The sequence below is a fragment of the Heloderma suspectum genome, chromosome 2, assembly GCF_057233095.1.
Source record: "Heloderma suspectum isolate Gila_16-S chromosome 2, 16-S_ref, whole genome shotgun sequence".
NCBI lineage: Eukaryota > Metazoa > Chordata > Lepidosauria > Squamata > Helodermatidae > Heloderma > Heloderma suspectum.
Genome location: NC_139459.1, coordinates 343480221 through 343552309, shown reverse-complemented (window position 1 = coordinate 343552309; position 72089 = coordinate 343480221). Strand labels below are relative to the sequence as shown.

General features: G+C 47.6%; 1 long non-coding RNA gene across 1 annotated transcript; it reads right to left on the bottom strand.

Moving 5' to 3' along the window:
• Positions 1–27550: 27550 nt before the first annotated feature.
• On the bottom strand, positions 27551–63610 carry LOC146355301 (uncharacterized). Its single transcript, XR_014787147.1, has 2 exons — positions 63344–63610; positions 27551–27871 (listed from the first exon to the last, which is right to left on the bottom strand). It is a non-coding gene; the product is annotated as an uncharacterized LOC146355301 (long non-coding RNA).
• Positions 63611–72089: the final 8479 nt, after the last annotated feature.

Below are 72089 nucleotides of genomic sequence, written 5' to 3'. Positions count from 1 at the left end.
GTAAGATAAGAGGCAGAAGAAGTGGTGAGAAAACGCAGGAGCGTTAAAAATTGACGAACATATCATCTCGGGTGCTGCTAAATGGAGGGCTCCTAGTGTACCACTTCGGAAGGCATTGTGCATCTATTCCATCCTTTCCTCCTTAACAGATTTTCTGCAGTAAGGAAAAAGACAGAAGAAGCAGAAGACATCATCATCTGGAACCCCTGTACAATTCTATAAACAAGGCAGTGTGAGTGCACAATAAAAAAACACACCCATCTGGTATATAAGATTGTACTGTTACAGACATTTCCTTACAGGGAGCATAGGGGTGAGAGTTTAGAGATAATCTCTGGAGGAATGGGATGAGACAGAGCCAGGAGCAAAGAGAGACGCTCTAATAGAAACTGTTTCAGTACAGTAGCTGTAATGCTGGCTGCTACGGCGAAGTCATAGAACAGTTGGATTGTTGCAGGAAGGAAGGGGCATGGACTGTAACAACGGTGGGAAGAAAAGTTGTGGGGAGGGAAGGCTGTTGATAGGAGCTGGAGAAAAGCAGGGAAGGATAGAGAAGGAAGAAAAGCAGACGAGGACAAAGACAGGGGAAAGCTGCTGAGTGGAGAAGCCAAGCATGAGGAGGAAGACAAAGAGGCAGACATTGGCCATCAGCCAGCGAAACTCAGTAAGCAGAAACAACAGACTGAGGAGCTGTGGAAACAATGATTACTGGTCTCACAGCAGTAATACTGGGCTTTGTCATTAATCCCCTTTTAGGATTTGAGTTATGCCCATTTGGTTTGCATTGCTGTCTTTCTTGTTTAGGGTGCAATCCTATGCATGTTTGGACAGAAAAAAGCCCTGCAAGTTTTTGTAGGACCCTTCTGTCTCAATATGCATCAGACTGCACCTTCAGTTAACGTTGTGACTTGTTGAAAATTCAAAGGATAAATAATTTTATCTATACACATTGGTCAGCCTAGTAATTGCCATCTGCCCCGCCTCATACCAATTATAGAACAGCCTTCTGGGGATGATAGGAGCTGTAGTCCAACACATCTCAAGAGCACCAGGTGGGAAAGGCTGTTAGGAAGCATAGTGCATCACATATGTGACTGGCGATAAAACATTAAGGCTGCAGTCCTATAATATTTACCTGGCAGCAAGTCTCACTGAATTCAGTGGGACTTAGTTTTGAGCAGTCGTGTATAGGGTTATGCTGTAAATTAATTTTTGAACTTATTTGCTCTGACTTCCCTCCGCATGAACCCTGAAGCCCTACTGCGTTCCAGAGGAAACTGCTCCATCTGCCCAGAGCGGTCGCTGATTCAAGGATCAAAGAGGGCAGGCAAACAGGTCAGCAGCAAAGTCAGGAGGCTCCGGGATCCGCAGGATTGGCCTTGGCAGACTCCCAGCAGTGCCACAGCTCTGCCCTCTCCCTACATGTTATGCCAGGGCGTTGAACCTCTTTCAGCCTGAGGGAGGCACCTCTGCTTGGTACTCTCCCTTCACTAGTCCCGCATTCTGTGCATTTATAGGAGGACGCTGTCTGCATGGGTCAAACACTTCACTCTCTTTACAGAAGAATAATCTGACATTAAAAATGACAACTTTTAAAAACTAGTGGGCGAACAATCTCCCAGGACACTTGGCTGCTGACCTAAAAGTGGTCTTTCTTCAGCAAAGGAAAAGACTAAAGCATGAAATTCCTGAACTTGGCAGGAAGTTTGATTCTGTTTGTTTAGGATTGAGCTGACCCAATGGTTTCCTCACCCACTAGCACTACCAGTGTTAGCTAGGATGATTACAATACCACATACTACTGTTGTTGTGCATAGTCAGTAAAACAAGACCATCCCTCCCTGCAGGCTTACGATCTAAAAAAAGACACAAGGAAAACGGAATAGAGAGGAAACGGGGCAGGGGAGCTAATATTTCAACAGGGCTGGTGGAATGGCCCAGCTTTCCCCTCTCATCTCCCTTAGGTGAACCTAGGCAAGGCATTAATCTCTCCTCCTTTGCAATAGTTATTTATTTGTTTGTTTGTTTAGTAAATCCATTTTCCTCTTTTCGACTGGTGTCCTCAAAGTGACTCACAGCATTTATAAAATATATGGATACAAATCACACCCTATGAAACCAAGGGTGGGGAACCTGTGCCCCCCCCAGATGTTTTGGACTACAACTTCCATAACTACTCACCATTGACCTGCTTCTGGGGCTGATAGGAACTGGAGTCCCCCAAAGCTGGTGAGCCACAGGTTCCCCTCCCCCGCTTTAAACAAAACAAACTGAGCCCAGCAGGAACAGGTGTCTAATGTCGTTTTTGCTTCCCTCCCCCCCTCCCCCCCTCTCCTGGATTCCTTCTCACAGGGCAGTTGGTGGTAGATGGCCCAGTGCTGAAAGAAGGAACAGCCCATCTACGCAGGAGGAAGTACCTGGTATGATACCTGGAAAAAGATCCTGGAAAATCCACACATTACTCTTTCTGCAGAAAACACCGTCGGTACTATACTAGTGTAACTCTCTGGAAAAGACCCTGATGCTGGGAAAGACTGAAGGCAAAAGGAGAAGGGGACAGCAGAGGATGAGATGGCTAGATAGCATCACCGATGCAATGAATATGGACTTGAGCACTCCGGGAGAGAGCGCAGGACAGGAAGGCCTGGCGTGCTGTGGTCCACGGGGTCACGAAGAGTCGGACACGACTGAACGACTGAACAACAACAACAACAACACTATACTAGTGTATGTCCCGCAGGAGCGTAGGCACGCATTCGTTCAAGTATTACTGGAGTGGGTCGCTCACGTCTCTGGGACTAAAGTAGTGGACTGGAGTCCTGGAGAGGCTGTGATGAGAGACTAACTGCTAATGCGGGGATTACTAGGCTTATTCTGTACAAGACATTTGCAATACTGAAGGTGAAGCTGTCTTGATCCATGAGTATAATTTTGTGTTCATAGCTGCAGGGCTGACTTTTAATTAATAGATGGATCCATTTCTTAAATGGTCTATTCGTGTACTGGGGAAAGATGCGACTCATGAGTCTCTGTACAGATGTTCTCAATAGGCGGCTAGCAACGATGAGCACAAGGATCAGCACAGCTCTCCCTGCTAATTCAAAGTATCTGGCACTGGCACACTATCCGGCTATGTAAGGACAAGTATTTCTGCAGAGCAACATGATCACCTTCTGCCTGGTTGCTGAAGTGGCACTGTTCCTGCTCCAGACTGGCAACAGTAGCTCGATAACGGTATAAACAGAATGGCATGGGGAGAGGGGGAGAGACTCATTATGTGGGGTGTATTTCCTTAAATGCTGCCAGTCCCCTAGTTCCATACAAATTGGTTGCTGTGGAATTGACTAGATTAGACTGCAAGCAGTTTTTGGTCTAATCAATTTCCCTTCTAAGAGCAGCTTTTAAAAGAAAAGAGTGTATTTTCATCTGCCTGGGAGTGGAGGAGCACACGCTGTTGAAAGAAAAATGGATTTTAAGAAGATGTTCTTGAGATTGTGGAACATTTCTGTGTGGAAACAGGAAGCCTTGGACATGTTGACCTCCTTTTTAAAGGGCTATGGATACACATACATATGTGATCTACTAAAAATGTTGTAAAGAAAAACCTTCAAAGCTGTCCTGGGCATGCGTATGATGCCCATCAGCAGTGAGGTCACAGAACTATCCAGTTGATGCCCACAACAGCTATATACATATCTGCATACAGCATGTTTATTTCCATGCAATTAAAAAAAAAATCTTCTGATAATTTCAGCACAGGAATCTGATGTTAAAGGCATGAAAACAGCTAAGGTCAGGTAGATTTCTGGTCAGTTAATCATGTAAAATATTTCTTTATTCTTTGCAACTTTAAACAATGAGGTGTTTTCTAAACATTATCAATATGTTTCAATATTTCAAAAAATATTGAAATTCAATATTCAATATTGTTAAAACGCTATTTTTTCAATGTTTCGCTAAAACCAAGTACAATGTCAACATTTGCAATTGTTACACATATGCAAGTATGTGCTCAAAAAGATTAAGCTCCCAAAAATGATCCCAAAATATAGATGTAAGGGGGCTTTTCATCTAATTGTCTCCTCCTTTTTCATGTTTGACAAAAATAATTAAAACAGCTTTCTGCTGCTGATTTACAGCAAGGAGAGTACAGTTTTATACTATGTCCTGCTTATGGGCGCACAAACGCAGATAGAGACAGGATGCAGGGCTAGATGAACCTGTCGCCTGACTGAGCAAACATTTTTTATGTTCTCATTATTAGCAGGGAGGATTCATGCCAAGGCCAGCATCAAGGGTTGGCATGGTGGGGCACCTGCCACGGGCCCACACCCCAGCAGGGGCCCACTGGCAAGAGCCCCCTAGACTTGCTCCTCCTCACCTTTGCAACCTGCTTGTTCACCTGCCCCTTTCTCTGGCCCAGACAACGGTGGTGGTGAGAAGACAGAGGAACTGATGTCATTGCTTACATGCTCACTGGCTCTCCACCTGCCAAACAAGTAAGTGGTAGCAGTGCGGAGGAAGAGGAGGAACAGCAGGTGGTGACAGTGGTGGGAGAGGGCCCATTGAGGATCTCTTGCCCAAGAGTCCTCAAAAACCTGGAGCTGGCTGGCATTGATTCAAGCCCTGCACGACACCGACATCCCGTGGAAACTTGCTGCAACAAACTCACCTTCTGCTGCTAAACCAAAAGAGAACAAAACAGTGGAATGCTGACCCCAGTGGGAGATTGCAATATTGGTTTGTTTGGGACCTGTAGCCCACTCTATACTATCTCGAAAAGTTGGAGCAGACACCAATTCAAAGCTCAACCTAGAATTCTGACAAGCATTTTTGAGGGGGGCAGACAACTGAAATGTTAAAACTTGTATTAAAACATATTTTACGGATTTGTAAAAAGAAAAGTTGTATCCACTTTGTTGGTTTTTATTTTGGATGCTGCCTTGAGAAGGTTCTGCCCTTAAAGGCATCTTAGAGATACTTTTAGGTAAATTTAGGTTTAAACAGATTAAGGAGAAAATAACAGAAGCTATTCAAGAATGCAATTACAGGCTATTTATTAATAATCCTTCCTGCAACCAGAAGCAATAAAATGGGCAAAAACTGCAAGGAGCACGCTTTTAATTAACTTTGGAGAGGAAGCTTCCTAAAGAGGTTTTACTGAGGTAAGGACTCTCAGTAGCCTCCCCAGGGTCATTCGATGGAAATGAGAGGTGAAGCTGAATGTCTTCTGCGTATTGGTGACACTTCAGCCCAGAATGACTTCTCCCAGCAGTTTCATGTAGATGTTGAAAAGCATAGGGGACAAGACGGAATCCTGCAGCACCGCACAAGACAATAGCCCTGCGGTTGTGCAGAGAGAGGATGCCCGTGGACACACCAATATCTCCAGCCTTTTGTTGTTGCAGTGGGTCTACATGAGAGTGACCCAGTTTGCATGATCACTGCAGCCCACCATGGCTTATTTCAGCCAAAGTGGGTTGTGGTACATGCCAGCATGCACTGGGTGACTTTTTCTTATTCAAGCTGTGGCCACGGCTTGTCGTTTTGTGCAAACCTGGTGACGGTGGGTTGTTGGCATGGTTAACAAACCACCCACAACCCTAAAACAGCCCATGGCTTCTGGGTGATTTGTTAACAGAGTGGAGCCCAACGAGCCCCCTGGTTTTTCAGGGGGATGTAGGCAATGAAATGCGGGGGAGGTCGCCTAGGGTGATGTTGGCAGAAAACTCGGAATGAGTCCGAATGAACACAGGCTAGAGCTCATTTGAACGCCTACTCGGTGGCAAAGGGGGTGGTGAACTGACCGACAGGCACTTCACTGGCCGTTATACCCACCTGACTATGTTCCTGCCTCCTCGTAGCTGTCAGGAAATAGGCTATGTTACTCTGCATCAGCTGATACCTCCAATCTATATGATCGTTGTTGTTGTCGTTATTATTATTAGTGCCCCTTACAGAAGGCCTTAGCAGTTCAAAGCGGGGGACATGTTGAGCTTTCCACAAATAAAATCTTTGCATCCTGAGGCATTTTCTCACCTTTGGGGGTCCATTTTGGATGCTTACCAGCCTTTGTACCACCTTGAACAGCCTCCCACATTCTTTGATGCACCTAAGGAGCTCCTGCATGCAGGGCTGCCCCATTTATTTCAAGAGCGGGAGCAAGCAATGCGTGTCCGCGCAGATCAGTGTCTCTGTTGAAATGATAATTGGGACAACCCATGTGTAAGCTGACGCTCTAGTGTTAGACCGGGAGGTGGTCCGCTGCCGTTCTCGCCTGCTATATTGCGCTAGATTGTGATCTAGAAAGGTCACTTTTAATTTTAAAGCCTTTGCCTGTGGTTTCACGGTTCTCAGGAAAAGCGTTCACATTTCCTTTGCAGCCCTAAGCGCCAGGTTGAAGACAAAGGCTAAACCAAACATGCGGGCAGGTGCATTCATTCTTGAAACATAACCATTTGGAGCTATGGGGAATGAAGAGGGATATATGAAATTAAGCCAGCTTTCTTCACAAGTGAGGAGGACTCGAGGTATGGGTTTTATTGTCTTTTGGGGATTTCTGCTTTCATTGCATATCATTTGGGCTTTGTAGTTGTGTTTTTTGAATAAAGGCCAGTGAAGGGTTTTTCAAATGACCAAGAAGCAACATTGTATTTTTTATTATTTAAAGATTTTATTAGTTTTCCAAAACAAAATTAAGCAAGCCAACAGAAAGAGAGAAAACACACAAACAAACAAATAAAAAGGAACACATTGGATTTAAATCTAATTCTTGACAGAGGGCAGTACATTTAACATATTTGTATACCTTTCTCCTTTACCTTACAAACCAAGATATAGGTGACAGACAGCTCAGTCAAGACCTTTCCGTGCTACCTTCAGTGTGTGGTGGGGATGGTGTGTATGTGTGTGATTATGCAATTTGGATTCTTTGCCTCAGGCACCAAAATGTCTTTGGAGCTTACAGTGTAGGACAAAGGGGTGGGGGAGATTATAACAGTGGGGGTTTTAATGGGAACCAAGTAATTGCTGGAAGAAGAATTTGAGATTACCAGCAATTTGGTTAAAGGCTGGAGTGCTGGTCATCAAAAGATCCCCCTCCTACAGAAATGCTTCCAAGAGCCACATGATCTGGGTAGTTGAGTGATGGTTGTGCAGGACCTTACACTCCCATCTCCAATAAGCCACAGCATCTGGAATGACTCATTTTTTGCCTCACTCTCTGAAAGATTACTCATAGCTTGTTTGTGTCACATAAAACTCAGTTGGTAAAGTTTTTCAGGACAGCTTCCACAAAGGAGAGAGTGCAGCGCCCTTATATATTACTGAGGATGAAACAGGAAGCCTGAGATGCCTACAAGCACGTGCTCCCTGTTCCAAGAATATCACTCACCTGAGATATAGGTTGTGCAGACCATCAAATTGTAAGCTTAGATCTCTCACCCACTCTGTCTTTTATCTGAATATACTACTGGAACGGGTTTATTGAAAGTGAGATGGAAATGCAGTTTCTGATACTGAACTGTTATTGTTGTGATGTTGTTACCCTGCTTTGCCATTAAAAACACACAAAGCTGCTGACAGAATAAGAAAATAATGCAATCCGACAATACAAGGTAACTACAAAAGAGAACTAAAGACATGAAAATTGAGCACATCTTTCCTTATCAGTCTGGAATCATGAAGCATATCTGAAGGTAGGATGGATCAAAAGCCGCATATTAGGTTGCTCAGGAGCTTAGTGAGGGCAGCAGGTCAGAATGGCACCTTCTTATTGGTCCTTCCATGTATATACCTGCTTGTGCCCCCACTTAAAGTTCTTTTAAAAGAGGGATGGGGAACGTGTGGCCCTCCAGACGTGTGGCCCACCATTAGCTATGCTGGCTAGGGCTGATAGGCGTTGCAGTCCAACAACATCTGGAGAGCCACACGTTCTCCACAGCACACCTTCTCTGTCCCGCTTTTAAAAGTACTTTTGGTTTAGACTTGACTTTGAATAGCTTCTATTCTGCACTGTGTCCAATTAACCTCTCCCGGTATGAACCTACCCAAACACTATGATCATCATCTGAGGCCCCCCTGCAGGCGCCACCTCCAAGGGAGGTTCAGAAGATGGCAACAAGGGAGAGGACCTTTTTGGTGGTGGCACCCTGATCGTGGAATGCTCTCCCCAGTGAAGTCCACAGGGCACCAACCAAGGGCATTGTTAGTGGTGGGTTCACCTGGGCATGGGCCCTGGATCTTTTGAGCTGTCCTAATTGCCTTTTTTTTTTTTTACATTTTCCCATTGACTTGCATTGGAAAACATAAACGGCCATAACCTTTGGGGTTTGTATGATAAATACATGACATTTGGATCCTTGGTAGCCCCCATGTAGCTGGGTGCATAATATGCCAAATTTCAGGCAGTTAGGTCCAGTGGGATTTGTGCTAATCACAGGTAGAATTTGCTATTTTCAAGAAAATCTGTCAAAGCAAAGAGCTATATATATATTTGTGCTTCCACAGATGTGCGTGGAATTTGGGGACCTGGCAAGCCCTATGGAGCTGACTGAACCTACCAAATTTCAGACAGGTCCAGTGGCTTTTGCACTAGCCATGCGTAAAGTTTCCTTTTCTCAAAGTCTAAAACAAAAAGTAAAAACTGTCAAGCCACCCAGGGGATTAGAGATCCTAATCAGAAGGTGTTTAACGTGACCCTTAGGAGGTCACTGTCCCTAATCTCTGGTGTGTGTGGGGGGGGGTTAGGTGCAAAAAACCTCCCCCCCCTACTTTTCTGCTCTTACATACCCACTGTTGGGAGGTTGCCTGCAAATGCAATAAAATTTTGAAGAGGGAGAAGGAAGGGAAGAAAGAGCTCCATGTGAAATACTGGTATTTCACACTGCATCTGATTTTACTGCCCCAAACTGGAAACTTTGGCTTCTGCAGAAGTTTAGTAGCTTCAGTACAGCAAAGGATCCAATCAGCCTCCACAAACTTCCTTCTCCCCCTCCACTTTGTTGTTGTTGTTCAGTCGTTAAGTCATGCCCGACTCTTCGTGACCCCATGGACCAGAGCACGCCAGGCCTTCCTGTCCTCCGCTCTCTCCCGGAGTGTGCTCAAGTTCATATTCATTGCATCGGTGATGCTATCTAGCCATCTCCTCCTCTGCCGTCCCCTTCTCCTTTTGCCTTCAGTTTTTCCCAGCATCAGGATCTTTTCCAGTGAGTTTTCTCTTCGCATTAGGTGGCCAAAATATTTGAGCTTCAGCTTCAGGATCTGTCCTTCCAGTGAGCACTCAGCGCTGATTTCCTTTAGGATGGACTGATTTGACCTCCTTGCAGTCCAGGGGACTTGTAAGAGTCTTCTCCAGCACCACAGTTTGAAAGCATCAATTCTTCGGCACTCAGCCTTCCTTATAGTCCAGCTCTCACAGCCATACATTACTAGTGGGAAAACCATAGCTTTGATTATGCGGACCTTTGTCGGCAAGGTGATGTCTCTGCTTCTTACTATGCTTTCTAGGTTTGCCAAGGAATATGAAAAGCCCTATAAGGCAGGTTCCTATGTTCTTATGAGAGTAAGAGCAATGGAGCCAAAGGTTGATGAGCTTGTACAGAACAGAGAGAAAAAGAAGAAGAAGGAGAGACAGAGCTCTCGGGGACAAGCAGGAGAGAGTGGATGCACTGCCTGCAGCATGCCCACCACTTCTGCTTTTACTTGGCAACCCACGGTTGGCTGGTTCATAGCTTGCTTGTCATCTCATCCGAACCCGGAGCCCTGGGTTGTTTAGGAGCTAAGCAAACCAGAGGTTAACCCAGCAACCAACCATGGTTAACGGCTGGGTTATTTAGCCCCTAAGCAAGCCAGCACTCCAGGTCTGGATGACACACTAAGCGACCTACAAAGGAGACGATTGTGGCTTGCTAAATAAAAGCAGGAGTGGTGGGCGTGCAGGAGACAGTGCATCCGCTCTCTTCCACTCGTGCATGTCAGCCCATGGGTTCTTTAGCCCATGGGTTGTCATGCCATGCGAACCAGATCAATATGGCTTGGAAACCAGCACAGGAGGGTAAAGCAGGTGGTGTAGTTGCAAAGTGCCTGTCGTGGCTCAGATTACAACCTGAACATTTGTTTTTAAATTTCAGCCTCAGTGTTAAGGGTGGAAATTTAGTAAACCAAGGACGTTTACTGGGCAAGAGTAACTGGGGGTGAGGGGCTTGACAGTGGATTCAGTCCTCCCTCATCTCCATCTCCTGAACAGATCACTGGCAGGATTCCAGCTTTTCAGAACAGAGTTTTGCGTGTGCTGCTCCAGTCCTTGGAGTGGGAAGGGGAAGGAGCTGAGCATCTCCTGTTTGCACAGGTGGTTCCCGATCAAGCTTACATATAGCTATGGCCCCTGGCTGGATCAGGGTGACTGTGTTTCCCAACAACAATAATCAGTCTACTCTGAGGGTAGGTTTGGGCTGTTGGGGGTTGCAGAATATGCACAGGATTAATGTTAAGGGGCAGAGACTCTGGGGAAAGTTTACATTTCTTAGTTTGTAAAGCAGCAAAAATTACCGCTCCCTTCTATACCGGCAGGAATTCATACAGAATAGCATTTGAGGGACATACTGCTTTTTGGGTTGGGCTTAACTTTACCTCCCCACCAGAGAACTGGACCTGGGTAGATGGTTCATTATTAGATCAAACCTTGTGAGTATGTTTCTGTGTTCTCTCTTATATGTGCCTGAATACTTTTAATAACATTAAACTGCAACATTAAGTTTAACAAAGTGAATTATAACCCATACTAGAATAGTTGAAATTATGAATGCTTTCACAACTCCTGGGTTTGATGTTCAGAGGACGGGCTGATTCATGCATGCACGCATATACAGCTGCATGCATATAGATACAATGCCACATTTACAATGGGGGTGGATCAATACCCCAGGGTGACACCCCCCCCCCCGCCATGACATCCAATAGAACTCACTGCATGAGTCTAGCAGAGAGTTTCCCTGCCTTATTGGTGGCAGGTAGTCACGCAGGGCTAGTCCGAGACATTCTGCTGCCTGAGGTGGAGCAATGAATGGCTCCCACGCAAGCCATAGCCCCCAAAGCCAGCCAAGTTACTTTGGTGCGCGAGGCAGAAAATCCCACAAGCCCCTCTCCCCAGCCATGGCAGTAAAAATACAAGAACAACAAATTGAATAACTGTCCATTTGCTGCCTTTTCATAACACCTGAAGATTGCTGCCTGAGGTGGCCATCTCACTTTGCCTAATGGTAGGGCTGGTCCCCTGGCTAGTGGGGAAGGCAAAACTTACTACATGATGGATTCAACCATGAATTATCCAGTTCAGTATTTATTTGTCATCTTTTTAGTTTGCCCAATGACAAACGTCCTCTGGGCAGATAACTGCTGATCAGGTTGAGTGACAATTGGTACAGGAATGCCCATTTTTCTCTTGCATGAGTGGATTATGCGTTGCCAGTTTCATTCCAAAAATGCTCGCACCTCAGCAAGCGTGTGAATGCCCATTAGGGCAGAATTTTGCGGGATACCTGCTTTCAGCGTGAGTCCTGACTAACTCAGACAGATATCACCTGTCTCTGTAGGAAGTGTTGCATTTGGGAAATTGGTGACATAAAAGCTGATGCTAGGCTTTTCTCTGTGATGACTGCCTGGCTGTTTCATGTATTCATTGCCTGATGATGCAGTCATGATGTCCTGATATACCTGCATTCAGTTTGTGAAGGGTTCCACAGTGTGAGCCAAGCCTCCATAAGGAGATGTTCGCAGTTTGTGTTTGCATCCAGACTGAGGACTAGGTTACATGTTCCGTTAACCAAATAGCAGTTCCTTCCATGTGCTAATTTCCAATTCCCTTGCTGTAATATCTACCCCAGTTCATCAAATAAATCTTCCTTAACAAAATAGGCAGATTTCCCACCAGTGCAGCATAATCTTGAGAGTGCCACTGGCAATGAAAATGGCCTGCTTCAGGTGACTTGCTGGGCCCACTGTGGGTTATTTAACCCCCGATGAGCTACAGTGTGTGCCAGGCACCATTTTGAATATGCAACCCTGAGAGAGTTGCAATGTGTCACGCGAACCCAGCCATCGGGGTTATTTCATAGAATCATAGAATAGTAGGGTTGGAAGGGGCCTACAAGGCCATCGAGTCCAACCCCCTGCTCAACCCCCTGCTTAATTTGAGGGTTAAAGAGCCTTTGCATAACCCTACAACAAACTAAGGGTTATGCAAGGGTTGTTTAACCCATGAATAGCCCCTGACAGATGGGTTGGCATATGCTGGGACTGCATATTCAAAATGGTGCCCAGCATGCACTGCGGCTCATCAGGGGTTAAATAACCCACAGTGAGCCCAGCGTGCCATGCAAACTGGTTCCATATGTCTGTGGTTAGAGGAGTGATGTGAACAGGTGAGCTCGACATTACCACAAGGGAATGGAAATTTGCTGCACTGAAGCCACCAGTGGAGGCTGGCGGCTCCTATTTCAGTGGGGTAGTGAATTCACCCTGGGCTTTAGTCAGAACGAGCCAGAACTCTAAAGGAGCTATTCAAAGTGCTGAACCCTATCCCCCAACTGATTTCATCATGGCCCCTAAGCTAGCCTGCTGCCATCAGGTGCCATGGAGGATGCTAGTAAAAATAAAAGAGGACTAGATAAGACTGACATCCGCCCACCCCTGGTGGAAAAATGACACCTAAGAGATGTCAAAAAGAAACTCTTTTCTTTGTACAGGTTCATTGTACCTACCTTGCCAGCAGGAAAGAGATGTAGGGCTCTTAAAGTTGATGATTTTTTTCCTGAAATGTGCACTGATCAATTTAAATGGATCTGCAAGAAGGAGGTAATTCTGATCTAACATGTGACATCCAGAGATTATCAGTCTTTACACAGAGTGACAGGATACCTTTCCTTACCTGGCAGATCTGAACTACAAGGCAAAGAGGGGGTGGAGGAATCAAATGGCTGTCTGTCTGTCTATCTTTCTTTCTCTCTCTCTCTCTCTCTCTTTCTCTTGTGCATGCCTACTTGGAAGCAAGTCCCACTGTGTTCAATAGAGCTTACTCCTAAGTAAGCAGGCATTAAATCAGATATCTAAGTTCTTCAATATTTTGCAGTTCTGTCAATTTGGTTGGTATGTAAGCAATTCCATGGTCTGGCCAATATCTTAGGGACGGGAAGGGTAGAAACTAGACCTCCAGATGTTTTGGACTTCAACTCCCAGCATTCCTGACTATTGACCATTCTGGCAGGGGCTTCTGAGGGCTGAAGCCCAAAGTATCTGGAGATCTGCCTTCTGTCCTCCTGTCTTAGGCTGCCTGCTTGACTAAGGGTTCAGCTTCCCTTTTCTGCTTCATATTCTTAAAATGCTCTCCAATTCTTATCTTCGGCTTACGGGTCGTCATTCCTCCATACATTAGATTTCATGGACATCTGACAATATAAACCACAGTCCGGCTGGCACAGCTGGTAAAACGTCACAAGGAATATTCCCGCTGGCTGTTAGAATCCATCAAGGACCAGATGGGCTCCTTCACACGAAGCTTGTATCCTGCAATTGAGATTGCTCATTCATGGAAGTTTGCGGGCTCTTTACACGACGTCGTGACCCTCCAGGGCGTCTCCTGCGCTAAATACCCTTTGTTCCATTTTTAAGTAGATTGCAGATAATGAGCTATCAAATTACCCCGCTTGTGTTCCGCTTCAGTTTCCTTCGTGAAAAGAAGAAAAGTGGCAAGAGGAGTGAGATCAATGACAGATAATCGAAGACTCAGATACGGGGAGAAGGAGGAGGAAAGGGAAGGGGGGAAAGGAAGCGCTTGTACAGGGAGTCAGTGGAGATCCTGCATTTAAAACGGAAGCAGAAAGCCCCGTTTTAAATGCAGGATTTGAGGCTGGTGTAGAGATGCCCCCTGTGTATTTGCAGTACATACAGTGCCCACAGAGGTGGTGGCCTTTGGGTGGAGTAGTGCCTAATAAGGGTCTACATACTGCTCCCTTTCTATCTCTCAAAGTGGTGTCACTATGCACCAGTATGCCCTGGATATTATCAGTTCTTTATAGGCAAAGACTGGTTTCCTTTGAAAAATGGATATTGTCATGGTCAGCGCCTTAGCTGGACTTTCAAGGACCACACTAGCACGGTCTGCACTCGCAAAAAGCTTTATTCAGGATGGAGTACTGAATCACCGTGATGGTTCAACTCACACACCTGAGTGACACCAAACTAAATTTCCAACCCTCTGCTATAGAAGGTGATAAACAACTTATGCTAAGCCACATTCCTCTGTGCTCCCTCCTCCTGTATTTGCTATTCATCACTGTGGTTTCTCATATAAGGTAATCCATGCGTTACACCTTTTCGCTTAAACCTAGACGTAAATTCATAAGGTTATGACAGATGACAGGAAAACACTAGCTTAACTGCAAGCTCCATAGGAAGCTACAGAAACCCACAAACTGCATCCTGTTATTCTTCACTGCCGCACTAAGCAAAGCCTTTCATAAGCGTTCTGTCTTACTGACTTTCTCTATATCGCATTACGGCTGCTAACTTAAAATGGAGTCTCTTTGGCCAAAGCTGAATGTCCACTACAGCCATGACAATATGCCTCCCAAAATATGAAATTCTTCAAAATGCTTCTTAGCTTTATTATAGGTCAAACGACATACTTGTCTACTCTCATCTTTCTGTTGTGTTCCTTCTTGTTTACCCTTGGGTCTCAAAATCTCACTGCGTGTAGCAGACAGCGCTCTCCCATGTGCTTTGTGAATGACTTCAACTGGGTAACCTCTGCTTTTAAAATCCCTCTTTAGTGTTGAGCTTCTCTTTCTTTTATCTCTGCACAATTTCTGCGTATTCGCAAGAACTGGCTTACAAGAATGTTTTCCTTCATGTGCCTAGGGTGCGAACTCTGAAAATGTAAGTAGGTGTTGCAATCTGTGCGTTTCTTGCATGTTACTGTTCGTAATTTTCCTGCTCTCTTTGCAACCGTAATATCTAGGTCAGTAATATGGGTGTTGCTGAAATCCATTTCAAGTGGGCGCATTTGGAATCCTAACAAAGTGCCATGGGCACCAGTGACAAAATGGCGGCCATAGTGGGGGCATGGCTACTCACAAAATGGCCACCAAGGGGATGGGTGTCAGGTCAGAACGGAGTCAGGTGGGCAAGCAAGCAGGGAAAGGCTCCCCACCTTCCCCATAAAAGGCCTCTGCTGCTGCTCACAGCAAAAAAGCCCCCAAACAAACGGGGCTGGGTGGGGCAGCCAGCGAGCCTGGGAATCTAGCGCGCACAATGAACAAAAATAGCACAGGCTTGTGAGCAAGCATGCGGCAAAATCCTTAACTTTGCACGTGTCCCCCACATGCACCAAACAACATCCAGAATGCCACAGCAAACACAAAGCAGGTGGCCATGGGGAGAATGGGAAATGCCCCTGCATCACCACCACTCCGAACACAAAAGCCTGGAGGTAAAGCAACGCGGGCAGATCAGCAAACAGGCTGGAAATTCCATTGCTTCACCCACCCACCACCGACAAGCAAACAGAAGGGTACAGAAGATGAGCACCACACCGCCCAACACACAAAAATAAAGGGTTGGAGACCAAGCGCCATCCCCCTCCTTCCCAAAAATTCAGATAGGAGGTTGAGCAAGCAGGCAGGAGATGCCCCCCCTTTTGCCTCTGCTCCCCTCTCAGATGGGAAGAACTCCAGATGACGAGGGGTGAGGGGAAAACTAAAAGAAGAAGGAGCAACAGAAGGAGAGGTCCTGGAAAATTCCTCTGTAGTGCATTTGATTGATTGATGGATTGATTGATTGGCTGCCTTTCAGGGCAGAAGCCCTCCCAAGGTGGCTCACAGCAATAAAATACATAAAATCAGTTAAAATATTAAAAATGATAAAAACATAACAACAATAAAAGCCGACAATAAAACCAGCAATGATGTTAACAGCGGTAACAGCAACAATAGCAGTCATATCAGTACAAGGCCGAGGTAAAACAATATATTTTCAAGGCCTTCTTAAAAGTTTGCAATGACAGAGTACGGCAGTCCTCTGGTGGCAGCTTGTTCCAAAGGTGTGGGGCCACTGCAGAGAAGGCGCTCTCACATGTGGCCACTCATCTGACTGCTCTCACAGATGGGAAAATGAGAAGGGCCTCTGTTTCTGATCTCCAAGTGTGGGCAGGCATAGTACAGACACAGTCTGGACAGATACATTTTCCATCTGTTGTTTCTTTTTTCTTTTACTTTTACTCACCCCTCTTGTCGACTGGAGTGCTTCTTGGCCTTGAAAAAGCACTTTTGGCTCTCGCTCCTCTGCTGAAATCACTTTTAAGTCACGGAACCTTGGAGACACATCAGAACGCTTCCCCCGGAGCCTGTGTTCTGGCCACCTAGGTCCCCACACTTGCCTACAGCCTTTTCTGAGGCTTCCTTGACGAAAACCTCAGGACTTGCATCCAGCACCATCTCCAGGAAGGATTTCATGAGATCTCAGGAAAGGTATCTTTCAAGCTCTGTCCTATTTCCTAGACGTCCTTCCTCTACAAATCATGGCCCCCACGGCTGTACCCACTTTTCTATCATGTGCCTGTGTGAGTGTGTTTAGCGATTTGGTTTAGTTTTGAACTGGCTGTTGGTTGGAAGCCAAGCCCCTTTACTGCAGCCTCGCCCTGGTTGTCCAGGAGAAGGATCATAGCTGGGCCTCCTTCTCCTTGCTTCCTCTTCATGCCCACTGTGATCAGTCAATTCTTCCAGAAGAGATGGCCGATACACATGTGGTTAAAAAGAGAGTCCTTTGCCATAGTTGTGAATCCTCACCCTCTTCCCTGAGAGGAAGCTGGAAGAAGCAGGTTGTTCACAAGGGGCTAGTAACGGGGGGGTGGGGGGGGTGGGGTGCGTATGTGGGAGAGGTAACCATGCCCCGCCCTCACCTTTTGCCACAGTGACTGTGCACAAGGACTAGCCTTGGCCCACTGCCCAAAGTTGCACACAAACTGCTTTTGTGAGAACTCTTGTGACTGCTTTCCCCCTCCCCACTCACTTCTCCCAGTGGCAGGGGAAGCACAAAAAGTTCAGTGAGGTGTTACCCACCCCTGGTTTAAACCCTGTAAGATCCCAGAGCTCCACGCGCAGTTGCTCCTGGCCTTCCCCCTGGCAAGGCATCACTTGGCTGCATAACTAGGAACAGCCAAAGACCTTTCGCTGTATGTGGCGGAGCAGCAAATGGTGCCCCCTCACCCTTAACTAAGGTGCTTAAGCCTGTCGTGGCTGAGCCGTGGTGGGAATTAAAGAATTCTTACCACACAGGCCAGTCCACATTTGCAAAAGCCTCTTTATTTCAGAACGGTCAGGAAAAACAGATTAGGAGTTGTCCTTCTAAGCCCTCTTTTTTCTCTTCGTGTAAGTCTAGGCAGGGTTGTACTATCTCAGGGATCTCATTTAACTTCTTTCTTCACCATCTTATTGCTACTTGTTTCAAGGTCTTTTGCACTGGTGGCGGAAGACCGGACACTCACTCTACCTGCTGTTTTCCTAGGATTCTGGATGCCCGAGTGTCTCTCTAGGCTTCCGCTACTCTGGTTGGTAAATTATTGGCAGTTTCCCCTGGTTTCCTTTTAACAGAATGAATGTGGTCCCAGTTGAAGTTGGAGGGGAAAATGTCTTCAGTGCTTCCTACTGGTCTAAGTGAGTGTTGGTGTCATTTTGACTAGCTGGCTGTGTGACTGGCCAGCGTGATTTCTTTTCAAAAGTGGTCCAATCAGTTTTCTTCAGGACCAACCTCATGAGTTGATTTATATTGGCCCAGTTTGGATTGTGACAGCCAATTACGGCTAAGAGCTCTTCACAAGACTTTGGGGGGTCTTTTCTGGGGTCTGGAAATTGACCAGCCAAGTGTTTTTGAGATCTGAGGGGGTCCATGGCTCATGTTTGTCCATGGTATTCTGTCCATCTCCAGCGGCAATTGCCACACGGGGCACTGGAGAGGTTGGAGAGGAGCAGAAATATTCAGCAGGTCCTCGTATGACCCGCTGTCATTCAGCCCTTGGGTCTCTCTATCAAGTGAAACTGGGGTGTTGGCAGATGGTTCTACAACTGTCCCTTGTCTAGGTGGTGGTTGTTTCTTGACGTGGGGGAAGTTTTAACTGGGTGCCGAGTTCACTACAGGCCGAGCCTCCTGATGCTCCTTTCCGGGGAGCCGGTGGGCGATGGGGAGGCGACCTGTGGTTTAGCAACAACTCTAATTCATCCCCTCCTGCATCTGACTCAGCTCCACATCTGTTCTTTTCACATTTTTCTTCCAGGGCAGGCGATGCCACTGAGTCAGCCTGGATGTTGGCTAACTTTCCTTCGAATCTGCTGTTAGCATCCTGAAGGGCTTTCACCTTCGAATCAGCAGGTCGCTTGGTCGCTTCTGCATACTAGTCAAAATATGCGTCACACTGGTTCTGGGCGATCTTTGAGCCCAGTTGTTCTAGGGCACCTCTCAGATGGACAATTCCATCTAATCTGAACGACCCTTCAGTTGGAAACTATAACTTGGGGGATGTCACTGGAGTCAAAGTGCCACTTATTTAACCATTTGCAGATCCGAGGACCATAGCTGTCGAATCTGTACCTGGCTGTAGACCCTAATGGGGGTAGGGGAATCCTTTTGCTTTGACTTGAATCCATTTCCCTAATCCTGACACAAAGCAGAAGCAGACAACACCTCCCCCATCAGCGCTCTTGTGTTCACTACAACTCATGGACCGTGAGGTCTAGTGGCTTTCATGGGGCAGCTGCACCAACGGGGAACATAGAACAAATAAAACAGACAGGTTGAGTCCCACTCAACCTCACTGCATTTCTTCCCACTATTTTTCTACTGACCAAGTCCTACCTGGCCGTGGTTGAGTCCCACCCAACCTGGGGAAGTTTTGTTCTGTGGAACCTACCTTAGCTGCCATCCGGATGGTCTTTCTAAGACCGTGTCCTACACAGTCCGGCTGAGTCCCACCCAACCAATACAAGTGGACCTTCGCTGGGGTCTCACTTTCTCTGTTTTCCTTCCCGGGTGTACTGACTACTACTCAAGAGAATCGGGCGTGGGCCCCACCATTCTTCCCAAGGGGGTCTAGGAGTCCTTATGGGACTTTATCAAATGGGCCCCCCTGGGCGGCGAATCCCAACTGCCAATTCCTGGCCAATGCACCAAATGTTGTGGTTGAGTCGTAGTGGGAATTGAAGAATTCTTACCACACAGGCCAGTCCACACTTGCAGAAGCCTCTTTATTTTAGAACGGTCAGGAAAAACAGATTATTTATTAAATTTATTAATCGCCCACCTGGCCGGTCACCCAGCCACTCTGGGCGATGAACAAAATACATCACAGAACAGTTTAAAACAATAAAATTCTACAATAAAAACACCATATTTCTAAAAATACCCTAACCCACCCCAAATGCCTGCCTGAACAACCACGTTTTTAATGCGCGGCGGAAGCTCATTAAAGAGGGGGCATGGCGATGTTCCCTAGGGAGGGAGTTCCACAGAATTAGCTGCAGCGAATCTCTCTCAATACACGCAGACATGAGAGAGAACCCCATCACATGGTGTTCTGCATTCTTATACCTGACATTCATCACAGGCTGCTCTTTCCATCGCTCCCCCCTCCCATCTTCCTGTGAGCTTTAGGCAATGCAATGTAACTCTAGGAGAATCAACAAAAGGTACTTTCCAGTTGCACAGGATATGGCTTAACCACAAACATGAGGTGAAAGCTAAAGCATCCTGTTATGAACATGGGCAAGTTTCTAAGCAAGGCTCCCCAGCACAGCTTTTACCAGAATACACGTCAGAGAGTACAGGCTCACAAAATGGAGGCCAAGACACAAGATGGCATCAGTCTGGTTCATGGCCCCCTTCCACCACAAACCCGAGACCAGCCAATCTCTTTTGGCACCTGAAGTAGAACATTTCACATGTACCTTGCCCCCGCTCCCCCGGTAGTAAATATCCTCCATGGAAGCATCTATTTTTTTTTAATCAAAGTTAGCAGCCATCACAACATATTGTGGCACTGAATTCCGTAACCTAGGCTGTGTTTCCATGACAATGGAAGGAGAAGCTAATGGAGGAGTACCAGATTTTTAAAAAGGAATCAGCTTTGCTGTGAGCAGGGTTCCATGAGCAGATTCTCTGAAGCAGTAAAAATCGCTTCACAGAACATACTTCCTGGTGGGGTTGGAGTGAACATCATCTGACTGGCAGGGGCTGCTCAACCAATAACAGAGGCTCCCCCGCACTTTCTCCTTTCCCCTGAAACTCCAGATGCACCTGCATTTCAGGAGCAAGCCTCATTGAGCACAATGGGAGTTACTTCTGAGTAGACACACATATGCTTGTGCTGGGAAAGGCGGCGGGGGGGGGAGAAAACAAAGACAGAAACCAGCCCCCATTGTAACCTGCAGGATATCTATAAGGAAGCTGTGAAGTACATACTTCCTAAGGCAATGAACTGGAGCCTTGAGATCGCACTTAATGAATTCGGCTTTAAAATGTGCCATTTCAATTGAGGGGGAATCTCTGTCAGTTCTGATGTGGGAATTCAAAGGCAAGCCCCATTCAGCACAATGGTAGTTACTTCTGAGGAGACACTAATGGGTTTGTTGTGGGAAAGAGCAGGACACCAGCCCCCTTTTTAATGCACAGCATCTCTATAAGGAAGCGGTGACGTAGTTACTTCTGTCAGGCAGTGCACTGGACCTCGAGATGGTGCATCTCTAAAAGGAAGCGGTGACGTAGTTACTTCCGTAAGGCAATGCACTGGACCTCGAGATGGTGCTTAATCACACATAAGGAACTGGGCTTCAAAATGTGCCATGTCAGTCGAGGGGCTTCTCTGTTATTTCTGTGGGCATTCGCAGGCCTCATTCAGCACAGTGGGAGGACACAACCCTTGACTGGGGTCATGGTGAAAGGCACACCCCTGGGCAGGGCTAGCATACCCAAGCTAAATGAGGGGGTTGGGGCACACAGTAACTATACCAGGGAGAACCCGACCTAAGGAAAAGAATCGGACTTTAAGCAGCCTCAGGAAATCCGGTTTTTCCCTGATAAGCTCTGGGGTGGCTGGTGGATGGCCATGACATCGTGCATCCCTAATGACCTCAACATGCAGCCGGCTCGGAGTAAATCACTGGTGGAAACACCCCCACTAATCATGTAGTATTTGAAGAAATACTTCTTTGTACTTCCAATATTACATCCCAAAGCCCTTGCAATCTCACTTGGCCAAGTCCCTTTCTCTTCCCCCCGCCCCGGTAGTCTTAGGGTCCCAAATGGCTTCGCCTCAGCTTTCCCAACTCCCTTAGACCCCTTAATCAAGCCCATTCCAACCCAGACTCATTACACATCTCCTAGACGTCTGTGTACAGCAGGCCTTGGCTTGGACTCCAAAGGGACCTCTGAGCTAATTTCTCCCCACAGTTCAAACTCTGTGCATGAATGCCGCAGTATCCAGGTTATGTTCTGTCTTGTGTGCATACTATGCATTGGTTTATTTGGAAACTGAGTCCATTCTGAGTTCATATGCCTGTTACCAACCAGCTAATTCCCTAAAGTAATTGTGATGTATGTTTGTTATTGTGTGTAATAAAAATGTCCTGTGTTTTCAAAGAAGATGTGTGTGTGTGTGTGTGTGTATCATTAGGCCATGTCTGCCAAGATGCACTACAACAAAGGTTCAAAGTAGGGCTGTGCACCGCCTCGTTATGAAGCCCGAATAACGAGGCAAAGCAGGCTGATTCGGACCATCCTCCTCATGATACAAAGCACAGCAGCGCAGAACCGAGGTGGCCCAAGGCGAAGCACCTCCTCTGCCTCATATATTCAGAGCTTTACTTAATGCCTGAGCAGTCCAGACAGGCTGTCTCCAAAATGTATCAACTTCTGAAAGCTCATGCAGAGGGGCAGGAGGAGGAGGGGGAGGGGGGAGGCGAGCACAGGAGGAGGAAGGAGTATGCTTTGGGGAATAGGAACTCTCAGCCAGAACCGATGCCAGCAGTCTCCAATCAGAGGGAGTGGTGGAGGAGGGAGGTCTATACTTCGGCGAAAGGCAGCGTTATTGCGCTAGCTGTGTCTTTGGGAGAGGGTTGGTGTATGGTTAGATGATCTGGTGTGTGTGAGTGCACGTGCATTGCTTGCAGTTCCTCTTTCTATTTCTTTGTTCTCAATCGCCATTACTCCTTCGTTCTGTGTATTATAATTCATCTCTCTTTTCAATATTCTTTCGAACAAACATAGCTTTTCTTTGCTCGTTACTGCTATGCTCCCCCCGCTCCCCAACCATTCCATTCATGTTGCTTGTGGACTCTGGAAAAGGCTGCATTTGTTTTTTAAGGTTCACTGGCTGTTTTTTTTTTCATGGTCACCCATCACTTCTGCTTTCTCCATTCCATTCCTTGTCACCTTTGTCTTTCAAGTCTGTCTCTTCTAGATTTTTAAAAACCCAGTCTTATTTCAATTTTTAAAAACAAAGATTGACTTCTGGGCATGTCCCCCCCCCCTTAAGTCATATTCAACCATTCCATTTTTTCCTTCTTTCAAAATTCTTAAATAAAGGCACATTATAGCAGCCTCTGCATTGGTGTTTGGCTCCCCACTCCCACACCCCGTTCTGAAGTGAACCATCTCTTTCTTTTCTGTGTTGATCCTCCCAAAACAGAAATTAAAAAGGGGGTTTTATTTATATTGTTTGCTTGCTCTTGGCTCTTATCTTATTGCCTCCTGCCATTGTCCTGTATTCACTGAACTTAACCTGCCTTCCATAAAAGAACACGAAATATAAAACAATAAATTAAAGAAACCCATTATTTGCTTAGGTAGTTCTGCTTCTCTTTTGCTCTTATGTGTCTGTGTTCATATGTGTGTGTGTGTGCTAGGTTGTTGTTCCACTAATGCTACAGGTCCGAATTTCAAGGCAGTGTTGAAAAAGCACTAAACACATACTATTTATATTAATTGCCTTCTTATTCCAATAACTCTCCACTGTGTGGCAAAGCAATCCAGCGCAATGTAAGGCATCTTCGGGGTATTGGCAGGGGCACAGGTGGACGAGGTGCTGCTCTCACTAGCAGCACTGTTAGGCGAGCTGCCTGAACTCTAGTCCAGGTAGTGTGTCCCGGTGCAGCAGGGCAGCAGAACGCGGAGGCCAGCTGCAGTGCCTGGAGGTCAGTGTTCCAGGAGGCTGGCATGGGCAGGTGCAGTCGTCACATTCTTGCCCAAGGCGGAGCAGCATCTCCTTCTGTAGTGGAGGAGGGGAGCCCACTGATGGACGTTAGGTCAGAGGTGTCTAACATCCTCAGCGTGGTAGAGGGCAAAGAGGAGGAGATCAGGGTGTGTTGGAGGAGCAGCATCATGTGTGTTGGAAAACATCAAATTTCACCTGTGCCTAGCACACAAGCCAGTGGGCCGAATGGCCTGGACTTTGGTTCCTGGGATGCCCTGGGGGGGCGGCTGGGAGGGGCAAAGTTTTCACACGTCTGTAGAAACAGGGAGAAGTTGCAGCTCTTTACTTTGGGAGTTTTTGCGGAAAACATCGAATTTCACCTCTGCCTACCACAAACTCTCTGAAATTTGGCAGTTGGAGTCTCCTCCAGGGGGGCTGCGAGGTCGTCATATTTCATGTCTGTGTCATAAAAACTGAAAAGGTTATGGCCGTTTGTGTTTTCCCATGCAAGTTCCTAGGAAAATGCCAAAAGTGGATGATCCGGATAGCCGAATCTTGCTTCGGATTTGGATCTGAGTCGAAGCGGAGGGCACCCGAATAAGTCCAAGGTGGACAGGGTTCACTAAGGAGTATCCGAAGCAACATCAGAAGTGGATCTGTGCACATCCCTAGTTTAAAGGTCCCTTAACGGGTGTATCTCTAAACGTTTGTACATGTGTCTGGGAAGGGCAATCAGTAACATTAATTTAAATAGAAATACAATGCCACAGCGTGGAACACTGTTGTGGTATGATACTGTTATGGTTCTTCATGGGTTAAAGGGAGAATAGGAAGAAGTGGAGTTCAGTAAAGAAGGGTCTGTCTCCTCGGGGAGAGACACTTCGGTTTCTACTTCAACACAGCTGCTGGTCTGCCTTTCAGAGTCTCTACATGGTGTCATAGTGGGATGAGTTCTTGACTCAGCAGAGGGAATTGAATTGGAGGGGGTGGGGGAAGAACTCTCAGCAATAAGAGGGGTGAATGGAAAACTAAAAGAAAAAGGAACAACAGAAGGCGGGGGTGGGGTCCTGGAATATGCCTTTGTAGTACAAACGTAGCCTGGAAGAACCTCAGAGACTTGGCTTTTAAAAATCACTTTATTAATATTTTGACAAGAAAGATTCACTATTTCAGTTATTTCAGTAACGGTTGATTATGGGTCTTAATATAATTTAAGGTTAATGTGTCACCACTAGGTGTGTACAATTTCCCTACCCGGGTCCGTTTTGGGGCATCCGTGGGGGGGGGGGGGGCGGTCCGTTCCACCCCCCGGAATCCTCCGTTTTTTTCAGCTCCCCGGAACTTCTGTTAATAATTCCGTAAAAACCAGCGGAAAATCCTACTTCGCGCACCTGCCGCCTGAGTCCGTAATTCAGGATCCGATGGCTGTTTTATGGAGAAGTTCCCAGTTTACGAAAAATCTCTGTAAAGGCTTCTGGGTTTTCAGATGGCGGGAATCCCCCATGTAAGTTCCGGTCACCTCACCTCACCTGACCTCTGTGCACTTTGCAAATCAGCCTCCCACAGCAGCGAAAAAAAGCCTCGAGGTCCCAGGGAAACGCCTATTTAAAAAGGGCAAAGCCCGTCGCGGCTCGTGGGGATTTCCCACATAACTTCCGGTCACCTGACCTCACCTTAGTCACCTGACCTCACCTTAGTCACTTGACCCCACCGAAACTGACCTCACCTGTCACCTGACCTGACCTGACCTGACTTCACCTTAGTCACTTGACCTCACCAGAACTGACCTCACCTCACCTGATCAACAGAAAAGATGGAGGATTTCCGTGCACTTCACGACTCAGCCCCAGTGAAAGAAAAAAGCCTCGAGGTCCCAGGGAAATGCCTATTTTAAAAAAAGGTAAAGCCTGTTGTGGCTCGCGAGGATTCCCCACGTAACTTCAGGTCACCTCACCTCACCTCACCTCACCTGACCTCCGTGCACTTCACGACTCAGCGCCCACCCCAGCAGCAAAAAAAAGCCTCGTGGTCCCAGGGAAATGCCTATTTAAAAAGGGTAAAGCCCATCGTGGCTCGCGGGGATTCCCCACACCTCACCTCACCTGACCTCCCTGCACTTCGCAACTCAGCACCAGCGAAAGAAAGCCTCGTAGTCCCAGGGAAAATGCCTATTTATATTATCGGGTAAGCTGTTCGCGTTTGTCTTCGATTTCCGATTCACAGATGTCTTTTCCTGGTTTTTTTCATAAAATCCACCGTTCGGGAGATTAAAAAAAAAATCCGGTCTGGGGGAGCTCCGGTCAGGATAGACCGGGCTGCTCCGGTCCGAGGAGGATTTCGCAGGACGGATTTGTCGTAATTCGATCCCGTTTCCGTTCGTTGCGAAATTCTCTGACATCCCTAATCACCACCCCAACCCATCACTGCTCCTTCTGCACCCTGGACTGCCCGGTAGACCTACCGCAGTCCAGCCAGCAATGGGAAGGGGAGAGAGAAAGGAAGGAGGACCCAGTGCTGGGAAATTGCCCAGGGGTCTCCTCAAACCTGGAGCCAGCCCTGGGAGTCAGAGCCATTGAACTCAGTGGCACTTCAAAGTCAGCGTGCATAGGCTCAGGCTGCAACTGAGCATTTGCTTCAAAAAGGCTTGTATAAGGCTGCAATCTTATACCAACTTATTCCAGAGTAACTGGAACTTATGAGTAACTTATTCCAGAGTAACTTATTAGTAACTTACTAGTAATTTAGGGAGCAATCCTATGGCCGCTAGTCAGCGGCTAGACGGCCATAGGATAGGTTGGTTCCTGGGACCGACCCCGGAGCCCGCGCTCCAGGGTCGATTCCTGGAGAACCGACCTTCCCCCCCTCCTGCGCTGCCTCGGAGGCAGCTCAGAACGGCTCCGTATGCCGCGCTCGGAAGAGGTATGCGGAGCAGTGAAAACGGAGCATTCCTGGGGGCCTTCCGGGGCAGGGAAGGCAGAAATGCCAGTACGACACGTCCTCTGTGTTGTCCGGCAGCTGCCTCCCCCGCTCCGCCTTCCTGCAGCTAGACAGCTGAAATCTATCTAGCCACAAATGCAAGGCAGCTGAAGCACGCAGGGGATGATCCCCTCCATGCGTCTCCTGCCCTGCATTGGATAGGCGGTCACCTCCGAGTTCGAGAAGAAATTTCAAAAAACTTTCTGGATTCTTCTGAAGTTTTAAACTGCTGATCTGAGCTAGGAGCCCAGTAAAAGAAATGGGGGAAATACACAGCACTAAACTGCATGATTATTTCCCTCCCCTCCCTCTTTATTGTTGTTGTTAGTCTGCAAGTTTTCCAGTCAGAGCTCATGCTGAACATAAGCTCGACCTGGCATCCCCTCTGGTTATGAGTCTGGAATCCCTGGGAGCTCCAACCCAGCGAAGTTAAGAGAATTGGATGTCCCTGCTTCTCCTTCAGAGTCACTTTCCCAGCTTCCTGCATCTCCAGGCCTTTAGAATTTGTGCATATTATCAAATCAATAGTACACTTTAAAGCATATTTTTAAAGCCTCTTCATTACAGACTCTTCCTCACTAGAGTAGGGAGGGGCAGTTGCCATGATGACCATGGCAAGCATTTGTGGATCCCTTGGGGGGAGGGGGGGCCGCAGGAGTCCGTTCTCTTGCTTTGGAGAATTTGCTACAGGATCAATGGCTGTTGCTACCACTATGCTCTGTTCATCTCTTTCTAAATAATACAGATATTACAAAAACCATCCAAGGGGGCTTCCAGAGGGAGGGGTCCTAGTGCTATCAATCAAAAGGGCCTGTGCAGCTATTCCATCTTTTTCCCCCTTAATGGATTTTCAATGGTAAGAAAAAAGATGGAAGAAGCTATGAGAAAATCCGGGAGGGTTACGAATGGAAGACAACGTTGTCTGGACACTCCATAACATTCTGTGAATGAGGCAGGGTGATGACGCAATAAAAGCTTCATCTGGAAGCATCCCAAGTGCTTCTGAGTAAATATGAACAGGGTGAGGCTGTAGTATAAAATATCTAAAAATGCAAACTATGTTAAACTAAACTATATATACCTACCTGCCAGCCCAAGAAAAAAGATTTTGTGTCTTCAAAGATGTAATTCTGCAGACTGCCAGCAAAGATAACTCCGTAAATCCGGGCAGCCACTAAGAACTGATTTGTACCCCTCCACCAAGTTCCTCCTAGGCAGTAGGCCTCAACTTGAGTTCTACCCCGGTTCCATCTCCCAATGACCACTGAGATTCACGGGTGAACAGGGTATGAAATCTCCAGTCTTCAGAATCCCAGATGAGCAGTTAGGAAAGCTGGACTGGACTCCTTCCATTCTGTTCTTTATAAAATTATGTGTGAAAAGTAACATATTTGTTGTTCAGTTGTTAAGTCGTGTCCGCCTCTTCGTGACCCCATGGACCAGAGCACGCCAGGCCTTCCTGTCCTCCGCTCTCTCCCGAAGTGTGCTCAAGTTCATATTGATTGATGCTATCTAGCCATCTCCTCCTCTGCCGTCCCCTTCTCCTTTTGCCTTCAATCTTTCCCAGCATCAGGGTCTTTTCCAGTGAGTTTTCTCTTCGCAAAGTAACATATACAATCCAGTAAATAGATGTTCTTTGAGGAGATCCCAGGACTCCTTAGCAACCTGGAAAAAAGAGACAAGACGGTATGCTGAGGAAACACAATGGATGTCTGTTTTGCCACACTCAGGCTAGATTACTAGGAAATGGGCTCATATAGATTATGCATGCATTGGGCAAGATAGAAGTGCCCAACTGGTCACGCAATCTAAGATTAGCTATCAGGAAAGTGAGTGGTTTAGATTTCGTGTTTACTTCCAGTTCATTGGAGTTTTATTTGTATATGTACGTCGAAGCTCTTTGGCTTTGTATTATAACACTGACATCCTAGAGGACGACCTCGTTCGTACGGCACGCCAGGCTCACCGTGGGTTGTTTGATCCACAGTGAGCTACAGCGCATGCCAGGTGCATACGGCTGCCATTATGAACATGCAAGCCCCGATGAGTTTGTGGAATATCATCATATAACCCACGGCCACCGTGGGTTATTTCAGTTTTATTCACCCAAGAGAATCTGGGTTGACTCGTCAGTATCCAGACTTATAAAGAGACTTCTGTCTACTAAATTCATAATGAATGAACCTTTTTACCATTGTTTATCACCACGATTCAGAGCTAGTACAATGTATATATACGCTTGTTGACTCATTCACCCCAGATACCTGGGTTGGCTCATCACTATTATGTCCTGTTGAAAGGGGATATATATTTACTGAATTTACTATGAATGACCATCTGTATTATTGTCAAGTATTATCATTCAGGGACAGTGCAATGTGTATGTACACTTGTTATAATTCATTATAATCACATTGTGAACCTTATAATTATTAGCATCGTATTTGATTATGTCACACATTTTGTGGTCTCATTGATCTGCTGGTGACTTTAGTTGAGGGTTCCCCTCCCCTTGTTTCATTTTGCTATTCACAACCTCACCAGTGCTGCTTCCAGCCTCCCTCACCAGTGACTGCCCCTCCACCAATACCCAAACGGCACTTAGGAAGGACCGTCGCTTGTTCACCGCTTTTTTTTACGCTTCGGGAGTATGCGCATGAGATTATACTGAGATGGGTAACTTCTTCTTGCTCCATTTGACTAGGGGCTTCTGCACATGGAGCTTTTATTGTGCTATTGAGACTGGTTACTCACGGAAGTTTGCGGGTCCTTTAGATAACATCGTGACACGAAATGACCTGTATTCCATTTTTTTAAAAAAAGATTTGAGATAATGAGCTATCAAATTACAGTATTTTGAGTTCCACTTGAATTCCCTCAGGAAAAAGGAAAAGCCGCCATAAGAGGAGCTAGACCACAGCACCATCTAGTGGCTGTATAATGAAACATACAGAAGGCTCAGATAAGGGGGGAAAGGACGGGGGAAAGGGGGGAAGGAAGCGCATGTAAAGGGAGTCCGTTGTGATCCTGCATTTGAAACAAAAGCAGTAAGCTCTGTTTTAAATGCGGGATTTTAGGCTGGTATAGAGACTCTAGCTTGTTTCTTAAATTTGAACAAGTGTGTCTGTGACTCACTTGACCAAGAGAGAAAACTGCAGCTATATGGACACATATAGCGGATTTATGAGTCCCAGCTGACTGTTTGGGGCATCAAGAATTAATTGATATGGGTTGTGGTCCCTGAAACTTCTCTTAAGCCAAATAACACAAAGTGGTACTACAAAATATACATTTATTGCTCAAACACGATTAGAGAATAACAAATCTTTGAAATGATGAAACAAGCAAAACACATTACTACATACTGTGCAATTGGGATGATTACAAGCATAATAGAAATTGTGGCTACTATATTTCTTAGTAAAATTAAAGTTCTATTCCTCTCAACCAACAAAGCGGTCATCGTTAAGATCTTATAGTTACCTATCTGGCAAGCATGGTTTGCAGAGCTTAGGCAATCATGTTTGGTAGGCTTCTCATTCTTCCAGGATCTCTCTGGGCAATTAGATCAAACTCTTGCTTTGATAATTTATTTTATTTATTTATTTATTTCATTTCTATACCGCCCAATAGCCGAAGCTCTCTGGGCGGTTCACAAAAACTAAAACCAAACAACACACAATAAAACAATTTAAAATATATAGAACATTAAAACCACAATATAACAATACAATCACAATAAAACCTAGCAGCAGTACAGGAGTTTAAAATACAGATTTAAAACAGCAAAGATAAAAATTTAGAAGGCTAAAATGCCTGGGAAAATAAAAAGGTCTTCACCTGGCGCCGAAAGGAGTACAATGTAGGCGCCAGGCGAACCTCACTAGGGAGCTCATTCCGGAGCCGGGGTGCCACAACAGAAAAAGCCCTCCTCCTAGTAGCCACCCGCCTCACTTCCTTTGGCAGGGGCTCACGGAGAAGGGCCTCTGATGATGACCTTAAGGTCCGGACAGGCACATATGGGAAGAGGCGATCCTTCAGGTAACCTGGCCCCAAGCCGTTAAGGGCTTTGAATGTTAACACCAGCACTTTGAATTGGGCCCAGAAATGGACTGGCAGCCAGTGCAGCTGGAAAAGTACTGGCGTAGTATGAGCTCGCAGGCCAGTCCCTGTTAACAATCTTGCTGCCCTATTTTGGACCAGCTGAAGTTTCCGGACCGTTTTCAAAGGCAGCCCCACGTATAACGCATTGCAGTAATCCAGACGAGAAGTTATCAGAGCATGGATAACTGTAGCTAGGCTATCTCTGTCCAGATAAGGGCGTAGTTGGTATACCAGCCTAAGCTGATAAAAAGTGCTCCGTGCCACTGAGTTCACCTGTGCCTCAAGTGACAGTTCTGGATCCAAGAGCACCCCCAAACTACGAACCTGATCCTTTAAGGGGAGTGCAACCCCCTCCAGAACAGGTTGAATATCACCTAGCCGGGCAGACGAACCACCCACTAACAGTACCTCCGTCTTGTCTGGATTGAGTTTCAGTTTATTAGCCCTCATCCAGTCCATTACCGTGCCCAGGCACTGGTTCAGAACAGCCACTGCCTCACCTGGTTTTGATGAGAAAGAGAGGTAGAGCTGGGTGTCATCCGCATATTGATGGCACCTCAGCCCACACCTCCGGATAACCTCCCCCAGCGGTTTCATGTAGATGTTAAACAGCATGGGGGATAAAATAGAGCCCTGTGGAACCCCATGGCACAATTGCCATGGCACAGAGCAATAATCCCCCAGCACCACCTTCTGGAATCGGCCACCCAAGTAGGAGCGGAACCACTGTAGTGCAGTGCCTCCAACTCCCAACCCAGACAACCTATCCAGAAGGATACCATGGTCGATGGTATCAAAAGCCGCTGAGAGGTCCAGGAGAATCAACAGGGTCGCACTCCCCCTGTCCCTCTCCCGGCAGAGGTCATCCCACAGGGCGACCAAGGCAGTTTCCGTTCCAAAACCAGGCCTGAAGCCCGATTGAAATGGATCTAGATAATCCGTTTCATTCAACAGTGCCTGGAGCTGTCCTACAACCACCCACTCAAGCACCTTGCCCAGGAAGGGGATGTTGGCCACTGGCCTATAATTGTTAACATCCTCTGGGTCCAGGTTAGGCTTTTTCAGGAGTGGTCTAATTACTGCCTCTTTTAAAGCAGCAGGCACCACTCCCTCTCTCAAGGAGGAATTTACAACCTCCTGGACCCAGCCGGACAACCCCTCCTTATGGATAACCCTTATGTTGATGATGACCTCATCCTACGTTTTGTACCTGGCCGTACCACTATTCCTATTTTTTTCCAGTGTAGCCAGGTTTGCCATTGACACCGGTAACTTAGATGAAGGTAACCCTGCAGCAGCTTTCTGGCTCCAGTACTCGACTGACCCATTTGTGTCACCCTTCTTCTATTTCTAAGAATACATTCTATTACTCACAGTTCTCTCACAACACAGGCAGAACTAATCTCATATGTCACAGATCGCATACAGTTAGCATACACTGATAATTAGGAATAGCACTCCTCTGAAATACAATGAATTCTGATCAGCAATGCACATTACATTCATACTCTGTGACAGTATTTATTTCCCCCCTGGTCTTTCGAAAGTGTGCAGATTTGACTGTTCAATACGTGTAGTCTCGCCTTGTACGTTATATTTCTTTGTATGTCAAAGGCAGCACTGAAGTGAAATAGGTAACATACAAGGAAATTGACACAGCAGGACTAATTGGCTAATCTGAGCACACTTGAGAAGGACCGGGGGCGAATAATATTAAGAGAAAGCAGGAACCCATTTGTGCAATTCAGAAGCACGGAAAAAGAAGGAAAAAAAGGCAAACAAAGTAAGTGCTCTGAAAAGGAGCACCAAAGACAGGGGAGGGGGGATAATAACTCCCACTTGGTAATGTCATCCTCGCACTATTAAAACTTGAACTGACACTCGTTAGCGTTCTCCCTCTTTTCAACACTCCCCGAGCCTTCAGGAAGTTCAGAAAGGGGAGTAGCACATGGCAGCTTGGCATGGCTTCTTTCCTCCTCAGTCCCCCTCAGTCCTCTATTTAGCCTGCTCCCTGCATATATCTCAGTGTCCTTTGCGTGGCGACACGTCATGTCTCCTCGTCCCTACAGCAGGAAATTTTCCCAGCCTTCTCCCCTCCCTGATTACTATCCCATCCGACACTGAAAAAAAATTGGTGCCCTGAAAGTAAGCAAATAGGGTTGTATATCATCATCATCATCATCATCATCAATTTCCCAGTCTTGCCTTGTCAATTACCTTGTATGTTGCAGCTGTTTCTCTTGGTATTACCCCCCCCCCCAGTCCTTAGTAAATGTGCTCAAATTAGCCTATGTGCAGTCTCGCCTTGTCAACTGCTTTGTATGTTACCTACTCCACTTTGGGACTTCCTTTGACAGCTGTAAGATACAAGGCGATTGAAAATGTGAGACTATACACAGGAGACAGCTATATCTCTGCTTTTGCACATTTGCGAAAGACCAGGAATAATAGTAATAGTAATAGTGATAATTTTAAAGCCCCCATTTGAGCACGTCCAAGGCACTGAAAAAATAATTTTAAAAAAGGTGATGACTTAGTTACAGTCTTTCTAAAGTGCCACTTTGGTATTGGTGGAGGAGCAGTCTTTGGAGGTGGCACTGGCAAGACTGCAAAAAGCAGCACAAGCCATGCTGCTGGGTTCAGACATCATGACATGCCTCCCTGAGAACAAGCCACCCTCAACAACATCACTACAAGCCATGGGTTCTCAGGGTGGCTTGTTTGTGAAAAACAACACACGTTGAAACATCTGCACTGAGTTCGGACATCATGATAAGCCACGCTGACACTAACAAGGATCACAACCCACTGTGGCTCATCATGTCATGCGAACCCAGTCATCGACCTGGTTCGGATGATCATTGTAGGCTAAACAAGCCACAATCGCTTGTTTAAGCTGCAGCACGTGCCATACATGATTGCATCATCACCCGCCCGAATGCAGTTTGTCATGTTGTCTGACCCTGGGCAGCATGGCTTGTTTGTGGGGGAAACAACCCTCAGATATCCCATGGGCTGTTGTTGGGGGTTCATAGAATCATAGAATAGTCGGGTTGGAAGGGGCCTACAAGGCCATCGAGTCCAACCCCCTGCTCAGTGCAGGAATCCAAGTCAGAGCATCCCTGACAAATGGCTGTCCAGCCTTGTCTTGAAGGCCTCCAGTGTGGGAGAGCCCACCACCTCCCCAGGTAATTGGTTCCATTGTCGTATTGCTCTTACAGTCAGGAAGTTTTTCCTGATGTTCAGCCAGCATCTGGCTTCCTGTAACTTGAGCCCATTATTCCGTGTCCTGCACTCTGGGGTGATCAAGAAGAGATCCTGGCCTTCTTCTCTGGGACAACCTTTCACGTACTTGAAGAGTGCTATCATATCTCCCCTCAGTCTTCTCTTCTCAAGGCTAAACATGCCCAGTTCTTTCAGTCTCTCTTCATAGGGCTTTGTTTCCAGTCCCCTGATCATCTTTGTTGCCTTCTTCTGAACCCTCTCCAGTTTGTCTGCATCCTTCTTAAAGTGTGGTGCCCAGAACTGGACACAGTACTCCAGATGAGGCCTAACCAGTGCTGAGTAGAGGGGAACTAGTACTTCCCAGGATTTGGAAGCGATGCTTCTATTAATGCAGCCCAAAAGAGCATTGGCCTTTTTTGCAGCCACATCACATTGTTGGCTCATATTCAGCTTGTGATAGACAACAATTCCAAGATCCTTCTCTCTTGTAGTGTGGTTGAGCCACGTATCCCCCATCTTGTAACTGTGCATTTGGTTTCTTTTTCCTAGGTGCAGAACTTGGCATTTATCCCTATTCAATGTCATTCTGTTGTTTTCTGCCCAGCGCTCCAGTCTATCCAGATCACTTTGAATTTTGTTTCTGTCTTCCAAAGTATTAGCCATCCTGCCCAATTTTGTGTCATCTGCAGATCTGACCAGCATTCTCTGCACCTCCTCCTCCAAGTCATTCATAAAAATGTTGAAGAGCACTGGGCCCAGGACTGAGCCCTGCGGTACCCCACTCGTTACCTCTCCCCAGCTTGAGAAGGTCCCATTGATAAGCACTCTTTGAGTCCGATTCTGTAGCCAACTGTGGATCCACCGGATCGTTGTTTCATCTAGCCCACTTTGAGCTAGTTTGCTCATCAGGATATCATGGGGCACTTTGTCGAAAGCTTTAATGAAGTCGAGGTATATGATGTCTACAGCATTCCCACGGTCTACAAGGCAGGTGACTTGATCAAAAAATGAGATCAGATTTGTCTGGCAGGACTCATTTTTGACAAATCCATGTTGGCTTCGAGTAATCACGGCATTTTTTCAAGGTGCTTCCAGATGGATTGCTTTATCATCTGCTCCAGAATTTTCCCAGGGATTGATGTCAGACTGACTGGTCCGTAGTTCCCAGGTTCCTCCTTTTTACCCTTTTTGAAGATAGGGACAACGTTAGCCCTCCTCCAGTCATCTGGCACTTCCCCTGTCCTCCATGATTTCTCAAAGAGAATAGACAGCGGTTCTGAGAGTTCTTCTGCCAGTTCCTTTATGACTCTAGGATGCAGTTCATCTGGCCCTGGTGATCTGAACTCATTCAAAGTAAGTAGGTGTTCCTTGACCATATGCCTATTGATCTCAAGCTGCAAGCCTGCCCCTTCAGCCTGTACTTCGCCTTTGCCAGGGGGGTCAAAGACCCTCTTTTGGGAGAAGACTGAGCCAAAGTAGGAATTGAGCACCTCTGCCTTTTCTTTGTCATCTGTTATCGTTTTGCCATCCTTATTTAGTAGCTGAACCACCATTTCTTTCCTCTGCCTTTCACTATGCATGTAGCTGAAGAAAGCCTTTTTGTTGTTTTTAGCATCCCTTGCTACCCTCAGCTCATTCTCAGCTTTAGCCTTCCTGATGCCATCCCTGCAATTCTGTGCTATCTGCCTGTACTCTTCCTTTGTTACTTGGCCTTCTTTCCACTTCCTATATATGTCCTTTTTTGTTTTCAGGTCATCCCTAAGCTTTTTGTGAAGCCACATTGGCTTCTTCTGTTGTCTTCCACCTTTTCTTCTTGTTGGAATTGTTTGTGATTGTGCCTTGAGAATTTCCTTTTGTAAAAGCTCTCACCCATCTTGGACTCCTTTTCTCGTTAGCGTCGCTTGCCATGGGACCTTAATGATCATTGTCCTGAGTTTATTAAAATCAGCTTTCCTAAAATCCAGGGTACGCGTTTGACTACACTCGGCTTTTGCTTCCCTTAGAACCAAGAACTCAAGTACAACATGGTCGCTTTCCCTCAGAGTTCCTGTAACTGCTACTTTATCCACTAAGTCATCTCTGGTGGTTAGGATCAAGTCAAGGATAGCCGATCCTCTAGTTCCTTCCTCTACTTTCTGTAGGAGGAAGTTATCCGCCACACAAGTCAGGAATTTCCTGGAGGGGCCATGTTTTGCAGAATTTGTCTCCCAACAAATATCGGGGAAATTGAAGTCCCCCATTACTACTACATCATGCTTCCTTAAAACATTGGCTATTTGCTTTTCAAAAGTTTCATCCTTGTCTTCTCCTTGATTGTCTTCTCCTTGATTGACAATGGTTTTAAAACATTGTTTCCTGTTCAAACAAGCTGTGCTGCCTGGGTTCAGGTGACATGACAAGAGCCAGTGTGGTGTATTTATGTATGTATGTATGCATGTATTTGATTTATTAGCCACCCATCTGGCCGGCTACCCGGCCACTCTAATAGCGTACAATACTAATAACAAATTTACATAATCAACTGAACAAAAAAATAAATAACAAAACAACACTGCTCTAAAAAACCCTAACCCACCCCAAATGCCCGCCTGAACAGCCAGGTTTTTAAAGCCTGGCGGAAGCTGATCAAAGAGAGTGTAGTGGCGAGAGTGTTCGATTAGGAGACGGGAGATTCGGGTTCTCGTCCCCACTCGGCCATGGAAGCTCACTGGGTGACTCTGGGCCAGGAACAGACTCTCAGCCCAACCCACCTCACAGGGTGGTGGTTGTTGTGAGGATAAAATGGAGAGGAGGAGGAGGAGGAAAATGTAAGCCACCTTGGGTTCTTTGCAACAGGAACAATGGCGGGATATAAATGCAATAAATAAATAATAATAAATAAATGGCAAGCTGTGGCTGGCTGGGTGATTATGAAACTTGCACCTGGCACACGCCACAGCTTGTTTAGCCTACAATGATTGTTCAAACCAGACCAGGCAGTCATGCTGTGTTGTAGTGTTTAGTCTCTCCAAATTCCCACCCCCCAAATATCCTAGTGCCTATAATTATAAGGGGAGTATCCCCTACTTCCAAAATGGTGATCGAATGGACTACAAATTAAAGTTATTGCAGTGCCTCGCACAGTGCTGCAGCTAGGTAACCTGAGACCCTGGACTTCATAGTCTGTGTGTGTGTGTGTGTGTGTGTGTGTTGGGTGGTGGTGGTTCAGACAGCCAGGCATAATACTTCAGTAGTGAAGCACAGAACTAGCATGTCTCCACCACCCAGACATTTCCTGCTCTGCAACTGCTTCTAAACTTCTGATAAGTTGGGGCAATACAGCAACAATGACCTGTTTGTCAATCCTAATGAAAAAGAAATATGCCGAGCATGTACAGTTTCACATTTTAAATTCACTTAAATTACAGCACCATCTTGACTACAAGAATAACATGTGGTTTGCTTCTGCGGCCCTGATGCTAAATACTCTTACTTGGGAATACACTCTATTTTGTTGTAGAACAGGATATTATATTTTAAAAGTAAAATAATAAAATGAGCACCTGTGATCAGTACATGCCTGGCTGGCCGCCCTGTAACTATAAAATGTTTTCCAAAGAGAAGAATGGGTGCTGTGCCAATAGCCCCGGCATGCCCATATCAGCCCTGGCACTGGGCCAGTTTGCCACAGCCCCCCATCACCTGTCACTCTCCAAGCGGTCCTTAGCAGGCCCCTGGGCTCTGGACTTGGGCCCCTAGCTGCACCACTTGCCTCACAGCACCATGTTTTCTCTGTTCTGTCTGTACAGAACAGACAGTGGGGGAGGCGGCAATGGGAGAGGGGGCAGCGGGCACCGGGGAGCGGGCGACTCACATTAGCGTCGTGAGAAGACACGCATCCCAAATGCGATCGCTGCCACGTAGGACGGAGGAACCCGGCTGCGATGGGCGGCCGCGCGAGCGCGCATGCGCCTGGGCTCGCCCCGGCAGTCTGCTGCGTAAGCTTCCCGCTCTAACTTCAATAAATAAATAATAATAAATAAATGACAAGCCGTGGCTGGGTGATTATGAAACTTGCACCTGGCACACGCCGCAGCTTGTTTAGCCTACAATGATCGTTTGAACTAGACCAGGTAGTCATGCTCCCTTATACACACAGCCCATCTCGCTCAGTACCAGCTCCACTGACGGGCAGTGCCTCTCCTGGGTTCATGTCAGGGCCTTTCCCAGCCCTGCTGGGAAATACCCGGAATTGCATGGGGGACCTTCTGCATGGAGCGCAGAGGCTCCAGCACTGAGCCCTTTGCCTGCATCTCTCTCCAACAGACACGCCGGACACCTCCTGCGACATGCAGGCATTCAGCTGGGAATACTGTCTGTGTCCCCCCGCCCCCCGTCTGGCCCAAGTCTGGTTAATCACAGTCTCAGCCCAATTCTATGGGTTGCTATAATCCCCCGCTCAGTATATCAATGAATACCAGGAGAGGAGGGGGGAGCAGTTTGTGCTGGCAGGAGGAGGACCTAATCCAAATTAGCAGTTAGATATTCTGAAAGGTCCAAGTTTTTTTGGGGGGGGAAGTGTTTTCTCTTAAAAAAATACTTTTTATTCTATTTTTTAATCTTTATAAATGAAATAAACAGTACCAACAACCCAGTCAATCTCTACAGTTTCCACCAATACAGTATTCCTAAGAGGACACAGCAATAACAAGACAGAGAGAAAAAAAATCAGAAGAAGAAAAAGGAAGAGGAAAGCAAAAGAGAAAATATGAAGAAGTTACTTAAAAGGATTAGATTTAAACTGCATTACACACAAACTTCAAATATCATTCTACTTAGAAATTATACCTATAACATTGCCAATATTACAATTCAGTACAGCATAGGAAGCCAACCTTAAATTTCAGTATCATATCATCAGTCTTATAGCAAGGAAGCAAGCATACAATTCATTTCCACTAACCACATATTGCCCTTCAGTTAATATTTCATAGTAAAGCTTAAAAATTTTGCCAGCCAAAAATATTACTAATCAGTCTCATAATGAAAGTAATAATAATAGTAATAAGGAAGGAAATTAAAAAGGATAAAAAATAATAAATCACTAATATATTTTATACTATCTATATTTTAGATAGTATCATTTCTTGATATAGATATGATTGTGTACATAGCTATACACACAAACAAGAATTTTATATATCATGTCAAAAGAGGAAGTTAAAAAACAACAATAAATATATGTAACCAATCCTCTGCACTGGCATACGGCCTGGCCCTTGTAGCCCAAACAGATCCGAGAAGCAATAATCACTGAAATATTCCCAGCTCGTGAGGGTGGGAAAGAAGTCTTCTGTGCTTTACTTTGTATACCAGCTAGCCAAGCTTCCACCGTTTTATGATTTAAAAACTTTTTCATCTGTCCTTTGAAAAGAATGCAAAATATAGCAGGGTGCTTGATATGATATGGCAAATTCATTTGTCTTGCCTGATTTCTCGCCTTGGTGAATTGCCTTCTTTTATCAGCGATTTCTTTAGTGTAATCTGGAAATAACGTAACTTTATCCTTTGTTGCCCCCCCCCCAAGTTCTTTCATTTCTCTTGCCAGGCACGGAATATGATTTTTTGTAGAGACTCTTGCAAATTGAACAGTATAGGCAGTCCCTTTGGTGCCACGAATTGAACCTGGAACACGGTATGCTTGCTCAATATCAAGTAAATAATCAGATAGCAGAGCAACTAGCTCATGCAGGAATTTATCCAGGAATTTAAACAGGCTTATATCAGCAGGCAGATCTTTGATACCAAGAATACGCAGGTTTGCTCTATGTGAATGTGCCTCCAGTTGGGAAATTCTAGCACACAGGATATTATGAGAGGCATGCATAGCAGTCACCTGGTCCTGGAGGGCATTAACCTTCAATTCCGTCTTTTGCAGAGATCTATTAATTAAATCCACAGTCCCTTGAAGGGTAGTAATGAAATCTTGGATTGTATCCAGCCTCTGAGCCTGTTCTGCTAATTGAGAAGACAAAGTTTTTATCAAAGCCAACAACTCCTCTACATTTCCAGCATTTCTAGAAACCTTTCCCAAGGGAGGTGTTGGGGGGGGGGGGTCAGCAGTGATCCTGCAGCTTTCTTCCTTCCCCTTAATGCTGCCATCCTCCTCTTTCATAAGCAAAGCAAGTAGGGATAATGGCAAACACACAGTCATTTAAACAGATTTTGCAGGTCCTCAGATATTGTTGGTATTTTCATTTCATAAATATTAACTAAAATTGGTGCTTGTCAGCCCTGAATTCTCCTCACTACGGAGGAGTTTCATAACAACTTTGGGTAGATGACCGTCCGGAAAACTAACCTTAGAGGCCAGCCCTTCTGCTGCTTTGCAAAAGGAGTTGTTCTTCCAAGATCTTATCCAGATGATACTCTAGCTTCCCCTTTTAGTTCCAGGGGAAGATAAAAAAAGGTTTTCAACCTTTTAAAAGCTGTTTGAGGGGGCGACCTGCAGAGCCTCCACAGGACACTTGCCAGGGCGACATGGCACCGACCGGAAGTCAAAAGAAAAAATGTGTTTTCTTGAATGCTTCCGTTTTCCCCGGGCTTTCACATCTCTAATCAGGACTAGTCGCATGAATAGCCTTCTCCTTCATGAATGTGTCTATACCCTTTTAAAGCCATACAGTACATGTGGCCTTCACTATATCTTATGGTAACAAATTCAATAGTTCGAGAGTACATGCTGTGTGAAAAGGTACTTTTTTCTGTCTGTCCTAAATCTCCCACCAATCAACTTCATGCGATGGCCCTGGAATCTAGTATTATGAGAGAAGGAGAAAAATGTCTCCCTCTCCATTTTCTCCACACCATGCATAATTTTGTACACCTCTGTCATGTCTCCCCTCACTCACCTTTTCTCTAAAATAAACAGTCCCGGGTATTGTAACCTTTCCTCACAGGGGAGTTGCTCCAGCCCCTTGGTCATTTTACTTGCCCTTTTCTGCACTTTTTCCAGCTCTACAGTATCCTTTTTTAGGTGCAGTGACCAGAACTGTACGCAGTATTCTAACTGTGGTCACAACATAGATCTGTATTAAGGGGACTACGATCTTTTTTCCGTTCCTTTTCCAGTTATGCCTAACATGAAATTTGCCTCTTTCACAGCAGCTGCACATTGGGTTGACATTTTCATTGAGCTGTCCACCACAACCCCAAGATCTCTTTCTTGATCAGTCATTCAAGACGAGGCAGATGGCTGTCCCGCCTCGTCTTGAACACCTCCAGTGTGGGAGAGCCCACCACTTCCCTAGGTAATTGGTTCCATTGATGTATTGCTCTAACAGTCAGGAAGTTTTTCCTGAACATCAGGAAAACCTTCCTGACTGTTAGAGCAATACGACAATGGAACCAATTCCCTAGGGAGGTGGTGGGCTCTCCCACACTGGAGGCATTCAAGACGAGGCTGGACAGCCATCTGTCAGGGACTTGCTCTGACCATCTGCTCTGACTTGGATTCCTGCACTGAGCAGGGGGTTGGACTCGATGGCTTTGTAGGCCCCTTCCAACCCTACTATTCTATGATTCTACCCCTAGCTCAGATCCCATCACCATATAAAAGAAGTTGGGATTTTTTGCCCCAGTGTGCGTATCACTTTACACTTGCTTATACTGAACTGCATTTGCCATTTGATGCCCATTCTCCTAGTCTGAAGAGATCCTTTTGGAGCCCTTGGCAATCCATTTTTTGTTTTAACCCTACATTACCCTACATTATTTGGAGTCATCAGCAAACTTGGCCACCTCTCTGTTCACTCCTAATTCCAGATCATTTATGAATACGTTGAAAAGGATTGTCCCAATACCAATGGGACCCCACTGTTTACATCCCTTGGTGGGGAGAATTTACCATTTATTCAAGTTTATTAAAGGTTTTGCTAGTAACTTGGGTAACTTGTAGACTAGCAGTTCAATTCTGTGCATGTTTCCTTGGAAGTAAGCTCTATTAAATGCAATGGGGCTCAGTCGCCAGTAAGTGTGCATAGGATTGTAGCCTTTGTCACAGGTGATAGGTTCTTATTTTGTCCAAGGTTACTGTTAACCTCCAAAAAAGAGAGAGGAAGCAACAGAATGGCTGTTCAAGACTTCTCTAATACTCACATATAATATTCAGAATTCTGTGCTCAAAAATCTTTGTTTATCCTTGACATCTCTCTCTGACGCCTGGCATTTGTACAGTAAAAGGTGTCCCCAACCAGTCGTGTCCGACTCTAGGGTGCGGCGCTCATCCCCGTTTCTAAGCTGAAGAGCCAGCGCTGTCCAAAGACGCTTCCATGGTCATGTGGCCGGCATGACTGAACACCGAGGTGCACGGAACGCTGCTACCTTTCCCGCCAAGGCGGTACCTATTTATCTACTTGCAATTCCTTGCTTTCGAACTGCTAGGTTGGCAGAAGCTGGGACTGAAGACGGGAGCTCACTCCATCACGCGGCACTCGGGTCTCGGACTGCTGTGTCCTGCCGACCTTCCAGTCTGCAGTTCAGCGTCATAACCACTAAGCCACTGCGGCCCTTCATTTGTACAGTAGCTCCACAATATTTTTCTGCTGCGAAAACCATTATCGGTCTGAGTCATACAATGCTGTCTCCTTGAGTGCAAATTAGCAACCACTTGCAGTTTCTGCAAGTGGCAGCAGACCACCTGGTTCACTTCTAATCAGGTTTCTGCCATGTCCTTAACCCTGATAGTTTCATGATGTCATCAGCATTAATATTTTGTTTTTCCAGGAACAAAACGATGCCCCCACACATACCATCAGGAAATACACGAAGGTGGCAGTAGGACACTCATTCTCAGTCTTAATACAACAGAGCAGATATTGTTAGTCCAGCGTGACCACCCAAAAGGCACGATAAAAGAACTTGCTATAGGTCATCGTGAGAATCTTCAGTGGATGACAAATAAGACAGGGGTTTCTCTGACTAGCCACAATTTCACCGTGAGGAATGCAAAAAAGACAGATGAAGCCCTCTTTGAAATTCAGCTATTCAATAATGGATCGTGCTTGATTCAAATAAATGTAACTGTTACTGGTAAGTTCTGAAAAAGGCTCCCCAAGTAAAATTCTTCCCTTGTGTATTTGGGGTATGTTTGACCACAGAGACTGTAAAGATTGTTTGTCTGTATATTGCCTGATCCTATCAAGTCCTACTCAGAGCAAAACTGAAAAGGGCTGAGTGCAACATTACAAGTTGTCTACCCTGATACAGTAATTCAGGCTGGTGGAACACCAGCACCCTCCTAACTTCTCCATAGCACAGAATCGAGGACCAACTTGTGTCCATGTGCCATGAGCAGAGGTGGGCAACTTGTGGCCCTCCAGATGTTTTGGCCTACAACTTCCATCAGCCCTAGCTGGCATAGCGAATGGTGAGGGATCATGGGAGTTATACGTCCAAACATCTGGAGGGCCACACGTTGCTCGCCCCAGCCTAGAGAAACAATAGAAATGCATGAACATGAGTATTGAGTGTCAATGTCCATAAGCCAAACAGGCTACAAGGATGCTTCTCGAATAGGATGCCAGCTAGATTATGCGAATAAAACAGTAATAGCCTTCTCAGGCTTTCACAATCAGTTCTTCTGACCTTGTCTTGCCATTTTGTCACCATGAGGTGGAGTGAAGTGCTCTGCTTGTTAAAGTAAGGCCAGTAGTTAATGAACATCAGCAGTGTGGTGCAAGTGTGATAGTGGATCATTTCTAGAAGGCTTGTGGTGGAAGATTCTAGGATATTGCTGCTTCAGGACAGGATACAATATGAGCTCGGGTTTCATATATAGTCCATGTTCAGATGATCACAGGGGTAAAAGAAGCCATAGTGGCTTCTCCCCTCACCCCCACGCACGACCGCAATTTGCAAAATTACCCACGCTGCAGTGTGGGTTGCCGTGTCATCCGGTCCCAGTGCATGGTGGGGGTGGCTTCATATCCACCTTACAACTCACAACTTGCAGAAGGGATTGTAGGATGGGTACAAAGCCATCCGCGCCATGCACCAGGTTTGAACGATGCTGCAGCATGGGTAATTCTGCTAAACACGGTCGTGCATGCAGTGCACGTGGGGGGGGGGAGCCACAATGGCTTCTTCTACCCCTGTGATCGTCTGAACACCCCCACAGCATACCTGCCTTCCTGTAAAATTCCATCACTGCACTCGGACATGAACAAAACTCGAGATAGGGCTATGGCAGGAATGGTGAACATGTGGCTTGCAGGCTACATCCAGCACTGATGCCTCCTCATCTTACCCCTGGCCTCCCCTTTCTCTTCCCCCGTGCAAAACAATTAGGCTTTTTTTTAAAGCTCCCATTAGTGTTTGTTTGTTTGTTTCATTTTTATACCACCCAATGGCCAGGGCTCTCTTTTGCCACTTTTCCTCTTTAATGGAGGCTTCTAAAAATCCTAATTGCCTTACCAGGGATCATTTTCTGCGGGGTGCTGCTGGGGAAGAAGGGCTAATCCCTCCCCACGCACTGTGACAACCCCAAATTCCCACCCTCAGGGTAGCGACTGGTTGAGAGGTCTCCAGCCTTTTGGGCCACATGAACACAGTTGGCATTTTGAAAAAATGCCCTGGGCACCACCACGAATTAGCTGCTGTAGGGGGGTTGGCGGATGCCTCAGCCTGGCCTTGCGGGTGCAGTGACATCCATGGGCGCTGCATGGAAACCCTTGAAGCAGGCTTCTTTCAAGTCTCCACTGATGCACTTCAGTGGACAGATGAGGAGAGGAGGCGTCTGGCGAGCGAGAGGGGGAGGGAAGCCGGAGGAGAAAGCACGGGTGTATGAAAGAGAGTATGTGTGGTGGCCCTGCCTCTATCCACTTTTGGCTCCAGCCCCATCCACTGCTGGCATGCAACCCCCAGACTGTTTCCCAAGAAGGAACGTGGCCCTTGGGTCAAAAACGGTTCCCCATCCCTGGTCTATGGGAACAAGGAATTCCAGGGTGCTGTAGTTTGAAGTGGCCCAGTCCAGATACAGATTTGGCATCTCACTTGCTGCTATTGGTGAAAACTAGCTTAGATATGTGCACCGATTGTCAACTTGTCAAGCTGAGTCAGGCTTAAAGCTAACTTCAGAAGCACCCTTGTTAAGGTCCATCCCCTCCTGAAAGAGCTTTGCACTTCAAAGAACTAACCAACTCTCATGTGGCAAGCTCACTTGCCCCAGTTCCAAGAACACGTTTTTGCACTCACAGCTAGCTCATAGCATTAACAAAACTAATCACCTCCACAAAATACAATAAATGCTTGTAACCTCACACACTGCAAGGCATATTCCATCACACTTGCATAGGATGACGTGTAAGGGGTGCAGTAGACAGGATATTGTGTATGTATTTATAGGGATGCAGTTTGCTATAGACACTGCAGGCAGACAGCTGCTTTAAAAGGTATTTCAGTACGTGATGCACTTACGACCTAGCTCCCATGCATCATCAAACCCCTTCTGAGCAGAAAGGTCAGGTAGAAATTAAATACTCTCCCTGAGGGCAGATTTTCCCCACACTGCAATAATATCCCTTAACTGTTAAGACTTAACAGTACTCCTGGGCAGAAAAGTAAAGTGCTGCTCTTCGGAACAAACCACTGTGGTGTGCACACACATACAGCCTGTGATGCCAAGTGCCCTAGCCTCCACTCCTGCGTGCTGCCCATCTGTCCCCATGGGCTTTTCCTCCAATGAACACCTACCCTGCCCAGCAAATGCTTCAGTAGTTCAAAACACTTTTGTATATTGAGCAAACATCTGCCTTTTGCTTTCCAGAATTTCCTTTTTCTCCAGCTGTAGCACCCACATCTAATGCAACCTCCCCTGAGACATCCACAGTGCCTCCTCACGGAGAGGACAGTAAGTATCGGTAAGGGAGCGGGGAGAAATCTGGTCTTTCCTAAAATTCTTCTTAGAGCACATTTCCCTTTTTTTCTGCCTTTTTTAACTAGAGGTAGCAGCAAGACATGAGATCACAACCAATGTCAGGGCAAAGCAAGAAGTGGAAAACATTTAACGGCTTGTCAGTGTAAAATGTCAAGGGTGCTGGAAAGTTAAAGCTTTCTCATCGCAAGGACGCCATGGCGCGCGTGCTCTCTCTCTTGCTTGTAAAATCCAGTAGTTCACATTTGGTCTGATCCAAAGAAATGCAAAATAAGCCACTCTCATTTGACAAACATTGTGTTGGCCAGGTGAAATTAGGCTTTTGGATTACTTAGCATTTTCTGTTTGTTCATAATTACATAGCTCTCTCGGGGTGCTTCCAGACAGAGCACTCATCGTGCTAATAATCAGAAGGCACTGTGCAACTATTCCATCTTTTCTTTCTTAAAGGAGTATGTGCAGTAAGAAAAAAAGACTGCAGTAGTAGTGGAAAAACAGGGGAGGGTTATAAATGGAAGACAATGATGCTTGGACACTCTCCCGCCCATAACGTTCCATAATGAGGCATGGTGATGATGCAATATAAATGCCTTGTCTGGAAGCATCGTCAGACAACTATGGCGCAATAAAACTGTATGCATCCAGAGGACAATTCTATCTTCCAGATTTGAAAGTTAGCCTGATATACTCACCACTGTGTGGTGTGTGTGTGTGGGTGGCCCGGGGGGCGGGGGATATTAGGATATGAATATCAGGATGTATGAAAGACATGATAATACAGAAATCTGACTAGCTGGGGATGTAGATGGAAAACAGTCCATTAAAAGAATGGAACGCAAATGGAATTTTGTGCAAAAGCCTCAAAATTATAGAGGGACATTTACTAGAAAACTGTGCAGTAGAAGAACAAGCTGAATTCTGTTTCATAACTAATGAGCAATGACAGTAAGATTAGCATTTCTCCATGCCTTCCCCATGAATCATGAGAAAGCTTAGCATGTAGGCAGGGGAGCTGAGCTAACCTATCTCAAACCAATTGCCTTGGTTACATTGGGTCCTTGCAAAATCATGCAGGATAAATATACAAAGTATTTGAATCGTGGGGTTTATTCTGTGGGCACAGTGTAGGCATTCTAGGAACAGAATTTGGATGCAATGCAGAAGCAACACTTAAGTCCTGGCCAAATACCAGACCTAAATGATCTGTACCAATGAGAGTGTTGCATCATTCATCAGCACTTATTTGCTGACGGTGCAGGATATAATTTTTTTTTTAATGTAATAAACAAGTTCATCTGTCTGTTATTCCTCTAAAATACTGAAACTCTTAACTTTCTGGTTTGCTTTCAGATAAATGCCTCTATATTACTCTGGCCATTCCCCTTGTCATTCTGGTTGTGTTTGCTGTCGTTTTGTCATTTACTTACTACGAAAGTGCTTCAAGTCTGCCACAAAAGTAGAGTCTGAACTATTTATAAATGATTGACATCATCAGCAACGGAAGGTGTAGTCTATTAAATGGAAAAGATGGTGGAGATGTCCGATGAGGATGTTTCTATTGCTTTTTGCAGACTAACTTTTTTATTAAATAAAAAAGTATTTTGTTTATCTTTTTTTCTTTTAAAAATTATTTTAAAAATATCTTTTAATATAAACTCATCACATAAAAATATAAATGTAATGCACACTCACAGAAAATAATCAAATTTCAGCTTTGGAATTTAAAGATATTCTATGACGTCAACATATTCAGTAAACTAAATCCCTCCAAAAGGGTCTCCCGGGGGCATGTATTCAGGAACACCTCTATTCACACATGCAAAGAAGGGAGACCAAATTTCAATGGAACGGTCCCTTTTGCTAAGTCCTCGAAGAAGTCTGCTATGATGCATCAAATGCTCTGGCAGAGCTATCTGCCAAACCTTCATTAGCCAACCTTCGAAGTAAAACCTGCACTTGACTTCCAGTGCTGAGTAATTTCGAAACAGGCCACTGCTAACAGGCAGTTTAACAAAACCTTATGGATTATTTTTCTACCAACATTGTCATAAATGGATAATAAAGCTAGAAGTGGGTCAGGGCGAAGAGGCTGAGATAGAATGTCTGAGATTATTCCAAAACTCGGAGACCCGAACACATAGACCCTGGAGCATTCCTACCACATGTGCATCCAAGCCAGGTCCCAGCTGGGTCCCACTCCCAGCCTACTGCTGGAAGAGCCTGAGAGGCTGCAGCAGCAGCTACTCTCCCCTGAAGCTCTTTCCCCATGGAACAGGAAGGAAGAGTGGCACATTCACCATCTGGTTTCGGGGAAGGATGGGAGCACATGGGACAGGCTAAGCTGCTTACTGGGAACACTGACCCTGAGCCAGATCGTCAATCTCAGCAAGCCCAGACAGATGTAGAGCGGCAACCCAGCATAAAAGGGCCCTGCAGTGGCAGACACGACACGCCCGAGAACATGCTGGCCAACAGCAGAGGGTAAAGGGCACTTTGGACTGAGTCACTTATTTTGGTCACTTAGGCGCAGGGTGTGTGCAAGCCAGCACTATTAGGATTGAAACTTAGGCGGCCGGGAAAAGGGGGGGGCTACTGTGGCCTGAAAACCATGCTCTCCAACCTGCACAGCCTATAAGCTGCAGCAGGCAGGTCTTGGTTCATAAACCAAATTTGGCATCTGTCCTGCAGAGAAGTAGGTACTGCGTCTCAAAAAGTTGAAGTAGCATTGTGTTAAGACTTTGGATTGGGGTGGGGGGCATTGAACGAAGAGGGAGGTACAGGCAGAGAGACTGAGCAAACAGAAATAAATGTTTCTGAGCGTGTGAACGGTGGTTGCAATTTAAGACCCACCCGCTCCGCCCTGCCACACACACACAGAACACAGCATCCTAGTCATCACTGGAGAGCCAGGGCCTGCGGGAGAAGCCACCACCACCACCACTGGGGAAGAGGCGTGCTTGCCACCGCTGGGCCTGCTGCTGCCGCCGCTGGGCCTGCTGCTGCCGCCGCTGGGCCTGCTGCTGCCGCCGCTGGGCCTGCTGCTGCCGCCGCCACCACCACCACCAGGCCTTCCCTGTGGACTTCTGCCTGGCGGACCGCCAGTCCCTGCAGGACCAGGCCCCCAGGTACTGAGCCAGCTGTGCTGCTCCACCTGCCCCTCCCTGGAGAGGCTACATAAGCTGGCAGGCTGAGGTGGCCTGGGAGAGCCAGGGCCTGCAGGAGAAGCCGCCACCACCACCACCACCACCACCACCACCACCACCGGGGAAGAGGCGTGCTTGCCGCCGCTGGGCCTGCTGCTGCCGCCGCTGGGCCTGCTGCTGCCGCCGCTGGGCCTGCTGCTGCTGCTGCCGCCGCCGCCACCACCACCAGGCCTTCCCTGTGGACTTCTGCCTGGTGGACCGCCAGTCCCTGCAGGACCAGGCCCCCAGGTACCGAGCCAGCTGTGCTGCTCCACCTGCCCCTCCCTGGAGGGGCTACATAAGCTGGCTGGCTGAGGTGACCTGGGAGAGCCAGGGCCTGCAGGAGAAGCCGCCACCACCACCACCACCACCACCACCACCGGGGAAGAGGTGTGCTTGCTGCCGCTGGGCCTGCTGCTGCCGCCGCTGGGCCTGCTGCTGCCGCCGCCACCACCACCACCAGGCCTTCCCTGTGGACTTCTGCCTGGCGGACCGCCAGTCCCTGCAGGACCAGGCCCCCAGGTACTGAGCCAGCTGTGCTGCTCCACCTGCCCCTCCCTGGAGAGGCTACATAAGCTGGCTGGCTGAGGTGGCCTGGGAGAGCCAGGGCCTGCAGGAGAAGCCGCCACCACCACCACCACCACCACCACCGGGGAAGAGGTGTGCTTGCTGCCACTGGGCCTGCTGCTGCCGCCGCTGCCACCAGGCCTTCCCTGTGGACTCCTGCCTGGTATTTTTAAGGGGATTTTAATTGTTTTGTTTGTTTGTTTTATTTTGTTGGGGGGAATTTTGTTGTGTTTTTAGGGGTGGGTAGCCTGCCTGATAGGCGGGAGCAAGGGGACATGTGTCCACCTGATGGAGGCAGTGGGGGGAGTGTTGGGGGCCAGAACATACCGAGGCTGGGCGGCAGGCGCTGGCGGAGCGCTAGGAGTAGGCCATGCCAGGTAAGGGGAACAAGGGAGAGATGTGTAGTATCTGTCCCCTGCTCCGGGCCTGTCCAGAGCCAAAGGATGGCTGGGGGAGGCGTGACCCCATCTTCTGGCCTTCGTTTGCTGCTCTGCAATGCCAGGTCTGTTACCCAGAAAACCTCCCTCATCCATGACATGATCCTGGATGAGGGTGCAGACCTGGCATGTATTACGGAGACCTGGCTGGCCGAAGCTGCTGCTCCAACCCTTGCAGCCATGTGTCCAGCCGGATTTTCGTATGCACAGCAGCCGAGGGCTGTGGATCGGGGAGGGGGAGTGGCTGTTATCTACCAAGAGTCCTTGGTCTTCACCAGACCCCCTCTCCGGGAGACCAAGGTTGCTGAGTGCATGTACTGGAGGTTGGGCCCGAAGGGCAGTCTGGGAATTCTGCTCGTGTACCGTCCACCCCGCTGCACGACTGACTCCCTGGCCGAGGTGCTTGAGGTGGTCTCTGATGTGCGTGTACAGTCCCCTAACTTACTGGTGTTGGGGGACGTCAACGTACATTCGGAGGCCATCCTCACAGGAGCACCTCGGGACTTCATGGAGACCATGGCCTCCTGGGAGCTGCACCATATTCTAACTGGGCCCACCCATGTAGCCGGTCATGCACTAGACCTTGTGTTTGTTTCTGGAGAAGCGGGGAGTGATCTGGAAATCGGGGGTATATCCACCACCCCCTTGTCATGGTCAGATCACTATCTGGTGATGTTGGACTTCTCGGTTCCACAACCCCTCCGCAGGGGTGGAGGACCCATTAAAATGGTCCGCCCCAGGCGTCTTATGGATCCAAATGGATTCCTGAACGCGCTTGGGGATTCTCTGGGGCATGCCAACGGCCACTCGGTCGAGACCCTGGTGGGTGGCTGGAATGCCGCAATCACTGGGGCATTAGATCGGGTGACTCCGAAACGCCCTCTCCCCCTGAACAGGGCTCGGACTGCACCATGGTTCAATCCGCGGTTACGAGCTCTGAAACAGGAGGTGAGACGGCTAGAGCGTCGGTGGCGGAAGTCTCGCTCCAAAGACGATCAGACACGGGCTAGAGCTGTATCTTCAGCCTATCACGTGGCGGTGAAGGCAGCAAAAAAGGAATATTATGCTGCCTCCATCGCGTTTGCAGAGTGCTGTCCCAGGAGGCTGTTCCAAGTGGTCCGGAGCCTGGTCGGTCCTGTGGTTCTGGAACCACTGGAGCATTCTAAGGCTTCCTGTGAGGCTTTGGCAAGGCACTTTGCAGATAAAATTGATCAGATTAGGTGTGTTACTCTGCACACTGTGGATACAGTTAGTGAGCAAGAGGCGGCCTGTGGCAAACTGGTTTTGTGGGATCAGTTCCAGCTTCTTCCTCCTGATGAAGTGGACAAGGTGCTTTCATCTGTAAGGCCGACCACCTGCTTACTTGATCCTTGCCCATCTTGGCTCATTATGAGCTGCAGAGAGAGACTGGGTGAGGGGATCAAGGCGGTGGTGAACGCCTCCCTTGAGGAGGGAGTGATGCCATCAGCCCTCAAGGAGGCAGTGATAAGACCGCTCTTAAAGAAGCCCTCCTTGGATCCTCAAGTTCTGAACAACTTTCGCCCAGTCTCAAATCTGCCATTTTTGGGCAAGGTGATTGAGCAGGTGGTGGCGGTGCAGTTGAAGGCACACTTGGAAAAAACTGATTATCTAGACCCATTTCAGTCAGGCTTCAGGCCTGGGCATGGGACAGAAACGGCCTTGGTCGCCTTGGTGGATGATATGAGGAGGGCTCTGGATAGGGGTGAATGCTCCTTCCTTGTTCTCCTCGACCTCTCAGCGGCTTTTGATACCGTTGACCACGGTATCCTCCTGGACCGCCTGGAGGGGTTGGGCATTGGAGACACTGTATTGCGGTGGTTCCGGTCCTTCCTCTCCGGCAGGTACCAGAGGGTAGCACTGGGAGAGGAGGTTTCGGACCCGTGGCCATTTACTCGTGGGGTGCCACAGGGTTCCATCCTCTCCCCGATGCTATTTAACATCTATGTGAAGCCGCTGGGGGTTATCATCAGGAGGTTTGGGGTGCAGTGTCATCAATATGCGGATGACACGCAGCTCTACCTCTCATTCAAATCTTCACCAAGGTTGGCCGTAGAATCCCTGTCCAAATGTTTGGAGACGGTGAGTGGCTGGATGGGGAGGAATAAGCTGAAGCTGAACCCTGACAAGACCGAGGTACTTTTGGTGGGAGACAAGAGGAGGCTGGGGGATGCTGACCTGGTGTTGAATGGGGTACGGCTACCCTTGAAAGACCAGGTCCGCAGCCTGAGGGTCATTTTGGACTCCCAGCTGTCCATGGAGGCTCAGGTGTCAGCTGTGAGCCGGACAGCGCTGTATCAACTCCATCTGATACGGCGGCTGCACCCCTTCCTTCCCGACCATCTGCTCCCATCATGCACATGCCCTGGTCTCCTCTCGTTTAGACTACTGTAATGCGCTCTACGTGGGGTTACCCTTGAAGACGGTTTGGAAACTGCAGCTGGTACAGAACGCGGAGGCTTGCCTGATTAAAGGCAGCCGCCGGCGAGATCACATCACTCCAGTGCTGAAGGAGTTGCACAGGTTACCCGTTGTTTTCCGGGCCAAATTCAAGGTGTTGGTTTTGACCTTTAAAACCCTATATGGTTCCGGCCCAGCCTATCTTAAGGAGCGCCTCCAGCAACACCAGACAGGCCGCTTAACAAGATCAGCCTCGGATGGCCTTCTCTCTGTCCCATCAGCCAGGACAGCTAGACTGGTGGGGACGAGGGAGAGGGCCTTTTCTGTGGTGGCCCCCACTCTGTGGAACTCCCTCCCTAGGGAACTCCGTCATGCCCCCTCTTTAATGAGCTTCCGTCGTGCATTAAAAACGTGGTTGTTCAGGCAGGCATTTGGGGTGGGTTAGGGTATTTAAAAAAAAAAATTATGGTAGAATTTTATTGTTTTAAATTGTTTTATGGTGTGTTGTACATCGCCCAGAGTGGCTGGGTGACCAGCCAGATGGGCGATTAATAAATTTAATAAATAAAATAAAATAAATAAAATCACAACAGGTCTAAGCACACCTTTGCATCTAAGGCAGCGGATCTGCCGGCGCTGGTGGGTGGTCCTAAGCTTTAAGCGAGCGACTATGCTTCCCCTAGTACCACAGGCATCCATGGCTCCAGAAATTAAAGTGAACCATCACAAATACCCCTATTTGATACCCTGCACACCAAAGAAATGCCTAGGGCACAGCAATGTTGCATTTTGCTGCCTACAACCATCCTAAAAACACACCTGCCACAGCATCTCTGGATTAATCTTTGTTAAGGTACAAACAGAAAGGGAAGAAGTGAAGCGTTAAGCAATGGAGGAAAGAAGATGGGGGTGGGGGTTAGTGTGGTGGGAGAAAGCGAGTTACTGAGCACTGGCCCCTTTTCCATTCTGATCTTCTTGTTCCATCCAAGCCTCTGCCAAAGGATATGGTTGGTGACGACTGCTCTGCAGGTGTTGGTGAGGCGCTGGGTCTGCTTCCTCCAGCTCTCCCGGTGGTGCAGAGGGGTGCTCTGCAGGGCCTTCTTCCATGCCACGGTGTGGGGTGACCAATGGATCCACTCTAGGCCCCACTGGAAAGACAGGTGGGCGAGGTGCGTATTCATGCAGAGGAGGAGGACCAGGAGGGGAAGGGAGGGGAAGAAACTGCTGTGGTGGCACGTAGGGATGCGGCGTGCACCGAGCTTGACCTTGGTGGCCTTGCACTGCTGCTTGCAAGTCTGCTGCCAAGCTTCTAAGCACATCCATCACTTGTCAGTGGCAACAGTTCCCTCCCTCACTGCCTGATCAAAGACGAGGTCTGAGACTGCCATGCCTTTGCGCACTGATCTGCGGATGCTCTTAGCTATTGTCGGAGTTGACAAGAAGCCAACAGACACTCACTGGCCCTTCTTCTGTATTCCTTCTCTCTCATTTCCTCGAAAAGATTATATGTGCGCTCCCCTGCCGTTTCAGTGGTTGCTGACCAAGCCTCTTGCAAGTTGCACCCAGTTGGTTTTACGCTTCTTATGGAGTCACACTGCCTGTTGAGCGTTGGTTAGTGGTGGCTCTGTCTCTGCCGGTTCTTCCCTTGGGGGGTTTCTTCTTGACAATGGAAGGAGAAGCCAATCGTGGCTTACTCAGATTTTTCAAGGAGCCGGCTTTTAGCCCTATTTTATTTATTTATTTATTTTTATTTTATTTGTTTCATTTCTATACCGCTCAGTAGCCAAAGCTCTCTGGGCGGTTCACAAAAACTAAAACCAAACAATACACAATAAAACAATTTAAAATATATAGAACATTAAAACCACAATATAACAATACAACCACAATAAAACCTAGCAGCAGTACAGGAGTTTAAAATACAGATTTAAAACAGCAAAGATAAAAATTTAGAAAGCTAAAATGCCTGGGAAAATGAAAAGGTCTTCACCTGGCGCCGAAAGGAATACAATGTAGGCGCCAGGCGAACCTCACTAGGGAGCTCATTCCAGAGCCGGGGTGCCACAGCAGAAAAAGCCCTCCTCCTAGTAGCCACCCGCCTCATTTCCTTTGGCAGGGGCTCACGGAGAAGGGCCGCTGATGATGATCTTAAGGTCCGGGCAGGCACATATGGGAGGAGGCGATCCTTCAGGTAACCTGGCCCCAAGCCGTTAAGGGCTTTGAATGTTGACACCAGCACTTTGAATCAGGCCCGGAAATGGACTGGCAGCCAGTGCAGCTGGAAAAGTACTGGCGTAATATGAGCTCACAGGCCAGTCCCTGTTAACAATCTTGCTGCCCTATTTTGGACCAGCTGAAGTTTCTGGACCGTTTTCAAAGGCAGCCCCATGTATAACACATTGCAGTAATCCAGACGAGAAGTTATCAGAGCATGGATAACTGTAGCTAGGCTATCTCTGTCCAGATAAGGGCGTAGTTGGTATACCAGCCTAAGCTGATAAAAAGTGCTCCGTGCCACTGAGTTCACCTGTGCCTCAAGTGACAGTTCTGGATCCAAGAGCACGCCCAAACTACGAACCTGATCCTTTAGGGGGAGTGCAACCCCCTCCAGAACAGATTGAATATCACCTAGCCGGGCAGACGAACCACCCACTAACAGTACCTCCGTCTTGTCTGGATTGAGTTTCAGTTTATTAGCCCTCATCCAGTCCATTACCGTGCCCAGGCACTGGTTCAGAACAGCCACTGCCTCACCTGGTTTTGATGAGAAAGAGAGGTAGAGCTGGGTGTCATCCGCATATTGATGGCACCTCAGCCCACACCTCCGGATAACCTCCCCCAGCGGTTTCATGTAGATGTTAAACAGCATGGGGGATAAAATAGAGCCCTGTGGGACCCCATGGCACAATTGCCATGGCACAGAGCAATAATCCCCCAGCACCACCTTCTGGAATCGGCCATCCAAGTAGGAGCGGAACCACTGTAGTGCAGTGCCTCCAACTCCCAACCCAGACAACCTATCCAGAAGGATACCATGGTCGATGGTATCGAAAGCCGCTGAGAGGTCCAGGAGAATCAACAGGGTCGCACTCCCCCTGTCCCTCTCCCGGCAGAGGTCATCCCACAGGGCGACCAAGGCAGTTTCCGTTCCAAAACCAGGCCTGAAGCCCGATTGAAATGGATCTAGATAATCCGTTTCATTCAACAGTGCCTGGAGCTGTCCTACAACCACCCGCTCAAGCACCTTGCCCAGGAAGGGGATGTTGGCCACTGGCCTATAATTGTTAACATCCTCTGGGTCCAGGTTAGGCTTTTTCAGGAGAGGTCTAATTACTGCCTCTTTTAAAGCAGCAGGCACCACTCCCTCTCTCAAGGAGGAATTTACAACCTCCTGGACCCAGCCGGACAACCCCTCCTTGTTTGATTTAATAAGCCATGAAGGGCAAGGGTCAAGCACACAAGTGGTCGATCGGACTTGGCCAAGCACCTTGTCCGCATCCTCAGGCCTCAGTAACTGAAACTCATCCAATAAAACCGGACCAGACGGTGCTCTGAACGCCTCTACCAATGGAACTGCATTAATGGTGGTGTCCAATTCATGACGAATCTGAGCGACTTTATCCTCAAAGTGCCGCGCAAACTCGTCACAGCGTGCTACCGAGGGTTCCACCGTCTCTCTCCCTGGCCCAGAATGTAACAGGCCGCGAACCACTCGGAAAAGCTCCGCCGGACGACACTGAGAAGATGCAATGCTGGTGGAAAAGAACTGCCTCTTTGCCACCCTCACCACCACAGAGTAGGCTCAATAGTGGGCTCTTACCTGTGTTCGGTCAGACTCAGCACAAGTTTTCCTCCACCTGTGTTCTAGCCGTCTCCCCTCTTGCTTCATTGCCCTCAGCTCAGGTGTATACCAAGGAGCTGGCCGGGCTCTGCTCAGAGGGAGAGGGCGCTTGGGTGCGATCGTGTCAACCGCCCGAGTCATCTCTGCATTCCACAGAGCGACCTGGGCTTCAACAGGAGCACCAGCCATACCAGCAGGAAAATCCCCCAGAGCCCTCTGGAATCCATCGGAATCCATTAATCTCCGGGGGCGGACCATTTTAATAGGTCCCCCACCCTTGCAGAGGGGAAAGGCCGCCAGAAGTCTAAACCTCAGCAGGAAGTGATCTGACCATGACAAAGGGACAGATGTTAATTCCTCCACTTTCAGATCACCATCTTCCTTCCTAGTCGAGAAAACCAGATCAAGCATGTGTCCTTTTATATGCGTTGGGCCGATGACATGTTGGGACAGCCCCATGGTCGTCATGGCGGCCATGAAGTCCTGAGCCGCCCTGGATACAGCGGCCTCGGCATGGAAGTTGAGATCCCCCAGGACCATCATCCTGGGGGTCCTCAACACCAAGTCCGAGACCACCTCAGTCAGCTCAGGCAGGGAGTCCAATGGGCAGCAGGGTGGGCGGTACACCAACAGAATCCCTAATCTGTCCCGGGTACCCAACACAAGGTACAGACACTCAAGATCTGCACTCGAATGAGCAGGAAGCCTGGAGAGGGAGATTGAATTCCTATAGACCATGGCAACCCCCCCTCCCCGACCCTCAAGTCGGTGTTGGTGCTGCACCGAGTACCCAGGAGGGCACAGCTGGGAGAGAGTGACCCCTCCCAGTTCCCCCACCCAGGTCTCAGTAATACATGCCAGGTCAGCCCCCTCATCCACAATCAAATCATGGATGAGGGAGGTCTTATTTTGGGCCGACCTGGCATTCAGCAGCAGCACCACCAGACCCGAGGGCAGACTGGTAAGGCTGCCAGGAACCATCAGGTTGGGGAAGAACCAGAAGAGGGGACAGCTGTAAGGTGTCTAGCCCCTCTTCTCCTCAGCTGGCCTGTTAATCCCCCAACGCCATGCCTCCCCCTGCCCGTGACCCTACTTTTTGGTCCCACCTTTCGGTTTGTCCTTTGGTTTTGGGGAGTTCTTTGCTCCTGACTTCTGGCTTGGCTCCTTATGGAGAGTCATTCTATAGTCAACATCAATGGGAGGTTCAGAATAGGGCTGTGCATGGACCTCCCACTTTGTTTCGCATGCTCAATTGAACGTTCTGAAGCAGCCCGGCTTCACTTTGGAACACAGCAATCCACTTTGCTTCAGATTCGGATCCGAAGCGAGACTCAAGATATCCAAATTATTCAGATTTGATGTTTTCCCCTTGACTTGCATTGGAAAACAGAAACAGCCATAACCTTTTCAGTTTTCATGATAGATACATGTAATTTGGGGACCTGGTGGGGGTGATCCTACCTGCCAAATTTCAGATGGTTTGGCCCATTAGTTTTCGTGCTAGACACAGATAAAATGTGCTGTTCGCAGAAACTCCAACTGAAGGTCATAAAGGGATGATCAGAGCAGTCAGGTGTTTGAGCCGTTATTAGGAGGAGGTCACTAAGAAGGCAGGGACCTAACAGAAGCAGATGAGATTAAGAAGAGGTGGCAAGAATACACAGAAGAACTATACAGGAAAGATCTGAATGTCCCTGATAGCCATGATAGTGCGGTCACTGAACTTGAGCCGGACATCCTAGAGAGTGAAGTCAAGTGGGCCTTAGGAAGCATTAGTAACAACAAAGCTAGCGGAGATGACAGTATTCCAGCTGAGCTATTTAAAATCCTAAAAGATGATGCTGTTAAAGTGCTGCATTCAATATGCCAACAAATCTGGAACACTCAACAGTGGCCACAAGACTGGAAAAGGTCAGTTTACATTCCAATTCCAAAGAAGGGCAACGCCAAAGAGTGTTCAAACTACCGCACAATTGCGCTCATTTCACATGCCAGCAAGGTGATGCTCAAAATCCTACAAGCTAGGCTTCAGCAGTATGCGAACCGAGAACTACCGGAAGTACAAGCAGGGTTTCGAAGAGGCAGAGGAACTAGAGATCAAATCGCCAACATTCGCTGCATCATGGAGAAAGCAAGAGAATTCCAGAAAAACGTCTATTTCTGCTTCATTGACTACGCTAAAGCCTTTGATTGTGTGGATCACAACAAACTGTGGCAAATTCTTAAAGTGATGGGAGTACCAGACCACCTTACCTGTCTCCTGAGAAACCTGTACGAGGGTCAAGAAGCAACAGTAAGAACCAGACATGGAACAACCGATTGGTTCAATATTGGGAAAGGAGTACGACAAGGCTGCATATTGTCACCCTGCTTATTTAACTTATATGCAGAATACATCATGAGAAATGCCGGGTTGGATGAATCACAGGTCGGAATTAAGATTGCTGGGAGAATTATCAACAACCTCCGATATGCAGACGATACCACCCTAATGGCAGAAAGCGAAGAGGATCTCAAGAGCCTCTTGTTGAGGGTGAAAGAGGAGAGTGCAAAAGCTGGTTTGAAACTCAACATTAAAAAAACTAAGATCATGGCATCTGGCCACATCACTTCCTGGCATATAGAAGGGGAAGAAATGGAAGCAGTGACAGATTTTACTTTCTTGGGCTCCAAGATCACCGCAGACGGTGACTGTAGCCATGAAATTAAAAGACGCTTGCTCCTTGGGAGGAAAGCTATGGCAAACCTAGACAGCATAGTAAGAAGCAGAGACATCACCTTGCCGACAAAGGTCCGTCTAATCAAAGCTATGGTTTTCCCAGTAGTAATGTATGGCTGTGAGAGCTGGACTATAAGGAAGGCTGAGCGCCGAAGAATTGATGCTTTCGAACTGTGGTGCTGGAGAAGACTCTTACGAGTCCCCTGGACTGCAAGGAGGTCAAATCAGTCTATCCTAAAGGAAATCAACCCTGAGTGCTCATTGGAAGGACAGATACTGAAGCTGAAGCTGAAATATTTTGGCCACCTAATGCGAAGAGAAAACTCCCTGGAAAAGACCCTGATGCTGGGAAAGACTGAAGGCAAAAGGAGAAGGGGACGGCAGAGGATGAGATGGCTAGATAGCATCACAGATGCAATGAATATGAACTTGAGCACGCTCCGGGAGAGAGCGCAGGACAGGAAGGCCTGGCGTACTATGGTCCATGGGGTCACGAAGAGTCGGACACGACTGAACGACTGAACAACAACAACAACAACACTATCCCTAATCTCTGCTATACATTTCTCTGAAGTGCAAACAACCCCTCCCCCTAGTAATACTTTCCTATTCAGCTTCACAGTGGATGACCACAGGCTCTCTTTGGCTGAATGGAATACACATTACCTGAGAAAACAGGCGGGCAGGCAATATGGCTCATTCAAGCTGCCAAACTCCAGACAGTTTTGCCCAGTAGTTTTTGTGCTGAGCACGATGTGCTGTTCTCAGAAACTCAAACCAAAGGTAATAAACTAAAGGCATCAGATAAGTTAGGAGTTTAAGAGGTGATTAGGAGGAGGTCGCTATCCCTAATCTCTGCTGTTGTTGTTCAGTCGTTCAGTCGTGTCCGACTCTTCGTGACCCCATGGACCATAGCACGCCAGGCCTTCCTGTCCTGCGCTCTCTCCTGGAGTGTGCTTAAGTTCATATTCATTGCATCGGTGTGATGCTATCTAGCCATCTCATCCTCTGCCGTCCCCTTCTCCTTTTGCCTTCAGTCTTTCCCAGCACCAGGGTCTTTTCCAGAGAGTTTTCTCCTCGCATTAGGTGGCCAAAATATTTGAGCTTCAGCTTCAGTATCTGTCCTTCCAATGAGCACTCAGGGTTGATTTCCTTTAGGATTGACTCTGCTGTAGGTTGTGCCAAATAAAAATAATATAACCCCTCTCCCCTAGTACTACAGCTTCACAATGGATGACCTCAGGCTGTCTTGGGCAGAATGAGAAAATAGGCTGGCAAGCAGGCTGGCAGAGGAGGCGGAGAGACAGCCATGGGCAAGGGCGCTGGCACATGGCTGGTGGAGAGATATTCATGGAAAACCCTGAGTTTTGAGTTGAACTGGGCCAGAGACAAACAAAACAAGCCCACTAATGGCGCTTGCTAAGTGAAATGCAGAAGACTGAGTTTTGAGTTGAACTGGACCAGAGACAAACAAAACAAGCCTGCTAAGAGGCAATAATAATAATAATAATAATAATAATAATAATAATAATAATATCCCCACAACCGCTGCTTGCAGTGCCTTGGCCCAGAACTCCTGGCCTGTGGTCCTGCTGGGAGTGATATTGGGGAAGGGATGGTGCCCTGTCTCCCTGCCTCCTCTGGCACCTGCCCCAGCCTCTTTGCCCATGCCCCCCTCACTTGCCCCACCAGTATTTCCTGCCACCCCATCTGGGAGTTCTCCCCACAAAGGCCATCTTCCAGGCAGTGATCGCACACAGTGGCCAACATGTACGTCCTCTCCCGGCATAGGGGCTCTATCCACTGTGCTAGGCCATCCCTCAGCCTTTTCACCACTTCCCACATGTGGATGTTGCCATTTTAAAAAGGGTGACTCCCTGCAAGAAGAGTTGGCGCCCATGTCCAGGCCTCAGGAGTTGGTGGCGGCAGTGGAGGTGGCGAGGGCGGCGGCAATGATGCAGTGGTGGTGGCGATGATGGCGGTAGCGAGGGCGGCGGCGGTGAGGTCGGAGATGGTGGCGGCTCAGGTAAGGACCTGGCGTGCTTGGGCCGGGGGCGCCAAACCTCCAAACCACACCGAGTGCTTCAGAGAGCCCCTGACCCACTTTGGGTTGCTTCATGCCCCCTCCGCTTTGCCTCGGAAGGGGCTCAAAGTGACCCGAAGCAGCTCGCTTCGACTCGGGGTTTGGGCCTTGGGCCAAAGCAGTGCACAGCCCTACTGAAAAGCATGCCAAAAGCTGGGACCAAAGAGCATGTCAGGATTAAAGGACAAACCAAAAGCCGGAACCAAAAAGCACACTGAATGTCTGGACTGAACCTCACTTAGCCAGTTTCCTGGCTGAACATTTCAAACTGGGTCTCCCCAGTTCTAGTCAGAAACTCTAACCACTACACTATCTTGATTCTTGCTTTAAATAAGAACACTAATTTTAAAGGCAGTTGGAAGCAGAGAGGCTAAACAAAATGGGGCGGGGGGAGGACAGCTTCAAGATGACAGTATGTGGATACCAACTGATTTGCGTTGGAGCTATAGAGGTGGTAGAAAGCTTCTCTTATGTACATGTAGTCATGATGGCCTGTGTTTGGTAGGCTCTGAAATTATCTAAAGTAATGGTAGGGTTGAAATGAGTTAACTTTAGTACAGCAGGGGGGGAAAGAAGTAGTCACAATCTAGCATCAAAAGCCACTGTCCTTTTCAGAATCTGCCACCCACAAAAACCAGCCCTTTGGCAATCATCCACTTCAGTTCCTACCTCGCTGGGCAGGCTGGCGTGGATCTAGTTCCTCTGCCTCCTTTCATTCCCTTCCTCCCTATCTGCCTGCTTTCATTAGAACAATTTCTCTTGTTCTCTCTACCGGAGGCAGACAGGAGGAACTTCCAGCGCCGCAGCTGGTCAGGCCTGTTCAGTTTCCCTTGCCCTTCTCACTCCCAAACTGGCAGTTGCACATTCAGTCCTGGCCTGTACATGCAGCAGAATGCAGAGGGAAGGGGGCAGAGTCCTGAAGTGGTAGAATGGACTAGAGCGGTGCGCAAAGGGCCTCTCAAAATTCTCCAGCCTATTCGTGGGCCAAGAAATGGCGGGGGGTAGGGCAATTTCACTAAATTTCTCCTAGGGGAGGAGAAATTCTCCAACAGTTCCTCACAGAATGGGCTGACTGTTGGCAGGGGTTGCAGCACAGCTTCTTTCTTTTGTCCTCAGAGTTTTTGGTTCATTGCACTGCTTCTGCAGGTAGCAACAGCATCAACTGTGCTGAGGCTTCCACTTTTCTGAGGCAGAATTTTGCATTTCTTCTGGCGGGATTTTTAAGCTTCCCTGATCGCTGCAAGGTGGCCAAGGGTGCTGTGTGTGTTTTCTCTCTCTATCACTCATCTTTCCATTGCTCTGTAGCCTCCCAGGACATCTGCACTTTCTGAACTGGAAAAAATTGCCTCATGATGGCTCTGACTGAAGGAGAGGAAGCTGAGGAGGCTACAGGCTGCCACAGAGGTTACTGTACAGTGACATTACTCATGCACACCCCTCAGCCACCTCGTAAGGAAGGCAAGCAGAAGAACCTCAAACCCAGCCCATGACAATTTCTCCAAAATTACTCTTCCTTTGAATTTCTTTTCGAAAGCCATTTCTTTTCTATCAAATTGAATGAGAATGGTTGAAAAAATGTGGGGGAAATTTTTGGCACAGCACCACAAGGTGCTGCGGTGTGCTGTTCTACAGCGGTAGTATGGTCGGTACTGCTTTGCTTTTTGTAGCCCCCCCCCCCGTGTTTTTTCCTTCCCACTGTCCACAGCTCAGATGCAAGATCCGAACACCGCCCATTTCAGCGAAAAGCGGCGGGAAAGGCTAGAAGCCCGCCAGCCCTTCAGCCCGTGATGAGTGACGAAGGCAGGGCGCGGCACCGCGTCCATTCTCCTCTCTAGCGGCGCATGGACCACGCAGTGATCGTGCAGCACCCTCGTGGCAGGAAGAAGAAAGTGGCTGACTCTTGGCCTCACGCCACGTTCTCCTGCACGGAGCTGTTTCGTTCTTAACAAACACATCGCTTTTTCAGGCTTTCACGTCCCCTGAGACCTTGCTTGCCTTCTGTCGTCCTCCAAAGCCTAAAATGACGTTCACCCTCCAGTACTGAGGATGCGAATCTAGCTGAAACAAGAACGCGCCGCCTTTGGGTTTAAATCGCGTCTCAACGGCCATTTGGGGGAAATGGCGTCAGAACATCGCCCAGGGCAGGGCAGGGAATGCCGCCCTGCCAAGCCTTCCAGGCCACGGCGCTCCCACCCCACCGGGAAGGCGCCCTGCTCCAGTCGCCCTTCTGCGGCCGAACCGGCGGCACGCAAAACGGCAGCAGTGTTTCTCGCCGGCAGGACAGCGCGCCTCGACGCACAGGGTCGGCAGCTGCGCTGTGCGCAAAGTGCTTTGCGCGCGCACAGCTTTCGCGAAGGAGACGCGAGTCGGCGCCAAGTCGGAGGAGCGAGTTCTGTCTCAGCTCCGCCGCCCGACCGAAGCACGCAGGACCCCCAAAGACCTTAATTCAGGGCGAAAGGCATATTTTGCCGGAGAACCCGAAATCGGGGAGAGCTCCCTGGCGCCGCCTAACCCACAACTCGCCCTCGCCGGGGAGAGTCTCGAAATTCACGTCTCCTCGCCGGTGTCAGCTAGCCAGCAAGACCTCGGTCCTCTCGCAGCCCTTACCAGGCCCTTTCTTCCTGTTTCACGCCCCCCCCCCATAACGTACCTCTAGAGCATATATCACGTCCTCTTCATGCACATGTAAGATCGGAGCGGCAAAGCCAAATGCTTCAGACGCAGCGTTTTAGGGTCACGAGAGCCGGACACGACTGCACAACAAAATGGCGCCAGCGCGAAGGGAGACTGCTTGCTCCACGCAAGGCCAGCTGGAGCATGAGCGGAGACGCTTTTTTCCCGCAGGTGCAAGAACAGCCAGAGTCCACCTACCCATCAGAGTCCCTCCCCCAAAGAAGAAGATAGGAGCAAGGGGAATATACTTACCCTGCTCCCTGGCAGGCGCGGCAGAGCGGGGACCAATCCGTCCCAGCGTCAGAGCGGGGACCGATCCGTCCCCGCGTCAGAGTGGGGACCGATCCGTCCCAGCTTCAGAGCGGGAACCGATCCGTCCCCGCGCTCTCTCCCTGGCAGGCGCGGCAGAGCGGGGACGGATCCGTCCCGGCGCTATACTCTTGCCCAACACAAGGCGGCGCGAGCGGGTCCCTCAACCTCTGTCTCGCTCCCGCAAAAGGAAAAGAATGATTCCGCCAAGATGCTCTTAAAAATCCGATAGTGAAAGGAGGATCTGTTTTCATTGCTGACCTTTTCGCCCTGTGCTGTTTAAAAACAAAAAGCGGGCGGGCGGGGAGAGGAAGAAGTAGTCAAAAGCTCCAGTTGCTTAGAAGAGAGATAAATACAGCAAATAATTTTGTGGCACTTAGGTAAACAGTTTCATTAGTAGTACATTTGTTAGTCTTTATGGTGCCACAAGACTCTCTGTTGTTTTTGTTACAGCAAACTAACAAGGTTACTCTTCTGGAAAAGATTTAGGCTACAATCCTCAATATAGTTACAGGGAGAAAGCCCCATTGAATTTCGTGGGATTTACTTCTGAGTCAAAGTTCTCAGGCCTGCGCTGGAATTGTGGCAGAAGCTTTCATCAGCTAGAATACAGAAATTAGTTTGTCAACACACACACACACACACACACACACACACACGGTTCCCCCCTTTGTCACAAAAGTCAGTTACATTTCTACAGGAATGCCTATCCTGGAATCCCTCATCCCAAACCCTCGAGCCCTGGAACCCCCCCCCCCTTTTTAAAAAGTATTTGGTCCTGCAAGATGTGAAGAAAAATAACAGGTCTTTCTTTCAGCACTGAGAAACATCAAGCAGCCTACACAGTAATCGAAAATGAAGAGGAATGGCTCCCTTGCCAAAGGGCATGAATTCCGGGCCACAGGAGCGTTCTTATTAGTCATCAGAAACAACAGACTCATTGAGGCAATCTCTTCTTCATTACACTTAGCCAGGGCACAATCCTATGCATGTTTAGAGACAGGAAAAAGGCCTACAGCGCCCGGCCTCTGGCTCATTTGGCCGCTCATTTCAGTGGGTCTACTCTGTGTGGGACACCTACTCCACCTGCCAAACAAGTAAGTGGTAGCAGTGCGGAGGAAGAGGAGGAACAGCAGGTGGTGACAGTGGTGGGAGAGGGCCCATTGAGGATCTCTTGCCCAAGAGTCCTCAAAAACCTGGAGCTGGCTGGCATTGATTCAAGCCCTGCACGACACCGACATCCCGTGGAAACTTGCTGCAACAAACTCACCTTCTGCTGCTAAACCAAAAGAGAACAAAACAGTGGAATGCTGACCCCAGTGGGAGATTGCAATATTGGTTTGTTTGGGACCTGTAGCCCACTCTATACTATCTCGAAAAGTTGGAGCAGACACCAATTCAAAGCTCAACCTAGAATTCTGACAAGCATTTTTGAGGGGGGCAGACAACTGAAATGTTAAAACTTGTATTAAAACATATTTTACGGATTTGTAAAAAGAAAAGTTGTATCCACTTTGTTGGTTTTTATTTTGGATGCTGCCTTGAGAAGGTTCTGCCCTTAAAGGCATCTTAGAGATACTTTTAGGTAAATTTAGGTTTAAACAGATTAAGGAGAAAATAACAGAAGCTATTCAAGAATGCAATTACAGGCTATTTATTAATAATCCTTCCTGCAACCAGAAGCAATAAAATGGGCAAAAACTGCAAGGAGCACGCTTTTAATTAACTTTGGAGAGGAAGCTTCCTAAAGAGGTTTTACTGAGGTAAGGACTCTCAGTAGCCTCCCCAGGGTCATTCGATGGAAATGAGAGGTGAAGCTGAATGTCTTCTGCGTATTGGTGACACTTCAGCCCAGAATGACTTCTCCCAGCAGTTTCATGTAGATGTTGAAAAGCATAGGGGACAAGACGGAATCCTGCAGCACCGCACAAGACAATAGCCCTGCGGTTGTGCAGAGAGAGGATGCCCGTGGACACACCAATATCTCCAGCCTTTTGTTGTTGCAGTGGGTCTACATGAGAGTGACCCAGTTTGCATGATCACTGCAGCCCACCATGGCTTATTTCAGCCAAAGTGGGTTGTGGTACATGCCAGCATGCACTGGGTGACTTTTTCTTATTCAAGCTGTGGCCACGGCTTGTCGTTTTGTGCAAACCTGGTGACGGTGGGTTGTTGGCATGGTTAACAAACCACCCACAACCCTAAAACAGCCCATGGCTTCTGGGTGATTTGTTAACAGAGTGGAGCCCAACGAGCCCCCTGGTTTTTCAGGGGGATGTAGGCAATGAAATGCGGGGGAGGTCGCCTAGGGTGATGTTGGCAGAAAACTCGGAATGAGTCCGAATGAACACAGGCTAAAGCTCATTTGAACGCCTACTCGGTGGCAAAGGGGGTGGTGAACTGACCGACAGGCACTTCACTGGCCGTTATACCCACCTGACTATGTTCCTGCCTCCTCGTAGCTGTCAGGAAATAGGCTATGTTACTCTGCATCAGCTGATACCTCCAATCTATATGATCGTTGTTGTTGTCGTTATTATTATTAGTGCCCCTTACAGAAGGCCTTAGCAGTTCAAAGCGGGGGACATGTTGAGCTTTCCACAAATAAAATCTTTGCATCCTGAGGCATTTTCTCACCTTTGGGGGTCCATTTTGGATGCTTACCAGCCTTTGTACCACCTTGAACAGCCTCCCACATTCTTTGATGCACCTAAGGAGCTCCTGCATGCAGGGCTGCCCCATTTATTTCAAGAGCGGGAGCAAGCAATGCGTGTCCGCGCAGATCAGTGTCTCTGTTGAAATGATAATTGGGACAACCCATGTGTAAGCTGACGCTCTAGTGTTAGACCGGGAGGTGGTCCGCTGCCGTTCTCGCCTGCTATATTGCGCTAGATTGTGATCTAGAAAGGTCACTTTTAATTTTAAAGCCTTTGCCTGTGGTTTCACGGTTCTCAGGAAAAGCGTTCACATTTCCTTTGCAGCCCTAAGCGCCAGGTTGAAGACAAAGGCTAAACCAAACATGCGGGCAGGTGCATTCATTCTTGAAACATAACCATTTGGAGCTATGGGGAATGAAGAGGGATATATGAAATTAAGCCAGCTTTCTTCACAAGTGAGGAGGACTCGAGGTATGGGTTTTATTGTCTTTTGGGGATTTCTGCTTTCATTGCATATCATTTGGGCTTTGTAGTTGTGTTTTTTGAATAAAGGCCAGTGAAGGGTTTTTCAAATGACCAAGAAGCAACATTGTATTTTTTATTATTTAAAGATTTTATTAGTTTTCCAAAACAAAATTAAGCAAGCCAACAGAAAGAGAGAAAACACACAAACAAACAAATAAAAAGGAACACATTGGATTTAAATCTAATTCTTGACAGAGGGCAGTACATTTAACATATTTGTATACCTTTCTCCTTTACCTTACAAACCAAGATATAGGTGACAGACAGCTCAGTCAAGACCTTTCCGTGCTACCTTCAGTGTGTGGTGGGGATGGTGTGTATGTGTGTGATTATGCAATTTGGATTCTTTGCCTCAGGCACCAAAATGTCTTTGGAGCTTACAGTGTAGGACAAAGGGGTGGGGGAGATTATAACAGTGGGGGTTTTAATGGGAACCAAGTAATTGCTGGAAGAAGAATTTGAGATTACCAGCAATTTGGTTAAAGGCTGGAGTGCTGGTCATCAAAAGATCCCCCTCCTACAGAAATGCTTCCAAGAGCCACATGATCTGGGTAGTTGAGTGATGGTTGTGCAGGACCTTACACTCCCATCTCCAATAAGCCACAGCATCTGGAATGACTCATTTTTTGCCTCACTCTCTGAAAGATTACTCATAGCTTGTTTGTGTCACATAAAACTCAGTTGGTAAAGTTTTTCAGGACAGCTTCCACAAAGGAGAGAGTGCAGCGCCCTTATATATTACTGAGGATGAAACAGGAAGCCTGAGATGCCTACAAGCACGTGCTCCCTGTTCCAAGAATATCACTCACCTGAGATATAGGTTGTGCAGACCATCAAATTGTAAGCTTAGATCTCTCACCCACTCTGTCTTTTATCTGAATATACTACTGGAACGGGTTTATTGAAAGTGAGATGGAAATGCAGTTTCTGATACTGAACTGTTATTGTTGTGATGTTGTTACCCTGCTTTGCCATTAAAAACACACAAAGCTGCTGACAGAATAAGAAAATAATGCAATCCGACAATACAAGGTAACTACAAAAGAGAACTAAAGACATGAAAATTGAGCACATCTTTCCTTATCAGTCTGGAATCATGAAGCATATCTGAAGGTAGGATGGATCAAAAGCCGCATATTAGGTTGCTCAGGAGCTTAGTGAGGGCAGCAGGTCAGAATGGCACCTTCTTATTGGTCCTTCCATGTATATACCTGCTTGTGCCCCCACTTAAAGTTCTTTTAAAAGAGGGATGGGGAACGTGTGGCCCTCCAGACGTGTGGCCCACCATTAGCTATGCTGGCTAGGGCTGATAGGCGTTGCAGTCCAACAACATCTGGAGAGCCACACCTTCTCCACAGCACACCTTCTCTGTCCCGCTTTTAAAAGTACTTTTGGTTTAGACTTGACTTTGAATAGCTTCTATTCTGCACTGTGTCCAATTAACCTCTCCCGGTATGAACCTACCCAAACACTATGATCATCATCTGAGGCCCCCCTGCAGGCGCCACCTCCAAGGGAGGTTCAGAAGATGGCAACAAGGGAGAGGACCTTTTTGGTGGTGGCACCCTGATCGTGGAATGCTCTCCCCAGTGAAGTCCACAGGGCACCAACCAAGGGCATTGTTAGTGGTGGGTTCACCTGGGCATGGGCCCTGGATCTTTTGAGCTGTCCTAATTGCCTTTTTTTTTTTTTACATTTTCCCATTGACTTGCATTGGAAAACATAAACGGCCATAACCTTTGGGGTTTGTATGATAAATACATGACATTTGGATCCTTGGTAGCCCCCATGCAGCTGGGTGCATAATATGCCAAATTTCAGGCAGTTAGGTCCAGTGGGATTTGTGCTAATCACAGGTAGAATTTGCTATTTTCAAGAAAATCTGTCAAAGCAAAGAGCTATATATATATTTGTGCTTCCACAGATGTGCGTGGAATTTGGGGACCTGGCAAGCCCTATGGAGCTGACTGAACCTACCAAATTTCAGACAGGTCCAGTGGCTTTTGCACTAGCCATGCGTAAAGTTTCCTTTTCTCAAAGTCTAAAACAAAAAGTAAAAACTGTCAAGCCACCCAGGGGATTAGAGATCCTAATCAGAAGGTGTTTAACGTGACCCTTAGGAGGTCACTGTCCCTAATCTCTGGTGTGTGTGGGGGGGTTAAGTGCAAAAAACCTCCCCCCCCCCTCACTTTTCTGCTCTTACATACCCACTGTTGGGAGGTTGCCTGCAAATGCAATAAAATTTTGAAGAGGGAGAAGGAAGGGAAGAAAGAGCTCCATGTGAAATACTGGTATTTCACACTGCATCTGATTTTACTGCCCCAAACTGGAAACTTTGGCTTCTGCAGAAGTTTAGTAGCTTCAGTACAGCAAAGGATCCAATCAGCCTCCATAAACTTCCTTCTCCCCCTCCACTTTGTTGTTGTTGTTCAGTCGTTAAGTCATGCCCGACTCTTCGTGACCCCATGGACCAGAGCACGCCAGGCCTTCCTGTCCTCCGCTCTCTCCCGGAGTGTGCTCAAGTTCATATTCATTGCATCGGTGATGCTATCTAGCCATCTCCTCCTCTGCCGTCCCCTTCTCCTTTTGCCTTCAGTTTTTCCCAGCATCAGGATCTTTTCCAGTGAGTTTTCTCTTCGCATTAGGTGGCCAAAATATTTGAGCTTCAGCTTCAGGATCTGTCCTTCCAGTGAGCACTCAGCGCTGATTTCCTTTAGGATGGACTGATTTGACCTCCTTGCAGTCCAGGGGACTCGTAAGAGTCTTCTCCAGCACCACAGTTTGAAAGCATCAATTCTTCGGCACTCAGCCTTCCTTATAGTCCAGCTCTCACAGCCATACATTACTAGTGGGAAAACCATAGCTTTGATTATGCGGACCTTTGTCGGCAAGGTGATGTCTCTGCTTCTTACTATGCTTTCTAGGTTTGCCAAGGAATATGAAAAGCCCTATAAGGCAGGTTCCTATGTTCTTATGAGAGTAAGAGCAATGGAGCCAAAGGTTGATGAGCTTGTACAGAACAGAGAGAAAAAGAAGAAGGAGAGACAGATTGCCCAGAAAGCAGGCAAGCTTCCAGTGTAAAGAGCTGGGTTCAACATATCAGATGAATTAGAATAACCTAATGTAGGGAAACCCGTTTTTCTTGTAGTGAGCTCTGGGTGTAAGCTGTGTTCAGTGGACTGGGTGCCACAAAAGGGAAAGTGCTACTGGTTTTCTAAGGCGACAAAGAAGTGGACTGATGCTCTAGATGACTGCTCCAGCAAGGGAGCCCGGATGCTGGTGATTGAGGACTGAGAAGAAAAGGTAAGAGACACAATGGGCCATTTTGCGCGACATGTCAGCCCATGGGCTGTCGGGGACAAGCAGGAGAGAGTGGATGCACTGCCTGCAGCATGCCCACCACTTCTGCTTTTACTTCGCAACCCACGGTTGGCTGGTTCATAGCTTGCTTGTCATCTCATCCGAACCCGGAGCCCTGGGCTGTTTAGGAGCTAAGCAAACCAGAGGTTAACCCAGCAACCAACCATGGTTAACGGCTGGGTTATTTAGCCCCTAAGCAAGCCAGCACTCCAGGTCTGGATGACACACTAAGCGACCTACAAAGGAGACGATTATGGCTTGCTAAATAAAAGCAGGAGTGGTGGGCGTGCAGGAGACAGTGCATCCGCTCTCTTCCACTCGTGCATGTCAGCCCATGGGTTCTTTAGCCCATGGGTTGTCGTGCCATGCGAACCAGATCAATATGGCTTGGAAACCAGCAGAGGAGGGTAAAGCAGGTGGTGTAGTTGCAAAGTGCCTGTCGTGGCTCAGATTACAACCTGAACATTTGTTTTTAAATTTCAGCCTCAGTGTTAAGGGTGGAAATTTAGTAAACCACGTACGTTTACTAGGCAAGAGTAACTGGGGGTGAGGGGCTTGACAGTGGACTCAGTCCTCCCTCATCTCCATCTCCTGAACAGATCACTGGCAGGATTCCAGCTTTTCAGAACGGAGTTTTGCGTGTGCTGCTCCAGTCCTTGGAGTGGGAAGGGGAAGGAGCTGAGCATCTCCTGTTTGCACAGGTGGTTCCCGATCAAGCTTACATATAGCTATGGCCCCTGGCTGGATCAGGGTGACTGTGTTTCCCAACAACAATAACCAGTCTACTCTGAGGGTAGGTTTGGGCTGTTGGGGGTTGCAGAATATGCACAGGATTAATGTTAAGGGGCAGAGACTCTGGGGAAAGTTTACATTTCTTAGTTTGTAAAGCAGCAAGAATTACCGCTCCCTTCTATACCGGCAGGAATTCATACAGAATAGCATTTGAGGGACATATTGCTTTTGGGTTGGGCTAAACTTTACCTCCCCACCAGAGAACTGGACCTGGGTAGATGGTTCATTATTAGATCAAACCTTGTGAGTATGTTTCTGTGTTCTCTCTTATATGTGCCTGAATACTTTTAATAACATTAAACTGCAACATTAAGTTTAACAAAGTGAATTATAACCCATACTAGAGTAGTTGGAATTATGAATGCTTTCACAACTCCTGGGTTTGATGTTCAGAGCACGGGCTGATTCATGCATGCATGCATATGCAGCTGCACGCATATAGATACAATGCCACATTTACAATGGGGGTGGATCAATACCCCAGGGTGACACCCCCCCCCCCGCCATGACATCCAATAGAACTCACTGCATGAGTCTAGCAGAGAGTTTCCCTGCCTTATTGGTGGCAGGTAGTCACGCAGGGCTAGTCCGAGACATTCTGCTGCCTGAGGTGGAGCAATGAATGGCTCCCACGCAAGCCATAGCCCCCAAAGCCAGCCAAGTTACTTTGGTGCGCGAGGCAGAAAATCCCACAAGCCCCTCTCCCCAGCCATGGCAGTAAAAATACAAGAACAACAAATTGAATAACTGTCCATTTGCTGCCTTTTCATAACACCTGAAGATTGCTGCCTGAGGTGGCCATCTCACTTTGCCTAATGGTAGGGCTGGTCCCCCGGCTAGTGGGGAAGGCAAAACTTACTACATGATGGATTCAACCATGAATTCTCCAGTTCAGTATTTATTTGTCATCTTTTTAGTTTGCCCAATGACAAACGTTCTCTGGACAGATAACTGCTGATCAGGTTGAGTGACAATTGGTACAGGAATGCCCATTTTTCTCTTGCATGAGTGGATTATGCGTTGCCAGTTTCATTCCAAAAATGCTCGCACCTCAGCAAGCGTGTGAATGCCCATTAGGGC